General features: G+C 39.8%; 1 protein-coding gene across 1 annotated transcript; it reads left to right on the top strand.

The window, feature by feature from the left end:
• Positions 1 to 21,547: 21,547 nt before the first annotated feature.
• Tnfrsf11b (TNF receptor superfamily member 11b) lies at positions 21,548 to 49,043 on the top strand. The gene is made up of 5 exons (XM_028871925.2): positions 21,548 to 21,925; positions 39,891 to 40,257; positions 43,860 to 44,051; positions 45,167 to 45,391; positions 47,286 to 49,043. Exons 1-5 carry the CDS (start codon positions 21,893 to 21,895, stop codon positions 47,672 to 47,674), a joined length of 1,206 nt encoding a protein of 401 aa, XP_028727758.1. The 5' UTR covers positions 21,548 to 21,892; the 3' UTR covers positions 47,675 to 49,043.
• Positions 49,044 to 72,089: the final 23,046 nt, after the last annotated feature.

Genomic DNA, 72,089 nt, shown 5'->3' with positions numbered 1-72,089 from the left:
AGGGCCTGGAGAGATGGTGCAGTAGTGAAAAGTACTTGCTGTTCTTTCAGAGGGCCCAACTTTGTTTCCCAGCACACATAGCAAGTAGCTCACAACTGCTTGTAACTCCTGCTCCAGGGTGTCCAATGTCCTTTTCGGGCCCTAGTGAGCAACCCCTCACACACAGTTGGCATTGCATGAACACAAATACACAAACATGCACATAACTAAAATGAAGTCTGAAGAAAAAGAAATACAAACCTAACATTTATAATACTAAGTACCAAAAACAAACCCCATAGAAATCATAAATTTAAACAGTACTGTGATACTATGAAAAATTAAAGATGAGCCAGGCTCCTCCAATCCTTCATGGTCCTACCTGTTCTGTTAGAACATGCCTATGCATTCATGAGAAAATCAGGGCAGAAAGGTGCCAAGAATAAAACTCTAGAAAAACAAACCATGAAAAATGCATTGTGGTTGAAGTTAAATAGTCCCAGCCATTAAAAAAAAAATAGGCCAAACATATTCAAAGAAGAACAGCAGTAAGTAACTGGATGTTCATCTCTAATATTTTCCATTCTCTGGGCAAGCTCTCACAGTTTTGCAAAAGGATTCAACAGTCTCAAAAGAATGGAGAAAAGTCAGTTTAAAGGATTTAAAGTATGCGGTGACAACATTAATATTTTCAAAACTCCCTACATGACTTTATAGAAGCTATACTACATAGTTAAATGGTTTCACCCCTCCTAGCAAGCTGGCCCATTTCTTCTTTTAGCCTATTTGTGACATTCTTTGTACTATTGGTATAGTCAACAAATAACTTTTTTATTTGTTGTAGAAAAGCAAAGCAAGAAATTTTACATCTTCTAAATGTTTGCTTGTGAATGCAGTTGATTTTTAAAAATGGACCAACCAACATAGTGTCCTCTTCTGCCTCCTTGTTTTGAGTTTCAATCTGTAATCAACAGACAGTGGGTACCTTATTAGGGTTTACTAAAGCCTTTCCACATCCCAGGAGTCATTTTAAAGTCAGTTGTTTTCATTAAAAGGGCACACACGATCTTTTCATCAAACTTCCACTTCTTAAGATCTGGTCATTTTCCATTTAACTCAACTTTCTCCCTCATTTGATTGTAGATTATATAACTGCTGCCAAATTAGACACAGTTTTTTAAAAAAATACCACCACTGCTCCTCAGGATGTTGAATTAGTATTTCAGTTTAACTCCCACTAGAAATGTCAATAGCCATTCATTCAAGTGACGAAATTAAATTTATTTTTTCTCCTGACCATGGCATGGGAAGAATAGCTGATTTCATCACTCATTGGCCTGACCTCATATTGATTTTCTATTTCCATGACAAAGATTTCCAAATCACAGAATATCCATTGAGTTTCTACAATGCAGAAAGCAGCGCTCTGCCGGGTTCTGAGCATGGGATCAAAGAGATGGTGCTGGATGCCCACCCAGCAATCATCCCACATGTTCCTTCATACACATGCTTCCTCCTAGTGAACAGCCTCTGTCATCTAACAGAGGCAGAAATACCCAGTGAACCCTTTGCCAGACTCACTTGCACTTAGAACATGGGTATGTGTTCCAGCTATTTTAACAGATAAAGGGAAATCTGCTGAGACTGGGGTGAGAAGTGGGGAAACTGAGGAAAGAGGAATGCGGTTCTTCTGCTTGGTAGAGAGAATTTTGAGAAAGCTGTTCCTCTTTTGGGGGTGTGTGTAGAACTGTATAAAAATACTATGCTGACTTAATAATTGGACTTTTCTTAACAGCTGGGTAAAATTCCATTGTGTATCTATGCCACATGAAGGGAAATGGATGGGAGAGTGTGAGGGAAAGAAGGGAACTGGGGAAGATGTATGGAGCAAAACAGCAAAAACAAATTTTGTTTGGAAAATGTCATGACATCATGATGAAACCCAGTTCTTTGTAAACTAATAATAAATAAATAATAATTGAAAACAGCTATGTCAAGAGTCACCTTTCAATCAAAAAGGAAAAGGCTTCAGAAGAAAAGCCAACAATGGAGAGCTAGAAAGAACACGATTCTCAATTACATTTTGAGCCATTGGAATCCCATTTGAGTTTAGAATTTCCATGCTTTAGTGGAAATATAGTTGCACCTACAGAGTTTGCCTTTGCTTAAGAAGTTTGCACCTCTGATGTGGAAGGCATCCCATGGGATGGAACTTCCTAGTCATCCCTTTCCTTTGTAGTGCAGTTGGGATGTCAAAGCCTCGCTGTGTCTCTTTCCTAGACCTTTTAATGCATTCCACATCAATCTCATTCCATCAGAACTCAAGAAGAACCAAGTATTCTTTTATTTCAAGTTTCCATGGTTCTGTGACTTATAAATGTCCTGTGATCTCCAAAAATCAATACCAACTAAATCCTTGGGTTTTCAGACTTCTATCTCCTATCCCTAAAATTCAATGAAAGATCATCTACTTGATGTGACTGTTTGTGCCACATGTTGTTGGCTAATGGATTTGTGTGTGTCTTTTGTAAGGATAAGTGAGTACAGGGCCTGGTTCTTATGTAGAAAGATGATGATAGTAGTTGAAGCAGGGAAGATTTTACTTCATATTACACTGAAGTCATCATTTTACTCCTTTTTTCAACATCTTAAAATATGTAACTGGATGAATTGTGTTTTTTTTCTTTAACTTCTTTATTAACTTAGCATACAACAGCTCTATGTAACTAGAGTTTTCCTGCCTTGCCCACAGTCAGGACAAATCTTTGTCACCTGCCAGTCCCACAGCCGCTCAGACCCAACCAAGTAAACACAGAGACTTATATTGCTTACAAACTGTATGGCTGTGGCAGGCTTCTTGCTAACTGTTCTTGTAGCTTAAATTAATCCATTTCCATAAATCTATACCTTGCCACATGGCTCGTGGCTTACCGGCATCTTCACATGCTGCTTGTCATGGTGGTGGCTGGCAGTGACTCCTTCTGCCTTTCCGTTCTTTCTTTTCTCCTCTCTGTTAGTCCCACCTATATTTCCTGCCTAGCCACTGGCCAATCAGTGTTTTATTTATTGACCAATCAGAGTAATTTGACATACAGACCATCCCACAGCAGCTCTACAATAACTATTCATTAAAGGGATTGATAAGTCTTGTATTTAAGTGTTAAAGCTCAATACCATCATTGATATCTATAATATGTTTTCCCAATTAAATGGGTAAGTATGCTGAAGATTAGGGAAATTATGTAACCATCAGATGTGGTATTGTATTCCCCCAAATATTGTGTATGCTAATAAACTTATCTGGGGTCAGAGACAGAGCAGCCACAATATTAAACATAAAGGATAGGCAGTGGTAGCACACGCCTTTAATCCTAGCATTCCAGAGGCAGAAATCCATGTGTTCAAGGATACAGACAGGCATGGTGACTCATCACGCCTTTAATCCCAGAAAGCAGGCCTTTAATCCCAGGGAGTGGTGGTAGAAAACAGAAAGGTATATAAGGTGTGAGAACCAAAAACTAGCATTTGGCTGGTTAAGCATTTGGCTGGTTAAGCATTTGGCTGGTTAAGCATTTGGCTGGTTAAGCATTCAGGCTTTTGAACAGCAATTCAGCTGAGACCCATTCTGGATGAGGACTCAGAGGCCTCCAGTCTGAGGAGACAAGACCAGCTGAGGATCCGGCGAGGTGAGGTAGCTGTGGCTTGTTCTGTCTCTCTGATCTACCAGCATTGACCCAATAACTGGCCTCAGGTTTGATTTTATTAATAAGACCTTCTAAGATTCCCTCTACAATCAGAATTTATACAATAGGAACAAAGCCAGTTGCATCACTGTGGCCTGCTGTCTCCTAGTCTATTGCTCGTTTTAGTTTCCTGAAAGCAATCTGTGTGCTGTAATCTAGTCAATATAAAGGATCCCTGCAAGTAAAGCCATCTTAGTGACATATTGCTATACTTACAGAGCAGAACATTGCTTAACCCCCATTGGTATAGAGTGAGAAACTATGGAGCAGGCATCTCTAAATGGGATGTCTTTATGAAAAACCTCCTCCCAAGACTCAGGGATCCATGTGGAAGATGATGTCGAAAAATATAAGGGGCCAGAAGTGATGGATGACCCCAAGGAAACAGCTTCTTCCACACACCATAGGACTAATACACATAACAACTTACAGAGACTATGACAGCATGCACAAGACCTGCACAGATTCAGACTAGACAAAATCTCATCACTGAAAAGGTGAATGTACACAGAGCTCTACCCTAAACCAGGAAACTATTTGCAATTGATACTTGCTGGGAAAGAGAAATCGGTTTTCTCCAATGTGGTGTCATTGGGTATATCAACCACACCACAAGGTGGACCCAGGAGTAATTGACAATGCAAAATGGACTCCATATTTTTCATGAGTATTTTCTGTTTTGTTTTGGTATTTTTTCCTCATATTTATTTCCCTTTTTATTATTTTTAGTTTGTTTTTATTTTTCCTATTTTTTTCCTGAAAAAGAGAGACATGAAGTTGGGTAGGTAGAGAGGTAGGTAGGGTCTGGAAGGAATTGAGGGAGGTAAAATAATATGATCAAAATATATAGTATGAAAAAATTAAATAAATATTAAAAGATAATTGTATGAGTGTATACAGTTACCAATGTCCTACTTAGATATGAGAGACAATGTTTTGGATTATGATAGTCAGGATTGCCTAGGGTGTGTGCCATGCAGCCTATGGCCAAGATACCTAGATTTATGATCTTTATTTATCTGATGTCAGCTTTGTTATCTCCTTAGAGAGTTCCTCCCTGACTTTTAAATCCAAATTTGGAAAGCACTCCATTTATTTTCTTCACATCACTTTCAATATTTTCACTCCTCTCAACTCCCCACAGATAATTACACATTTGTTGGCTGGAAATGTACTCTGGGGTAGAACATTGACCCTTTGATTCCAATACCACAAAACAAAATTACATGTTTGCTTTGTGTGTTTCCCTGTTTGCTTGCATCTCTTCCCAAAGGGCAAAACTATGCCTATTCTGTTCCTCTAAATCCAGCCCTTCACAGCACTTTCAATGCACAGTAGGCATACAATACCTATTCAGCCACCTGTTAGTTAGATAATATTTCAAATGACAGCAGATGGAAAGGTGAAAAAAATCAAGCAAAAATAATGCCCTTTGGGGGCTTCTAATCCACTATGAGAAAACAAGAAATAAATGCGTAAATAAAACTAAACATATTTGAGGAATATCAGAAGCCACCATTTCAAAGATGCACCATAGACTTTACATTAAATAATGAAAACGGTATCTCAGTTCTGCCCTGATGTTGTTATTGACATTTTGATGCATACTAAATCTAGAGACATGCAAAACACAAGTAAAAGGGCATCTTAAAATTGATGAAATACAACAGAGTGCATTTTACATAGTGATGTGGTAATGAGAAATATACAGATAGGCAATATGTAGCAAGAGAGAGTACCATGCGTTGATGAATGAATTATATATAGTAGTAAGTTATCAGAAAAAATAGACATTTTGACCAGAAACCAACCCTTTATTCATGTGGCACATTGTGACTTTAGTGGCAGATACAGCCTAAACCCAGCTATGGCAATCTTTATTCTGTGGACTGGAACAATTTTTTGAGGCTCTGCTTGCTAATTTGAAAACCAGCAATGTTTACCAAAGCCACTGAATTTAAGAAAAATTCTGTATACGGATGTTTTAATTATTTCCATGATTTTATTACATAACTTCAGAAATGAACTTCATTTAAATTCTTTAAAAATTAAAAAAAATAATTAAAATATAAATACAGTATTTCTTCCTTTCCTTTCCTTTCCTTTCCTTTCCTTTCCTTTCCTTTCCTTTCCTTTCCTTTCCTTTCCTTTCCTTTCCTTTCCTTCTTTCCCTTCCTTCAATCCCTCCCACGTTTCCCCAATTCCGTCTCAAATGGATGACTTCCTTTTCTTTGACTACTGTTGCTATAGACACATACACTATATGTTAAGTCTCCTTAATGTTGTTGTGTGTATATGATTTTAGGGCTGACTACTTGATAGTGAATACAAATTAGTGTGCACACACCTATGAAAAACTAATTTTTACTCTCTTACTTGTCATTAGTAGCCTAGAGTTCTTTGTCTAGAGGAAGGGTTTCACATCCACATGTGTTTTCAGGTCTTGCTTAGGTAGCCATATTGATGAAGTGCCATGGATGTATATTCCCTGTCATCTCTAAGAGATCTCACAGGTGGATTCAAGGTCCTCCCACTTTTACATTCTTTCAGCCCCTTCTTCTGAGATGTTCCCAGAGACTTGGGTGTGAGAATTGTGTTGGAGATGTAGCCATAGGGCTGGGCACACCACAATCAGTTGCCCTCTGCATTTTGACCAGTTGTTTTCTGTAATGGTTTCTGTCTGCTTCAAAGAGATACTTCTTTGATGAGAGGTGAGAGGTGCAACTATTGGTGTGCATAAGGATAAGTTTTAGAATACAGTCAAGAATTGTGTTCATCTAGTAAAGTCATTTTAGTGGGTTCTTCTCTAAGATTCATGACCTCAGTACCAGGAGTACTTGGCTAGGTTTCTGGTACCAAGCATGTTTTCCCTTCTACTGAACAGACCTTAAATCCAGTTTAATAGGTGCTGGCTACCACCAAAATATGAGTGACACTATGGAACCTTCAGGAACAGCTTGCCATGCCATTCATTTTTGTGGTTCATAAGCATCACATAGGTAAGAATATCGATTGCTTCCTTCCTTTGGTAGCTTGTGGGGCACCTTATGACACCATGAAAGCTAGACCTCAGGGAGGCAGCTTTCAGGTTAAATCCAGTCCAACTTTCCAAGTACTGTGACTGAAGTGTGTGCTGTCTTCCACAATAGTGACACACCTTTAACCTCAGGGAAGTAACCTAGGGCAACAGCAATGGCTTACATTATTTTGGGAATCTCTGAATCTACCTTGACCAACAACTTGAAGTTTCTTGTGCCTAGTTTGGTGGTTCAGACTTTATCCCCAGCACTTCAGGAGCAGAGGCAGGTGGATTTCTATTAGCCAGATTACCTATGCCTACATAGTGAGTTTCAGGCCAGTCAAGGCTATGTAGTGAGACCCTGCCTTAAACAACAACAATAATAGCAGCAATAATAGCAATAGCAACAGCAACAACAACAAAGCCCTCTTCATGTCAGGTTGAGATGTCCTCCCCACTACAAGGACCCCCATAGCACTCTTCTCTATTTATATTTGTAAAGAATCTTTCCTCCACTAAATAATTTTTCCTTTAGCATATGAACTTTGACTTATTCATAGTCAATGCCTGGCAGCTAGAAGGTCCCTATAATATTTGTTGATTGAGCAAAAGAATCAATTTGAGTAAGCCAGTCACAGAACAACAACTGGTAACCGTTGCAGTCCAACTCATGCAATCAGAGGACACAACAGTGTTTTCCAGAGGCCAAAGGGTAAGAGAGTAAACTTTTTCAATTGGTATTCATTGATATGTGTCAAGTAAGTTCTAGTGTATGGCGACAAAGCATAGTACTTATAAGTAATTAGCAGCACTATAAATTGGAGTAAGTTCAAGATCTGTTAAGTAGGGAGAATGCATGCTAAGTTTTTTTTTCTCACTATAAAAACAATCTCAGAGGAGATCTTGAGAGATATTGGGTATGTCCATTCCCCTGATTGGACAAACTGCTCAAATGGCACACAATAAGGATTTTCAATTTTTGCGTATTAATTATGCCTCAACAAAGATGCTTTATCAATCTGAATTGTTGGATTTGTTCCTAGTAAATGGAACATTTTCATTACTGCCTTTGAAATGCGTGGAGGCATCCATCCATTCACTCAACTGAAGCCTCACTTGAGAGCTAAGTGGCAATAACTTTAAAGGAGAACGTTGTTGTTTTCTGCAATACACAGGAAAATCCTATGGAATACGTAGACAAAGACTCATCTTGGGCTTTCCCTATCTTTACCACAGGGGGTGCCCCTTCCTGGGAGGGAGGGGATTTGCATTTGCTATCTGTCTCAGCAACCCACAATCAATGGCTAACCTTACAAGGTTCTAAAGAGACTGAGACGATTCTTGTGAGAGTGCCAGAATTCACATCCTCCACCCTACTCCAGTGTCTAGTTCTTAGGTAATGCAAAACAACATGGGGATGACTAGTTTTCGAGCCTTATTTAGACGAGCATGGCTTGTCAAGCATGAGCTCAGCCTTAGGCCCACTAATGACATGCCAATTTGCTCAACGCTCCTCTAAAAATGACTTAGCTATTTTTCTATCTTAGGAACTGAGTAGGACATTTAAAAAAAAAAAAATCCTAAACTCAAATTCTTGTTGAAATCTTGATGTCTCTCTAAGCAAAAATAACCTTTTTTTTTTTTTTTTTTTTTTTTTTTTTTTCTGGATTCAAAGGTCAAAAACACTATTAGAGAAAAAAAAAACAACTTTTCAAGGAGAATTCAAATTCAGCCAACCAGGTGGCAAAATCAACACCACTTTGATGCAGAGGTGGTGCTGCCCAAGAAGCAGAGCTCCAGCATAAGACAGCCCTTGTCTTCTGTGACAGGTTGGAACCTGTCAACTTCTTATTTTATTGAGAAGGTCAGGTGCTTAGGTTAATCATATGATATTTATCAATCTATAGGAGCTGTGGAAATGTTATCTTTTATCTTGCAATTTAGATGACAAACTGATACCATGCATGTGAAGATAGGATTATAAAGTAATACTTTATGAATAAGTATGTCACTTTTTTATCTTTGTGTGCTTATGAATGTGTGTGTGTGTGTGTGTGTGTGTGTGTGTGTGTGTGTGTGTGTGTGTGTGTTTGTCATTATATACGTGCCTAGAAGTTATGGACCACTCCAGTATTAATATTCACCTTCCACCTTGTTTGAGAGTCCTTTGTTTGCATCTATGGACACCAGGCTAGGTTGTCTGCAAGTGTCTGCAGATCCTCCCATCTTCACTTCCCATCTTATTTCAGGAGTGCAGGGATTAGGACCGTGCCTGATGCCATGCCCAACTTCTACATGATTCTGGGGATCTGACCTCACGTCTTGATATTTGCATGGCAAATATTTTACTCACTGAGCCATTTCTCTAGCTAGGAGATCATTTCTCCCATTCAAGTGCTAAGTAGGTCTGACCCTCCTTAGCTCCCTAGATCAGAAGAGACCTGGCACCTTACAGACTAGAAACAGAAGCCCAGTCTAATTCCAAACAAGTAGTTTTGCAGAATGGAAGAAATCTTGTCCACAGTCATCTATAATGTCTGGTGTCACCCATCCTAGGCATCCTCTTGAAGGGCACAACCTCTTTGTCTTTATGTTCTAAGAGCAATGGGTTTGACACAAGTAGGTAAAATGAGGTACATTTCTGCTTCTTTAAATACCACACAGCCTTGATAACAGGAAAAACTAATATGAAATATAGGGGGGAAAGATTAGTTTGCAAATGATGTCTTAATCTGATATCTGTGGTCAAAACCTTTGAACCTCTACTGCCCAAAGAACAATAGCAGCTATTGTTAGCATCATGTGTTCTTTCCCTGAGAGCCTTCTTTCTTTCTCCACAGTGTAAACACTAGTGACTGTGACCTCTCTCAGCCTTGTCCATTTCCTCTTCAATGGAACCACATCCCCCAAATAACCTGCTCCTTCTTCACCAACGGTTATTCACCCGCCCCATACCCATCCACTCCTGGACCATGAGTAATCTTTCTTTTGTTTGGGGGTACATTCCCTTCTTGTGTCCCACTCAAAACTCTGCTAGCTCTTCAAAACAAATGTTTCTCATGAAGCCTTAACGTTTGCCATTCCCATTTAATTTCAAGTATGCCCATCTCATCTTCTAAACTCTTTATATAATAGCTCTGTGTTTATGCTGTCTGACCACGATAGTAAGGAATGGTGGCTCCCCCAGAGTCAGTACAGGACTCACCCAGACACCACATTCCTAGCACAAATGAGATTTAGTACCCTGGAGGGAGAGGGGGGAGGGGAGTGGTGTATAAAGACAAACAGCAAACACCAAGCACGTGGGGCGGGTTTTTTGTTATTTGTTTTTCTGTAGGACTGGGTTTTTCAGGAGGAAAAGGGGGAGTCTGTGCTGGAGTGAGTTGGTAAATCCTGATTGGACATATTAGGCAAATAATGAATTTTGATTGTCCGTCCTTGGTGTTTTGTCTCAGTAATGAGTCAGTGGCCAAATAAGGGAATGGACCTTGGGGTCTAGCTTTAGGAATGTAACAGTTTTTAGCAAGGGAGAGGGAAAGGGGTAAATAGGCAAAACCCGTAGGCACCATGTTTACCACCCTAGGGCCTGTTAGAGAGCCCTTCAACTACATTTATGAATCTTTCTGGAAAGCACGGAATAGGCTAGAGAAAATTCTGAGGAGGAGATCAGGTAAGAGGTGAGGAGCATACACAGACACCCAACAGATGCATGGGGACAAGTAAGGGGGCTCTGCTTTGCAGGCATCTGAGGACACTTATGTCCTCCTAAGTGACTTGACTTTCAGGCTCCTGGAATGAATTGTGTTTTATGAATCCAGTTCCAGTTTTCTCTGCTAAGCAAGTGGGAACTGTAGGATGGCTAGTTTTTACAATCATAAAATTTTCCTGGGCAATGACCTTGGCAGCTGTTTTGTCACAGCACCAAGTACAACCACTCTCTAATAACTCAGCAGTACATTTTATTGAAGACAGGGGACCTAAGGTTTTTTTCAGGCAGTGTTTTAAGTGCTTCATGCATTATTTATTATTATTATTATTATTATTATTATTATTATTATTATTATTATTGGCAGAGAAGTTACAAAAGGTGAGCACTGACATTATCTTCTCCATTTTCAAGATAGAGAAATGGAAGCACAAAGAAATAGGATGGAGCTATTGAACAAGTGAGCCAGGCTGCAAAAGCAAGCAGTCTAGCTTCATAGCCTGAACTCATGAGCCCTACATCCTATGCTTCTTGGTCTACCAAGTCCCCAGATAGCTGGATTCCATAGGCGGCTGCACTGCCAGGTCTCTGTCCCACGTTGTCCAAGCCTTTTCTTACACCTATTGGTTTAAGAACAAAATGTAAGAGGTCACACATATAAAAAAAAAAAAAAAATCCCCTCTTCCACACTTCCCCCCCGGGGCTTACTGTTGGAACTTCTGCTTTTCTGTTCTTTCATCTCCCCTACAGTTAACAGCCACTAGCGCAAGGGCCAAGCTTCCTACAAACACAAACCGCGGTAAGTACCAAGCTGTTAGGACTCCAAGAAGCTCCTGAATCAGTCACTGTTTGCTGCTTCCTCTAACAAATATCTCTTTGAGATTCTCGAGTGACTCAGTCACACATCCCACACCTGCCGTGTAGAATCAACGGCCCCAATCTCTGAGCTGCCAGGAAGCACACAATTCCAAAGGGTAAAAACCAGCTACGGACCAGGCTGGAGTAAAGATGTACTCGGGAGTAGAAAACAACCCTCATTTATATAACGTGGAAAATTCGGTAGCCTGGAGAGGAACCCTGGAAAGATAAATATTGAAGTAGGAGAAAGGATGACGCAACAAGGTCGCTATTAACCGGCGTACAAACTTCTCTTTGGAAGTGAATAGCCGGGGGCTGGAGAGGTGGCTCAGTGGTTAAGAGCACTTCCTGAGACCTGGGTTCTGTTCCCAGCAATCCTGTCAGGTCCCTCACAACTTTTGTATGCATAACACCAGTGCCAAGAAATCTGAAACCCTTAGCCTCCTCCAGAACCCCCTCACATGTGGCACACGCTCTTCAGAAACAGCGTCTTCCACGCACAACAGGACGCTGCTGTTCATATACGAACTCCCAGAACTATGGGACCACAAAAGACCTGAACAGGTTCAAACCAGACAAATACCAGCCCTGAAACGCAAAAGCAGACACAAAGACATGCCCCTAATCAAGAAGCTATTTGTCATTGATAGCCATGGGGAAAGGGAAAATCAGTTTTCTTCAGTGGAATGTCACTGGGTATCGCAGCCACACTCTACAGCAGACCTAATACCTAGGAGTAGCTAGCTGCTCAACACAAAACAATCTCCATGGTTTTTTTTTTTTTTTTTGAGTATTTTGTTTTGTTATATTTTTTGTCTTATTGATTTTTTTGTTTCTTTTTCTTTTTTCTTTTTCTTTTGAGACAGAAAGAGAGAACATAACGTTGGGTGGCTAAGGAGGTGGGGAAAATCTGGGGGAAGTTGAGGAGGGGAAGGAATATGATAAAATATTTTTTATAATTTTTTTTTAAAAATCAAAAGTGCATTATATAGGTGTATAAATTTCTTAAGTAATTAAAAAAAATAAAGAAAATTGTAAGCCCCCAAAACCTCTAAACAGCAAAAATTCTCATGTCATTCCCAATCCATTTCCCCTCTGGATCACAGGCTGTGAACTTTTTGAAACTGCATGAGAAGTTGGTATGAGCCTACATACATTTTTTTTTTTTTCTGGGCAGGGGACCTCTCATTTTCAGACTTTATCTTGCTACAAAAATATTTTTGCCACAAACTGACTAAAGTTGAAACAAATACTTCAGCCTTTGTGAACCCAGTCTTTGGTCCCTCTGTGCAAAATGCTCCCAAGAAGCTGAGAAGGCCAAGTATTCCTTTGTCTTTTTTGGAACCCATCCCAGCAAGAGAAGTGACCTGCCTTTTGGGAGAAGAACGCCACGCCCAGATAGCACCTACCAGACACCAGGCGGTGACCTTGACTTTTCTCGGGTTCCCCTCTGCTCACATTCCTAGTCCTCAAGCAGTGCCATGTGGTGCCCAGAGTAATATGAACCATCACAGGAGATTTCACTGGGTCTGAGGAGGAGTGGTAATGACAGAGATTGGTGTGCTTTTCATTTGTTCATTGTTTATAGTCGTCCAAGCCAACCCCTATCTTCCTCTCTTTCCCAGACCCTAGCCTGGGCTATTTTCTGCTCACAAATCACTTCCTGCTCACTTCTCTGTTGCCCTCCATTCCTCCTTCCATTCTCTTCCCCAACCCTCTCCCTGTCGATCCTACTTAGCCCAGGTTGATCTGGAAATTGGAATTGTTCTGCCAGAGTCTCCAGAGAGCTGGAATTACGGGCTTGTTCCACCATGCCCTCTTGGTTTTTATGACCATCATACATTTTAAAACTCTTGATTACAAGCGCTCTGACCTTGTGTGCAGGTTGAACTACTCTCCACAAGGATGGCGTTTGATTTATTTGTGATGTCTGCTCCTCTGGGAAGAAACTACATGTCTAAGAGCCAGTCAGTCAGTCTTGCAATACCACATGCTTTGTTTCTTACTGATACTAAGTGGGCCCTTGTTGTGGAAATTATGGTTATTAAATTATACATTTTTAGAAGGGGAAATATTGTCTGCAATAGACAAAAGTTGATGTTAAAAGTCAAAGAGGGTTAAAAAACCAGTCAGTGGCAACCTCCTGACTGCAACGATAAAGTATGAGCGTCTGAACTGGGCAAATCTTATTCCCTAGTGTTTAAGTGTCTCAAGCTCTACCAATCAAGCCAGCCAGTCAGCCTACTCCTTAGTATTTATTGCATTAAGTTAAACGAATGTTTTCTCCTATGTGGGTAATAGTAGCCAAAAATGTGGTAAACACTGGCTTAAAGCACTTTCATATCTCCTAAGCCTGTGTCCAAATACAGAATGCACTCCCCGCCCTCCCACCTCTTTATTTTTTAAAATCACTACTTGAGGCTTGATTTTCAACTGTCCAGGATTCTCTCCCGATTCTAGAAATACTGGTTTGTTGAGGGGAGGCACTGTTCTTGCATTCTTCTACTGGATCTTCTTACATTTGAATCACTTCATCTGTTTTGCATAACTTTCCAGTAGAGGAAAGCTCTAACTTCATCGAAGTTATTAACTCACATGGGGTCACAATTTGGGAACTGATTGCTAATAAATATATGTGAATATGCACATCTCTCTAATAAGTGAAGCTAATCCTTACTTACTTCTAACTCTAGGGTGCTCCAAAGATATCCCAAACACTTTGAGGTTCTGCATAATGAAATTAATTGAATTTCAGCTTCAAAAAAAAAATCTTTCCATCTAGTAATGGTGGCAGAGATAATGAGAAACATAGACTCTGAAATTAGACTGTGCGGCCCCAAATCCAGCTGCTCACAGTCTGTAGGTTAGCTAACTGCTCTAGACATACTCTTATCATCACAGAAAAGCAAACAACAGTATCCATGTCAGTGTGATACATGTGAAATACTGATGCAGCATTTACAGACTGTGAGCATTCAAGATGCTATTATTGTTAGGAAAAACAATAAATACAATGTATATAGAAAATAGATAGATACTTTAAAAAGGTCCTAGATCTTCACCTCTTTGTATATCTTCTTATTAGTTTGCTTTGTTTATTCTTACTTGGTTTATTTGTTGTGTTGGGAGCAGAACTCAAAGCCACACGAATGCTAAGCAAATGCTTTACTGTTGAGCTGTGTCCCCAACCAGTCTTAGTGTTTTTGTTGTTGTTATTGTTGTTGTTGTTTAAATTGCCAAGTAAAAATTATATGCATTTATATTATACCATGTAATGTCTTAATACATATTTGCACTGTATAATAGCCAAATCAAACTAAGCTTGTCTAGCTCTTCAAACATCTATTAGTTCTTGGGGATGAAAACATTCAAAGTACTTTTTGGGAAGGCAGTGTATCAGCTGCTCACTTTTGTATTTAGTTTTTAAAGGCCCTTTTGTCCATTTTGAATGTTAATTAAAAGTAGGATCAAGGAAGTTAACTGTCATTGACAGCTAGAGAAACTTTAGAGTGCTTTAGGACTCATAAACTGCTACAAGATTTGGTACTGCTAGACTCCTGATGCAGTATGTACAGACTTATTTAATGACTAGAATATCCATTTTCAAAAACAAAAACTCAGAGGCTGGAGACACTGAGAGACTCATAGTGACTTCACCGAAGACATTTTGGTTATAAATGATGGAGCTGGAACTCATTTTTCCAACTCTCAGGACCTGAGGGTTTAATGAGGTTAGTCCTGGTGTTGGCTACCCAGTGGTCCTTCTGCTTCATGTTTTACATTTCTATCACAGGAAGTAATCTTTGGGCTTGTGCATCAAACTAGTTCACTCATGATTAGGATATATCAATAGCTTCCCACTGTCTGTGGAAGAAGTGGTCAAATTTTGAGTTGAGAGACAGGCTTTGAATATGCAGTAGATACCAAGTAAGCATTTTCTGAATAAATTAGCAGTGTTTTTATGCTTAGATTGACTTTATCTTCTGTTTTGTTTATAGCATCTATTCATTGAACATTAGATGCCTTTGTTCCCTTCTTGTATTAATTTCTCTTTTCATTCTTGTGACAAAAAATCTTGATACAAAGCAATTTAAGAAAGGAAAGATTCGTTGTGGTTCATAGTTTGAAGACACAGTTGGTCATGGGCAGGAAGTCATGACAGCAGGAATGAGCAAGCTGGTCACCATGTGCCCATAATCAAGAAGCAAAGAGAGATCAATGCTCAGCTCAATTTCTCCTTTGTATCCAGCCAGAGATCCCAGTCCATACTATACTGTACTCACCTGCAAGGTAGTCTTCCCTCCTCAGGCAAACCTTTCTGGAAATATCTTCATAGAGGCATTCAGAGGTATGCTTCCATGGTAATTCTGAATCTAGACAGAATGACAAGGAAGATTATCCACCATACCTCTTTAATTCAATATTTACATAAAAGAATTCCTTTAGGTTTGAGTTTTTATAGACAAACCCTTGTTTGGAGAAGTTATTCAGCCTTGTAGATTAATTTCTCTAAGGACTATCTCATCCAAACCTCTGCTTCACGAGGTTAGATTTAGCTAAGGAAGGTTCTTTCCCAGATAGAAGCAGCCAATTGTCCATTAACAAAGTAGTTCTAAGGATTTCCATCTACTTATCTCCATTAGGTAGGCACAGAAAAATTTTGCGGACAATAAGAATTGTTAAATTAATATGAGCAATGACCAGATCTCCACAAGGATTTTGGGCAGGAGTCCTGGATAAACATGTTTCTTCACCATGCTGTTCTTACAAATATTTGTTTGTTCAGAAGCCTTGGGGTGAATGTTTGTTTGGAAAACACACCACTGTTTAATTAAGGAACCAATTCTCGGGACTGTGTAGCTACTACAATGGATATGTGGATTTCAAGAAACTCCAGTTGAAGTAATTGCAGTGATTAGCAGTAAAGGTCACACATTTTGTCAGCAAGAAGTCATACCTCTTTAGCTGATTGGAACAGAGCTCTGCATTATGGGCTGCTGACATTTTTGGTCCTGATTTTATAATGTGCATCTGCAGAGACACCATAAATTTGGCAATGATTTGTAGTTTGACAGCACTTCCTCTTATGTGTCTATGCTAGGCTGGATGGTCCTCAGAGTTTGGCAGGGTGAGAAACAGAAAAGTATGACCCACAGAAACTATAATGGTCCTGTCTACTCTTCTAGGCTGAATGTCATACCCTCTTTCCAAATTCTTATTTTGAATCTAACCACCCCCAGTGGAATGATTAGAAAAAAGAGTACTGGCTGAGGTGAGGATGGCAAATCATGAGGACGGAATTCACATAGATAGGATTTGGGTCCTGATAGAAGAGAAACAAAGAGCAAGCTCTCTAACCCTCTTCTGCTGTGTGAGGCTACAAAGGACAAGCCGGTAGTTTGAAGCCCAGGACTCTCACCAGCCTCCAACCTGGATAACATATTCTTCAGATTTGCAGCCTCCAGAATGGTGAAAAACACATTTCCATTGCTTATGAACCACTCACTTTGTGTTATGCTGTTCTGGACACCTGAGTTAAGTAAGATACATTTGCAAGCTTTAAACCCTATGAAGCTCCTTGTGGCTCTTTAGAGAAAGACTAAACTCAATTAAACTTTCTGTCCTGGGCCACTCATCTCTTTAGCCTTCCATTCTTTTTAATGTCTTGCTCTCCACGCATCAGCCACACTTGCGTTTCAGTTCCTTGAAGTCACAGTTCACATCCTCCTACCTAGAGGCTACTGCCCTGTCATCCCCACAATGCAGTGTTCTTTCTCCAAGCCTTTCACTGCCTTCACACCACCTGATAGCAGGCTCAGTTTTCAGAACTTGACTTTAAAGTCACTCAGGGTCAAAGGTCCCTTTGCAATGTATTTCTTTCCACTTGGCACATAGCCTTGATTATATCTTTCTGGGATTAACTGGATTAAATTTAATATCCATAAAAGGCATTATTTTGATGTACAAGTCACACAAACTTTGAACCACCCCAAGGTAGTAGCTACTTATCTGTAACCCAACACCTAAGAGCAGAGCCTAGATCAACTAGAGACCAACTCCATCAAAAAGAACCTCAGTTGAAGTTTCCTTTTCATATAATACTTTGTATATAAATGAAAAGCAAAACGAAAAAACTCACAAAGTTCCCATCCAATTCTTAACCTACTATACAATACCTTTAAAGTCAGGAAATTGAAGTTTAAAATATTGTTAGTGAAGACACTAGCAAACATGAATGAAACAATCAGATCAGTAACCTGTCAGCACTATGATTTTCTTTCTGTCCCTGTTTCAGAATGAAGGGTTTTCTTCATAACAGGGAAATAACAAAGAATGTATTCTTACTCTTCAAGTGAATGCCCTTTTATACACATACATTCAAAATGATTATTCTTGATTTTCAGTGTAGGAGGCTTAAGCACACAATGACAACTGATCAGTCCCTCAGAGTTCTTGTCACCTCAGAGCGTGACTTCTCTCTCAGATCACTGAAATCAATCATTGCCTGGGTTTCAGCTATTCTGATTATGGTGATGGTTATAAATGACCTTTTGTATTAGGTGCTGAGCTGCTGTGTTGAAAAGATGAATTCCTTCCCTATGGGAAGCACCCAGTATTCAAGACCATTTTTCTAAGTGTTAGAAGTGATTGATATGGAGGGACAATGTTACTGGGGATAATCAGCAACATGGGCAGTGAAAATGTTTTCATATAGGATTCAATTTAAAGATCTCAGGAGAGAGAATTTATGATATGTGCAAAGAGGTCTTGCCTAGAATGCTAGCATCATGCATACCTGGTGCCCAGAAACAGAGGCTAAATTTACAGGACTCTGATTACTATACCAATGGCCTCTGCCTGTGAGGGACCTCTCTGTCACAGGAAGATGAATGTAGTCTTCCAGGTTACTGTTCAAATGTGTCCCCTTGGGATTAGTGCATACCTCCAGGTCCATTCCAATTAATTCTTCAGATGAACTGTAGTTTCGAGTGTTCAGGACCTGCTATCCACAATGGAAGATCACTTGGGAATATCCCAGGGGATCAGTCAGATTGGTCTAGGAACATAACAAATGAAATGACCAATAACTCACAGTCTCTGTCCATTTTCTGCTGGCAAGTGATTAATGAACAGCCCACAGTCAAAGTCTGAGATACATAGTCAATACCTGGTCTATTTTGTGATTCAAGATAAATGATGCTCCAGTTTGTATCAAGTGACAAATGATAACCAAATTAGCATCACCATTTCAGCTAATTACCTTATTCCCATAGCCACCACTATCATGCCTTTTTTACTGAATAGTTACAGGGAGCCAGAGGCTGAGCTGTAAACTTCAGGGAATACTACAGGAAAATATGGGATTCTTGCCCTCAGGAGTATAAATTCATCTTGCACTCCTATAAGTTTCCCAAGGACCTCAAATAATAGTAATTAATAATACTTAAAAGTTAATGCAAACCAGAAGTAAGGACACAAGCCTGTAAGGATGTAGAGACAATAGGATCCAGAGTTAAAGGCTAACTATGCCTACATAGGAAGTGCAAGACAATTTGGACTACAGGAGACTGTCTAAAATTAAATAAGTAAAAAACACACACATGTGTGTGAATAAACATATAAAACTTAATGAAAGCTGTGTGATTCTCTTCTGAGTGTTTTTTTGTGCTTTATCCATTCCCCATAAATCCCTAGGTAGTTCCAATTTTCAGACTGATTGTTGCTCTATACAGATAAAGAAATACAAATGTCTTAGGTCATTTGTCTGAGGTTGCTGAAGTAGGAAGGTGTGGAACTAAGGCTTAAAGCTAGGGATCTGGACTATAGGACTCATATCTGTTTTTCCATAGACCGGTCACAACTGGAGTGGAAGCCGGGCATGGTGGTGAAGACCACAGGCCTAGCACTCAGTAGGTTGAGGTGTGGGGTAAGGGATGGTTATGACTTCCAGGCCAGCTGGGCCACACTACCTAGATGATGATGATGATCCAGAACTCATAGGCCGGGGAGATTGCTCAGTCAGTAAAGTGCTGGCAATACAAGCCCGAGGACATGAGTTTCATTTCACAGAACCTAAGTTAAAATACAGATGTGGTGGTATATGCCCAGGATTCTATCACTGCGGTGATAGAGTCTCTCATGATACCAAAAACTCACATTTGGCTAAATTTGATGTTGGTTAGCCTGAGGAATTCTTTTTGTCTCCACCACCCAAGTGCTGGGAAAATAGCCTTTGATCCCAGGGCTCGGCAGATAGGGGCAGAGGCAGCTCTCTGTGAATTCAAGGCCAACCTGGTATACAGAGTGAGTTCCAGGACAGGAAGGGCTTTACAGAGAGAACATGTCTCAGAAAAAAATCTCTGGTTTTCACACACACACACACACACACACACACACACACACACACACCACAAAACCCGACTTTTGCAAATATTTCCTATGGGCACTAATTTACTTTGCACCCATTATTTTATTTAACAATCACAACTAAGTGAAAAGTGGGCTAATTTTAATGTGATTTAAAATGTTTCTGTTTGCTGTCTTCTTCTACAATACCAGGGTTTTTGTTGTTGTTGTTGTTGATGATGATGATGTGAAAGTAGAAACAGGCTTAGAAAGACATGAATCTTTTTATAATTGACATATCAGAATGTAATTCTTTTTGGATAATAAGGGGGAGGGAATAGGGAGTTTACTTCAATTTATAATTCCAGGTTATAATACATCATTGTGGAAAAGTCAGAGCAGGAACTTGAAACTGGTCACATCATTAGTCAAGAACTGAGAGAAAAGAATACATATATACACACTTGCTTGCTTGTAACTCATCTTTATTTCTTCACTTTTATACAGTTCAGGACACCCTAACTAGGGAATGGTTCTGCCCACAGTGGACTGACTCTTCCCACATCCATTTATCAAGACAGTACTCTACAGTCAGGCCGACAAGCCAATTCAATGTAGCTAATCAATCCCTCATTGAGACTCTTTTTATAAGTGATTGTAGGTTCTGTCACTCCTACATATTGACATCATGTTACATTTTGAGAAACATGCTTTCAGCTCATATCCCAGACTACTATGTCCTAATCAGAAATAATAGTCCTGGCATTAACACAGGGTTTGACACTTAACATGTGGATTTACTTGGATCTTACCGTTAAGTTTTAAGTGTTGGTATCTCCCGTTTCAGAAGCAGAAACTAAAGCACAAGCGGCTGATGTGGAATCATGCAACTTTTGCCTTCCTTCATGGTATGTTCATGCAGTGAACTCCTTCACATAAGAAACCAGCAACGTGTATGTTTCTGCCAAGAATTATTTGTTTGGTCTGTGGATCTGCTTGTAACTCATGGTAGCATAAGATCCATCTGGCTGTGAAGAGGTGGACGCCCTGATTGCTGTTGACAGAAGAATTTGCCCTACTCAGGAGACATCTTACTAACCCTGCCCCTGATAAGGAAGCCAGTTCTTCAGGGACTTTGCCCATTGTGCTGTAACCAGCGTGGTGTACCCACCTACAGCTGACTTGCAAGCTGCCTAGGTCACCTTGGAATGAGAATTCAATTTGGAAACAATCATATGCAACTTCCAAACAGGCAGTGGGAGGACTGGTGGGCGGGACAAGAACCTAGTATGCAAATCTTTAAAAGTGCCAACAGCAGAGGGCAGTGAAGAGGCGACTTAATCTTTGAGAAGACACTTAGGGAAGTCCAGTGGTTAGGACTCTCAGGCGCCAATGACACTTTGGGGAGGAGGGTGCTGGGAAGGGAAGAGTTGCTATAGTAACTTTTCTACTTCACGGACTAAGAATTTATTCTTCTGGTTTTCCCTAGCTCTTGATAACTCCGGAAAAATTTGAGTTTAAAAAATAAAAATGCCTTCTTCCGCGGGTCCAGGACAGTTTGCATGAACTCTCCCAACAGTGCTGAAGACAATGCCATGCTTTTAAAAGAGGAATTGTTGTGGGGGGGCGGGGGAGGGGGGCTCCAGAATCTCTGGGAAAGGGTTCAAACAATAGGTCAAACGATAACTCCAGACTTCTCCCAGAAAGGGAATATTATCTGAGACATGCGGCAGACGACTGTTGTAGTTGAAACCTTGGGTGGAGGAGCCAGCGCCCGGAGGCTGCCCAGAGGCTCCCAGAGGCTCCCCTGCGAGTGCCCAGCCTCTCACAGCAGGTCCCAGCTGCCCTGAGGCTGCCGCTGGCGGGAAGCCTAGGACGCAGCGGGACAGCTGCAGCCTGATTCACAGCTCGGTGGTGGCTTTTCCCTTCTTTTCTTCCTTCTTTCCCCCCTACAGAAATCAGTCACCCCCCTCCCGTTGCCCCACGCCTCCACGCAGGATCCTCCCACTCCGGCGCCTAAAGCGTTAACCCTGGAGCGCCCGGCACCCCTTCCACTGGCGCCCCAGGGTTCCTAAAAAGGAAAGGTACAAGGTTGGTCCACATGAGAGACTTGACAGATCAAAGGCAGGGCATACTTCCTGTTGCCCAGACCTTATATAAAACGTCATGCTCGCCTCGGCTGCAGAGGCGCACCTAAGCACTGACCCAGCGGCTGCAGCCTGAGGTTTCCCGAGGACCACAATGAACAAGTGGCTGTGCTGCTCACTCCTGGTGGTAAGTCGTGGGCAGAAAGCTGCTGGCCACCTGGGTTCGGGAACTCCTCCGGCTGTTGGGGACCAAGCCGGGCTCTCTCCAAACCCCTTTTTCTAGCTATACAAGGCTGCTCTGGAGGATGAGTGGCTTTGCCATGAAAAGTTCCTGCTGAGTTTATGTGGAGGGGAGAGAGAGAGAGAGAGACAGCGAGAGGAGACTTAAGACTTTTTGTTTGGTTTTACCCATTTTATTTAACTTATTTATTTACTGACTTATATTTTGTATGGTGCATCACGCCTTTTCTTGACCTGACTTTTTTATGACTGCAGGTGAAGCGGACTGTATGTTGGAAAGAAAGGGCAGACTTTTTGAAACTTGTGTAGAACAGTTTGGATGGGGGTTGGGGGGGTATAGTCTGGTGCACCACTAGGCTGACTTACATAGGCATTTTGGGCATTAGCGAAAATGTTCTCTCATTTAATTGTACAATTTAATATTTTAATAAAGTTTTATTATTCTAGTTCTCAATGTCAACATAGTATGAAAAATATTAATAGACTGATGATAATTGTGTTCTAGAACATATTTAAATAACCAGATCAAGTTCAACCCTAAATACAACTCAAACCTCTTTTGAAATGCTGTTTGGAAAATAAAGGAATCTCTTTAATATAGTATATGTCCTTCCTTCCTCCTTTTCTTCTTTTAAAAAAAACCTTTCAACTTAGGCTTTTGGAAAATTGTTGTTAAAGTTTATGTAGAAGTTTTTCTGTGCCAAAAATCTTTTCCCTTTACATCAGTAGAGTGTGAAACGCAGGCAGACAGAGAAGTGTGTCTTTAAGGACTGTTTGTGTCTGAGATGTACTAGAGTCAATGTTTGAATTTCAACCCCTAACTCACACAGTGTGAGTGGAAAGCTATATTATCTTCCCCTTAGCTCCAGGGACACAGAGACATGCATATGTAATAGCAAAGTCACTCAGGAAAAGGTGGGCAGGGGACTACACACAAGTATGTTAACTACATGTGTACATATGCAGATATGTTTGTGTATGTAATGCATATAGCCAGTAGTTTGGATACATGGAGAATTTTGAAAATTTTATTTATTTTTAAGTATATATATATATATATAGTTTTAGGTATATATATATATATATATATATATATATATATATATATATATATATATATACCTATAGTTTGCTTGTCTGTGCACCATTTGTGTGCCTGGGGTTGATTGAGGCCAGAAGAGGGCATCAAATCCTCTAGAACTGGAGTTCCAGACATTTGTGAGCTGCCACATGGGTGCTGGGAATAGAACCGAGGTCTTCTGGAGGAGCAGCCAGTGCTCTTACCTGCTGAGCCATCTCTCCAGTTACACTTTGGAGAACTTTTTAAGAAGTGAAACATTTTGGGAACAGTGAGATGGGTCAGTGGGTAAAGGCACTGACAACCTAAAAACATAAGTACAGTCCTTAGATCCCTGTGTGGGAGGAGAGAACTGGCTCCTGAAAGATGTCCTCTGATCTCCTCTCACACTCCCTGGTACATATGCACCTGCACTAACACACACAATAAGTAAACGGAAGTATCAAAAGAGGAAAGAACACCCGAGAACTTGTACAACTGGTAGTGCCTACATACATTTGCTAAACTGAGCACTAGTGAGTTGGCAGAAAGATCCACAAATACATTATCAGCACCCCCCAAAGGTCCTGGTGTCCCTCCATTTTACTGCTATAAACTAGACTAACCAACACCAGAAATTGGTTTTGCTTGTACTTAAACTTTATATATGGATTTTATGTATTTTTCATGTTGGCTCCCTTCAAAGTTCTGCTCAGAGATTCATCACTGTTCCAATAATTCTTCCCAAATAGTAAAAAGGTCTTATAGGTGGTCTATATAAGGAGGTATGTGCATAGATGATACTAATTTTAGATAATACAACATTATCAGAAGAGAAAACCTTGAATGAATAAATACATAAATGAATAGGAAGGGTCTTGCTCTTTCTTTAATTTCTGAGATTGATTTTATTTTATGAATGGTGGGAAATGGACATATTGTACTTGCATGCAAAGAGGCTAAATTCCCCTTAGTAAAAAGAGATGCCTGACTGTAGGAACCAGAAGCGCTATAGATATTTAGTTCTCTGTGTGAAGCATCCCACTAGATAGATACTGGGAACAAAGTGAGTAGCCAGGTAGACATCATTCCTGCCTTCTGGACCTAACAACCTATTGGAAGAGGCAGATGTGGGTCGTGTATTGCATATGTAATAACAGTTGCAAAATAGGAAGCCCCAGATGATTGGGGAATAAAAGCAAAAAACAAAACAACAACAACAACAAAATACCCTCCCATGAGCTCATAAGGGAAGCTGCAGCACTGTGGTTCTCCACTAGACCCAGTTCAAATGCCCACACACCACTTGCCTGAGGAACAACAGTGGCTGTGTTTCTTTCCTCTGGAGTTCCTCTCTTCTACAGCCTGGGACAAGCATCCACTAAGACAATCACTCTGAAGTCTCCGCTTGTCATTAGCACTACCTGTGTGATAACAGATAGCTAAAGGGTGCTCTAGAACCATCTATGTACAAGACGTATACTCTGACGTTATACAGAGGAGGAAGGGATGGCCTCTTAATCTCACCTTGAGGGATTAATGGGGTATACTATTGCTGTAGATGAAAGCAAGACATCCGAGCGAAGGATGGAAAACCATGTAACAAAGTATATTCCACATTCTTCGGTGAGAGCAGAAGATAGGCTGGTAGTCAGGATAGGTCCATGGTGGAGGGCATTCCTAGAATGCTCACGAGCACAGACAAGCAGTGGGCTGTTCTGCAAGGAGAGATTATTCATCATACCAAGCCACTTCCTTCTTGGTTGCCATGAGTTACTAGGAGAGCAGAGAACATCAACAAGCCTGGCTTAGGTCTAGGCTTTAGCTGTGGCTAGAACTTCCCATCGTCCATCATGCAGTGTCAGAACCCGCCCTGAACTTCTCAAAGCCAAGCTCTGAATTCATTCTTTCATGACAGAAGGGAGTAGAAGGGGAGAGGAAAGGCAGCTGCTCCTTGCTCAGGAAAACTGCCCGATGTTTCTATTCTTCCTTTGGGGTAACACTCTTGGAGTTTCTGACTTTTGGTTTGTATTTTGTCTTTCCTCCCCTTTCCCCAGCGGCTAAGTCCATAAGCTTGCCTAGCTTTTTTTGTTTTTTTTCTTTTCTTTTGAGAATGTGGATGGTCCGAAGGTTTCTAGAAGCATCTGATAAACCCAACTCCACGCAGGCAGCCCTGCCCAGTATCCTGTCCTGTGTCCATGGCAACCTTCCTGGCCTCCACCACCTAGCAATCTTCAGCACAGTTCCTAATTTCAATCTAGGTTTAACTTTTACTTAGGTTAAAAACCACAGTTGCTGAATACCACTGGTGGGAGAAGAAGGCAGTCTGTGCCAAACGTTTTGTTCAGAAAGTTCTAGAAGCTACGGTCATGTTTTCCAAAGGGACACTAAGCTCACAGTCTGCTTTCTTGCTTTCCTGTTCACTAACTTGCCTTCCAGGTTTTGCTCTCTACAGCTCCCAGCCCACATGCTCCCTCTGCATAAAGGCTTTCTGTGAAAAACACTATTTCCCTTAGCATGGCATTGGCCAAGAGAATTTCCTTCAGCCTTAATTTGTACTTTGCAGCCAGGGGGTGGAGGAGGTGGGGGAAATGGAGAGGGGCATGGGGGAGGGGTGTGCTTAAGGTACATAAAAACAAAACAAAACAAAAAAAAAATTATGTCTTTCAAAGCCTGGACTAACAGTGTTTGGCTGCCCCTTATGTTGCTCTGATGGAGCAAAGTTGCCAAAACTATCAGTGTTTTACTGAAAATTATTGGTGTTTTACTCCATAGGGCAGAGCTCTCGATTATATTCGATTTTCTCTTCCCTGCACTTTTACAGTAAATCCTTTGAAACAACCTCCACGTCTCTTGAAATGAAATCTGGTGTACATATATTTTGCCTACACATATAACATTTATAGAACCAACATCCTGGCATAACTATACTGTAAAATGGTAATAAAAGGAAAGTGATTTATAATAAAACAAGCTTCAGTAGAAGGCATAATGAAGTCATGATATGTTGGCATTTTTACGTGGTATTGTTACCGCAGACACGCAGCTAGGAATGAAGCGGGAACAGGGCAGGTATGTCTCAGTGGTGACCCAAAAGCCTGATCAGGCCTGGCTTTGGCGCCCTGGATTTCTAAAATGGTGAGCCAATCTTGCTGGACATTTTAGTTTCATTTCATTTCTTACCAAAGTGTGTGTTACCGAATTCCTGGAAAATCCCCTATGGACAACAATGATGAAAAAAGTATTTCCTGTGTAAACGATACGGAATCCTGACATAGTTCCGGATGACCGCTATCATTTGATTTCTGTGGCTGTGAGAAAATGCCTTAACAAAAAGCAACACAGGGAAAAGGGCTCCTTTGGCTGACAGAACCGGGTTGCAGTCTGTCATAGCAGGGAATGCAGCTGATCACATCCACAGTCAGGAGTAGAAAGAAGTGGATGCATGCACACTGGCTTGCTTGCTCATGCTCAGCTCTGCTTCCAGACTTACATACAGTTCAGGAACCCCTGCCCAGGGGGTGGTGACATCCACATTCAGAATGAGTCTTCCTACTTCAGTTAGACCAAACAAAGGATATTCCTGACAGTCATGCCCACAACCCACAGTCCAGTCAGACCCAGGCGGTCCTCCAGTAGAGACACTTTTCCCAGGTGATTCTATATGGTGTCAAGTGGACAATTAAAGGTAAATGTCACAGTGATGTGATATATATATATACATACATACATATGATTTTCACTTAGTTTTTCATTAACTGCCAACATCTGAAGACTTGTAGGGCATATAATTGTTCTTGATTCTTCTGGATACCTAATATCAATTGTCATGACATCCTTAGAAACACTCCCATCAATTTCCAGCCCTCCTCCAAGGAAGGAATGGTAAAGAAAACATGGGCTCACTGCAAGCACAGATTTTCATCTTCCTCATTTGTACCCACAAGGTTTCCACCATCATGATACAAGTGTTCGCTGAGTCAAATGGGCTATGGTGAAATTTTCTAGAGCACTGGGTAATCCATCAGAAATCTCCATGGATGTTCCAAGAGAGTTTATCTACATAATGTGTGATTGTGGTTTAACCTCCTACGGTTGGCTTGACTATCTTTCAAAATATTAATCTAACCCTCTACTTATCTGGCCAATATTTCAAATATCACCGTGTACATTTCTACTATGGAAACTCAGAACCTTCATGAAAGCTCTTTTTTAGGAAAGCTACAAAATTAACTGGATTTCTATATTAACCACTGGAGTTGCAGTGGGAGCAGAGCTGGATAGCTTTCTGAGCTCCCCATACTGCTAGAGGGCTGCTGTCTGCTGACCAGAGAACACAGGCTCGTGGTATTAAATTGAACCATTAAATAGTCGTTTTTTCCCTGATACATTTAAAATGTTTTTAAAGAAGATTCAAAACCAGTTCCTGAGGATTAGACTCCAGAAATTTCAGCTCTTGGAAGGAGCCTAGACTTGAGATAAAAATAATATTAACAACCCAGGTCGTTACCCCAGAGAACCATAGAGAAAGCTGATTTCACATGGCCAATAGAGGAAAGGGTAAGGCACCATTCAGACTCATTTCTAATAAGGAGAGTCTTGCAAACAAGAGCAGCAGTAGCAACCATGTTTAGAAAAGAAAACAAAAATCAAAATAAAATTTAGCAACCCACAATAGCCGGAACTAGTGAATCGGAAATCCTAGCAACAGCTGTAAACTATCTGTGCAAGAAGAAAGAGTGAGGTTCGGCCAACTTGAAATAGATACAAGGACAGTATTTTTATGTGACATATAATTAGTTTTTGGAACTCATTACCACAGAATATTTTGGAATAACTAGCACAGAAAGTCTATAAAAGGAATACATTTAGACGGTTGTAAGGGATAAGAATAGTGTTATAACACATTAGGTAAGAAGCTGTGTGGTACGTCCCCGTCCCCCACACTCACGTGACCTCTGTAAGTGATGTGCGCTCTACAGGCACAGTAGAATAGTTTACCCTACTATAAGGTGACACAATAGGCCAAGGGCTTGGGTAGATACATTTTTCATGCCATTTCTCACACGTATCTGAGCCTGCAGACAGTACATTGATAGGGAATGTACAAGGAGGGCAAGATCTCAGTGAGGAAAGTCCTCACCACGAAAGCTCAAGGACCAGAGTTCGAATCCCCAGAAACTAGTGACAAGTGGGTGTTGTTGCACATGTGTAATTTCTGTGCTCACAAGGTGAGATGGGAGCCTCAGAACAAGTTGGCTAGCCAGATTAAACCAAGACACCAAGCTGTGAATTAAGCTGAGACGCTCTGCATCAATGGATAACAAGGAGAGCTACCAAAGAAACATCCAGCTTCAACCTCAGGCCTCTGCATACGTGTATACACACATGCACGTGCACACGCACGTATGTCTATATACATACAAGTACATATACATACATGTGCATACTATGCATACATACACATGAAAAAGAAGAAAGAAACCATACATAAAAAGAGAGAATGCAGCCAGTTTCTAAACGAAAGCCAGTTAAATGTCCATCTGCTCTCCTAAACACATCTGTGTTTGAGAACATGTAAGATCTACTGTCTGAACAAATTTCAAAAGCACAGTGCAGCAATTGTTATTTGTTGCATTGTAGAGGTCTTTAGATTGTTCTCACCTAACAGAAACTTGAGGTCTCTGAATTAGAACCCCACTGTGTTCTGCCCCTGGTAATTAACATTCTCCTCACAGTGGGAGTGCACCTTCTTTTAAAATAAAAAAGACTAGCCACCAGGCCTTAGCTTTAACTCTGTGCCTTGGCAACACTCTGCAAATGTTTCTTAACTAACCATAAAATAGAGCAGAGGAACTGGTGAGAGGACTAAGTCAGACATAAAACAAGGCAGCTCCTCTGAGCATACTCACTGCCTTTGGTCATTAACTTTCCTATTGGAGTTTTTGATTAAAAATAAAAAATCTTAGTTGCCATGCCATACTTCTTGTTAGGTAGCTGCTCTGTTGTCCCGTGTCCTTGTTCATTCTCTGCTTCCTGTTTTCCTCTTACGTTTGTTCTTACTTGTGGCTTTGTTTTGTCCGTATTCCTTTCTGGGTCTCTGTCTTCTTCTTCATAGTCCCCACTTCATCGTGCTCCCAATCCTGCCTTTGCCCTTGTCCTCTCCTGATTTCAATCTTGCTCTTCCCACCATCTTGGGCTTCTACTCAGTTTTGTTATTTTCTGGTTCAAATGTGTCTTTTTTTTCTTTTCTTGTTCAAAACTTAGGTATTTTATCCTTAGAAAATGTTAGTATCAAGAGCCTGTTCCTTATAGTATCTCCTCCCCATCAATTTGCATCAACACTGCCCCAAACAGCAGTGTAACCTGGGAGTTCAGATGCAGAGTGGTGTGACAGTACTTGCAATAGTAAGTCAGGCAGGATGAAAAGGCCTTGATTTCTTACTTCTGCCCTTACCTTTAAGGTTTAGCCAGGGACCCCATTTATGCCTCTTCAAAATAGAGGCTCTGAGCCCGGTGATACATGAAATGTTTGCTATAATTCCCAAGTTTTGTCATCTGAGATTTGTTTTTAAAGAACTGATTATATATTGTTGTCTATCCCAAATATCAAAAACCAAGTATATTTGTTTATATATGAAACATTATAGGAATATTTTGCAATAATCTCTTTTGTTGTGATGGTTAAAAGTTTCTTTTTGTGCCATGGGTCATACATAAGAAATCAAGAAATTCTGCTGAAGTCAAGGAAATCATCCAAGAAGGAGCTTTTGAAATGCTATCTAACTTTAGAAAGCATAACATATACTGGAGGGTCATAAATTATTCTTGAAACCAAAACCATTCACATTTTCTCATTCTTGTCATCAGCTGGTATACATAGAAAATGGCAATGTGGGTTTTTTTTTTCATTCTCCATTTAGTTAAAAGCCAAGTTCAAGACATTCCCCCAGGACTTACTGAAGAGGTGTAATTATGGTCACAAGCAATCTCCTTAGAGTCATTGAGTAAAATTTTCTTTGAATCTATATTCACAAAGAAGTACTTGACAACTGCACACTGCTCTTTGGAATAAATGTCAAACCTTCAGGCATTCTAAGCATGGTAATAGGCAGCCGGGCAAGACCATTAAATCTACACTTGAATAATACACCAGCTGACAGACAGCAGATCTCTATCCCCACACTCGGCTTCTTGTATCTTCTTTTAATGTCCAGTAAAAAGGAAGAAATAAAAAATAACTGGCCTGTAAAGATGTGAGTGATGTTTACTGTGTGATGGTATAGTCATTAGTGTTCTTTTTTTTCCTAAGGATTCTCAGTTTTTCTCCCTTCCAAAATTTGATAGGAAGTTCCAGTCTAATGAGGATGGAATGGGAGGGAAATATGGCACTTCAGGTGGAGGACTGGTGAATTAAAATGATCTCTTCACTTCCAAGCCAAGCATCTTATTGCTAATGGTGCACACTAAATTTTCTGTAGTTTTTGATTATTTGATTTTTCTCCTCATACTTCCACTCATAGAAACAATCCAAATATTACTTACTAGACAAGAATCTTTGCTTTACTGTTGACAGACCAACTGGGCATGACAGCACAAACGATAACTGTCCCTTTGGTACTGATTACAGTCCTTGAGATTTTCAAGTTGCTTATTTGCACAGAATAAAACCCAACTGGTCCTGACTGACTCAGCAGCTAACATCCCACTATGTTTGATGCCTAGGACACAGTCACAGTGAAGGGCATCACCAACCACAGCTATAGTTAGGATTCACACTTAAGGAGGTCTTTATTTGGCTGATAATTAAAAAAATTCTAGGCAACAAACATTATAGAAAGCCTGAGCTTGGCTGTAAAGTAAAGCAGTCATCCGATGTTTAGCAGTTGACTGAATTAAATACCCGACTCTGCGGACATCACCAAGAAGACAAACCATGTTTTCCTTCATTACTCCCACCTGACATTTCCTCTGTAGTTCATTCATCTGCAATGTCAACCCACTTGAATGTCTGCAAAGAGCGCAAATATAAATTAGAAAGACATTGTACTGTTTACAACTATCACATCTACATGTCACATGTAACATTTCACACACACACACACACACACACACACACACACACACACACACACACACACACTATAAAAACCGGGGATTCAGAGATTCAGACTAGAAACTGGGAATGCAGAGAAGTTGGGTAGTTTTCACTAATTTCAATTTTCCCTAAGGTTACCCAGATGAATTTTTTTACTGTTTCTGTTACAGAATATCCTACTATCTAGCCACTGAGTCCAGGGGAAAATACTAGCAAATCAGAAAAAGGCCTTTGTATACCTTCATCCCAGAACATTCAGCTGGTATGAAGGATGAACAGACTATGACCTGCCAAATCCTTAGAAAAAGTGATTCCATATACTTTTTTTTTTTTTTTTTTTACTTCCTGGACCCATTTAGCCTTTTAGCTCAAGGGGGACACTATTTTATTTTGCAATGATCTTTTTACTGGATGTGAATCTATGCCAAAATTTCCTAAGTAACAGAGTATAAGGCAAGAAGCTTACGGCTTATCAGACAGTGAAAGCATGGAGAAGAAAGATCAAGCATGTAATGGGAAGGATGGGAAAGAAAGGAGGGTCAATGGAAGGAGATGCACTACCGAGCATCTACTGCTTGGCATAACATGTAGTTAATTTTCCAGTCTTACAGGTCTTTCTACCAAAGTGTCATGTCAGCTACTTCAGGAGAATTTCTACATCAACTTGAGTGAATGCCTTGATGGGTGCTTGAGAGAGAATTAGTTTAATAGATGAGTACATAGACAAGCCACAGATTATATTTTCCATAGTGTTACAGTTAGTTTCATGTCTATCTCTTTCATATGACTGGGAATCTTATTCCTAAGACTGTATCAAGAAATTCAGTTGTTAAAGGGTTAGTTTCAAGCAGGTTTGGGTTTGAACTCTGGAAGGTATGAAAATTTTCTCATTTCTGACTAATCACCCAGCTCTCTAAGACTCAGTTTCTTCATCTTTAAAATAGGGATAATCATATCCCCTTGTAGGTAGTTGTGGGGGATGAAGGGTAGTAGCATGTGAAGAAAGGGCTTAGGCTACAGCCTGCTATATAGTAATATTATAAAATGAAAAGCTGTTACTCTCCATACCATACAGGATGTATAGTGTGCTTCTTTAGACATGATTGGTAGACAGCAAATAGCTGCGTAGTTAACGCAGGTGTTATTTGATTCCCCCTTTCCTTCTAACTTCTATTTGACGTTGTTGCTAACATAACTTTTCTAATGTTTCTAATAATAGTGGCCCATGGCCTTATGTTAATTAAACAATAGGTTTTATTAGTCAGCAAAAGGACCTTCAGAGTGTTGTGAGCAATATGTTACCTTCCCAGGAAAGGACCATAAAAATAAAAATAAAATGTAATCTTAAATTTGTGTTCAGAAGTATCAACATACCAAAATACACCACCAATTTGCAGTCTCTAATGCGAGGGACTGTAGCCAGAGAGCCATTAAGGTCTAATGCTGCTTGCTGATGATCAAGATAGGCTGAGTATTGAGAACCCAGGAAAAGTGCGGCCAGTACTATGGGTAGAGTTATTTTCCAGGACTGATATTGTGTCTCCAATAAGGTGATTATCATATAAGACTAAGAGAAGAAATATTAGGATCTAGGAATCCAAATATGTGACATTTCTCCGCATCTTTTGTGTTAACCTGCAATTCCTCTTTTTTCTTGAATGTTAACTTTTTATTTTGTTTTTTTTTTCTTTTATAAGTTGTTTAAGCAGTCAAATGTTAACCACTTTTCCATCATAGCAAAAGTCAATAAGCAAATCTGTTTTGTCCGTTCTGACTGGGTCTAAGCACAAACAAAATCCTGTTAATTAATGTAAATACCTTCAGGAAACTAACAGAAACTTCTGAAATGAAGGAAAAAAAAACACATTGAAAGTTAAATTTTACCTGGATACTGTTCTTCAGCCTCAAGGGACGCAAGCTCACATCAAATTTGGCCCAGTGATTCATCTAATAAATCATAGTTGCTTATGTTTCCTTTCCCCCATTTGCCTGGGAAAGCAGTTGGCAGCAGAGCACAGATGTAGAGATGAACAGATTCAATTCATTTGCTTTTACTTCCTTACCTGGAGACATAACCCTGAGCCAAATCACTGGGTAGTGTGGAAACTACTAAGCAGGCTACTCCTCAGGAGGGGACCTGTCAGAGCAGATAAGCCTCTCCAATGAATTGCCTTTGTTCACAGAGGCTAAGTACAAATGAAACAGTGCTTGCAAAACTCCATGCAAACGAAAGATGCATTAAAAAACATCCCCTAAGCAAAGCTTTCATCCTTGTCATTTTACAGACAAGAAAATTCAGGTTGTGTTCATGTCCTTGCCAATGTATCCTTTACACGTTACCTATGCTGTATAATCTCCAGTTCTCTGAGTTTTACACAGAAGGCATTCAACCTATCTACTGCATTGAGGAAATATCTAGATACATTGAAGACTTGCTGTACAAACTCATACCAAGCATTCAAAGAATATGGAGACAAACTCTTTACTATCTGAGTCTTCCAGGAAAAAGACGTTGACCAGCCTTGAGTCCCTTAGCAGAACCAAGAAAGTAACCATTGGGAAGATACTGAAACCAATTATTTTACTATATGATATATGTATGTATATGTATATATACATGCATGTATGTGTGTATGTATGTATGTATATGATTATGTACATATCTGTTTAGAAACAGTCCATGAACTCCAAACTGGTCTTGAACTTCTGATATTCCTGCCTTGCCTACCAACTGGTTGGATTACAAGACATACCACAACACCTAGGTTGATGCTTTCCTATGAATAGAACACAGGGATTTCATGCATACCAGACACTCTACCAAGTGAGCTACAATCTCAATATGAAACTAATTTTACTAACAAGTCAAAGGGACATTTTGGAGATCTTTAAGAACAGGATAGGCCATTAATTTGGAGGCACATGTTAGGTGCGCAGCTCCCTATTGACCAAGAAATGCAAAATATCTCCAGAAGTGATAGAATCTGATTCACAATGTTTCATTTCCTCTGCCTGTACAATCAACAAACATGGCTATGCCACATGGCTATTTGAGTCTTATGTTCTTTATATTGTATGAGAAAAGAATGTATTTTTAATAAAAGGAAAAGGAAACAAACATAAAAAATACATTTTGAGAGGAGACTCCCCCAAAATTGTTCTAAGGTTCATTTACCTAACTATGTAAGACAGAAAGTTAATAACAAGTCATGTTGTGAAGACACAAAGTGATTTTGATGAATTGGCCCATAATTCCTGCCACATAACTTGAGAGTTTGTGCAAGAATGGAGATGGAGTTGAGGGTCCTAGCCTATGGGCAGAAGTGAATAAAAACTGGTATTGATCATTAGAAGAAAAGAAGTTTCTCTATTCCTATTGATTTGAAAATAATTATTTGGGGAACATAAAAATCAGACTCATTCTTATTTTAGGAATTGAGGGCCCAGGGTCACCATATTCTTATTGATTTGAAAATAATTATTTGGGGAACACAAAAACCAGAATCATTCTTATTTTAGGAATTGGGGGCCCAGGGTCACCATATTCCTATTGATTTGAAAATAATTATTTGGGGAACATAAAATCCAGAATCATTCTCTTTTTAGGAACTGGTGCCCCAGGGTCACTGAGGCAGTGGTAGAATTAAGTTTGCAACCTGGTCAACATAATCGAAATGCAGCTTCTCCAGCTCTCCAGCAGAAAGTGCACGTCAGTCCACATCGAGTCGCCAGGCTGTATGCTTTTCACAGCTTCATTCATGACACATTTTGTATGCTTCTCAAAACTGTCCATGATATCCATTCATTTTTATTCTCTTTTTCATCTCATCTCACAAGTATTTGCAAATACTAAAAGTTAGTGTGTATTTTTTCCATCTTCTGCTTGTATACAATACCCTTGGATAATGCATTTCCTCGGCTCCTAGAGACATTTGTGTGCTCAGAACCTTCAAAGTTGGCTCCTTCATTGCATTTCTGCCCTGAATTCTCAGTATGTATTTCCAGCTATTTGCTTAGCATCATACACACACACACACACACACACACACACACACACACACACACACACACTCCTACCTAGAGCTTTTTATTCATGCACACTCACACTTCTCTTTTCAGCTATTAATGGAGATCTCACCTTGGGAGATTCAAAATTCAGCTGCTCCTTTGGTTACCAGCTCTTCCCACCCAAATCAGCCAACATTCATCTATCCTTCCCTCCTTTATCACCAACTGTTTCTTAAAATCTCTGATCTGATTGTCTGTTCAGTCCTTTCCTTCATCTCCAGTTCTTTTTTATACTTCCATTTTTTTTTAATCAATGAGTAGCTTATTCATATCTTACATCAGACTGGTTTTATATTGAATCCATCATCTAGCTGAATTTACAGAGAACAGTGATTGTTTTAATCAATGTTTGGTGAATGAGCTAACTAATTAAGAAATGGAGGGGAAATGGGGGACTCCAAAAGACTAAAATGACAAAAAAAATTAATAAATGGAACTTAATGTGAAAAGTTTATTTTTTAAATATGTTTTGTAATTTGTACAACAGGCAATCTTCATGAAACTCTCAACTGTATGTAACCTGAATGTTTCCTTTAACCACTGAGATGAACTTGAGAATGGCATGGTTTACAAACTGACCAGATGTTTAGCTAACTCTGGACAGTCCTCAAATAGTTCTCTGTGGCAAAGATCATGACGGGGGATTACAAAAGGAACTCCCAAACCAACTGACTATTTTCAGACTCTGCGTGGGATGCTCTTAATGAATCTTCCATAAATGGAAACCCACTGAGTTGGTCATTCATGGTTCTACAGACCAGAGAGCAAGCCCAGTAGTATGGGGCTGTCTGTATTGCATAATGCAAAAATAACCCTGCCAGAGGAAGTGTATTCTTCTGTCCTTTAGGAAGTCATGAAGTCAAATAAACCGAGAGAAGACTCGAGTCAAATCACTTGTCATTTAAGAAGGGGTGTGGAAGGCATAGGTGAACCTGAACCTGAAAAGTGGGGATTGATATGCAAAGGCTCCATGCCAAGAAGTTGCTAAATAGAGGAGATCAAAGGGGGTGAGACATGGAGACTCGCTTCTTAGTTCATTACTCACCAAACTGCCAAACCCAAGAACACAGCAATGGTAAAGCTAGAAAAGACCCCAGAGAGCCAATTAAATCTCCTCACCATCTTCGTTCGATCAGTTTCATCCTCTCTAAACATTTGGTAGATAAGAAAGGATGGAAGGCTTGGAACAGAAGATTCTTTAATGGTGTAACATTAGACATTGAAGTGGGTAACAGGCCTTTAGAGATAGAACTTTAACTATGCTTTCAAGAAAAATAGTATGGAAGCTTCCAAAGGAAATCCCAGACTGGCGAGAAATGCTAGACGGTAGGACTTAGGGATGACTTTCGAGTATAGGCGATTGGACCAGATAATAGTTAGATGCAGAATGGAAAGAGGCCAAAAGAGGAAATACTAAGAAAAAAGAAAGTTGCATTTCATTTCATTTACAAATTAAACATAAAACAAAGAAAAGATGTTCCCACCTATAAAAAACACCTTAAGGCTCAGCAGACATGTGTATATGTTGTCTCAGCCTCCGCAGATGCTCAGGGAGATGGCATTACACAGAAATCTATTTGTAATCCCTTATTAGGTTTTAAATCTTATCAGTAGGCAAAGGAGCAACAACTAATGTTAGGACCATGTATCTTTCATTGCTCTAGGAAATGCAAAAGGAAGTAAGAAAAGGCTATTCATCTTGTCCATCCTCTGTGCAGCCACTGAGTCCAGAAATTCTGTGTGGGAATTGGGGCTAACCAAAGATTGAGACCTAACTATCTGATTTTGACCACACAGAGTTCTGTCCTTTTACTAAAGTGGATTTTTTTCCAAGTAAAGCACAGAGGTCCAATTCAACTTGCTGAAAACAAGTCCATCATTCTTCAAAGCCTTCTGGGTTTTAATTCCACACAGTAGTCTTGAAGAAATTTTCCCTACTAATTACTCCCTAATTCTTAAATCCACACCTTGTCTATTCATTTTTCTCAATTACTCCCACCATAATTTCCCTATATCTTAAAGAAATGATTTTTTTCACAGTATCAGTGCATGGAAACAACACCATGTCTACTTCCTAGAAAAATACCAATTGTACTAGTGTTCTTGGTGATAAGAGTCCAAACTACTTCGGATTTTGACTATTAAAGATGGTTTAAGAATATATGCATATGCTTTGACAGCTGAAACCTCTTATCCCAAAATTCTAAACCCCAAATTCTACAAAATCTGAAAGTTCTTGAGCACTTACATGAGAGTTGAGAAGCGTTGGATTTTGGAGCATTTCTGATTTTGTATTTCCAGGTTAGAAGTACTAAGTTGTTGTTGTTGTTGTTTGTGTGGCTCTGTAGGGTAAAGCATATGAGCGGTTACTGTTTTCCTTCCCTATCCCATCTTCATCACATTGGAGTAATGGAGTACTCATCATCACAATGTTGATGAATGAATGAGCATCTTGACCTCTGTGGAAATGGGCACAGGACAAGGACGAGAAGCATGGCTGGATGTAGCACTCGAGATAAACAGCCTCTCTGGACCTCTGAGTCAGACCTCCTAAAGGCAGACAGAACCCTCAAATGTGGCTTTCCAGGAAATTTAAAATGAACAGCAATAGAAAAAAAAGTGTGTCTCATTGCTTTCATATGGGTTTGCATGTTGTGTTAGGTTAGGGAAACCTCATGCCATAGCACTGGCGATTAGAGAAATAGTTGAACCAGATCCTTAAAACATGTCTCATAGCGTATTCAATTGAACAATCAGCAGTCATTTCATCTTCACTTCTTTCAAGCGAATGAATTGCCTCAGGGAAATAAAAGAACGTGCTTTCTTCTGAACCCCTCAAGTTATGGGGTACCCTGGTGAACCAGCAGGCTGGAATTGCACTCCTCTCCTCTCAGCTTCTTGGAGTGTCTCACATCAAAGCACTGTGAAAAATTCTCTCCGCTAAAAAAAAAAAAAAAAAATCCATCATCTTGGAGGAGGTATTTGGGTTTTTTTCCTTTCATTTTATCAGCTCATATGGTCTAAGATACTGGCTGTGTTCCACTGGGAAGTGAATGGAGTCACTTAGATTAAAATGCTGTATGCTTATGAAAGGGGCTAGTCTTCACCTTGGCCACTACTGATTTAATAGGGAATGCTCTTTCTCTAGCTGGGCATGCTTTTCCCAGGTGTGTGTGGTGGTGAGTGGGGGACATTTCCTGAGCTCTACAAGCAACAGAGTTTGAGGGAAAAAATGATGTTTGTTTTGACACTTCCCCCCAAACTGTAAACAGTCACTGTTGATCCCTGTACCAAAAACAAACTTTAAAAACCAAGCAAGCCACTCTCCACACACAGATGACACTGCTTCTTCTGAGAACATGTTTCCAGTAATTAGCATGGAGTTGTTCTTCAGTGTTCTCTGAAGACTTTTGGGGACACAGAACAAGTTAGAGGTCATGTGCAGGTGGTCCTCCAAAAAGCATCCTTGCCATGATTGATGGTAACTTCTAAAACCATGCCTGCTCCCTGATGTTTCTCCAAGTTAGCCCTGGCAGAGGCAGTCCTTTCCTCTTCTACATGTGTTTTACCTATGCAAGACAAGATTGTCAGCCTGCAGGCTTGCTGGAGAAAGTTTCAATCTTAAAATTCTAGGACTCTTCCTAGTGGATTGCAAGCTTAAGGAGACTGTACTCATGTGTGACTCTACAGGATATTCCTACTTCTGACACCTAGTAGACTTTTCTCATGGGTCTGTTGCATTAATAAATCAGTGAATGAATGAATGATTCATATTATGAATGGCCACTGATAATCGTGTACTTTCCCACATCATCAACTCTTTATTCTATTGCTTTTCATCATTAAGTCGTAATTAAGGAAACTAAAAGAACCATTATCTAGTTGTGAGTTCAGCCACTGTGACCACATTAGCAATCACACTCTCCCCATCTTCCACTCCATGTTTCCCATCTCCTTAACCTGCTTTCCCATGTATATTTAAAATGATGCTTAGTTTCTAATATTCCATTTAATTTTACTGTATGTATTTTCTTCTCTAACTGGACTGTAAACTTCATGACACAGAATTTCTGAACTATTTAACTTTGACCTATATCTGGAATACTTTGAACAAGAGTCTGGCCCACAGTAAAGGTTCAGTAACTAGTTGTCAAGTCAGTAAGAAAACAGTTCTTAGTTGGTTCTTTCCATACATCAGAATCAACACGTGACTTTGGTTCATTAATATTGTTAACTCCCAAGACCAGCTCCCCACCAATAGAACCATACTGCTTCCAGGTCTGAGTACTGGAGGTCTTCATTGTTAACAAGGAGTCTAGGTGACTATGGTGTAGCCAAAGTGAGAGTGATCAGTGCATCCATTCACTAACCCAGAGATGATCCTCAAACCTGGCATGATGAAGTCTCAAATGGTTACTCAGTGGTACCCAAGTATCATTAGTTCTATTGTGTTTTTTTTTTTTTTTAATTATAGTTGTCTGTGAGTGTCCATCACTTTGTTTCTGTCTATCCTCTTGACTATTGGCAGAAACCACAGGAAGCAAAGCTGAGGCTTTGGAACCTTCTTTCTGTTGGGTCTCCTTGGAATGGCATTAAGGTTAGGTAGTGAGTGATTTTTGATTCAGATGTTGCCTTTGCACAGAACTGCCACCACATTTCCACTCTATTTAACCATTGTGTCTCTTCTAGCTCCTGGACATCATTGAATGGACTACCCAGGAATCCTTTCCTCCAAAGTACCATCATTATGACGCAGAAACCCGTCGTCAGATCCTGTGTGACAAATGTTCTCCCGGCACCTACCTAAAACAGCACTGTACAGCGAGAAGGAAGACACTGTGTGTCCCTTGCCCTGACCACTCTTACACAGACAGCTGGCACACCAGTGATGAGTGTGTGTACTGCAGCCCAGTGTGCAAGGAGCTGCAGTCCGTGAAGCAGGAGTGCAACCGCACCCACAACCGCGTTTGTGAATGTGAGGAAGGGCGCTACCTGGAGCTAGAATTCTGCTTGAAGCACAGGAGCTGTCCGCCAGGCTTCGGAGTGGTGCAGGCTGGTAGGTATCTGTTACAATGTGCAGCAAAACCAATTAGGTCTGTGCAAAACCAGACAGTAGCTAGTTAAGGGTATGCTTGTCCTGATAAAAGATAACAGTACCTGCTAACTGTGTGCTGTATATCTGGATTGTTTCCAAAGGACTTTTCTCAAAGGAATACTTTGCCACTACAGTGTGATTTAGTGAGGAATCTCGAATGTAGCAAATTGCTCCCTAATGAGATGCATGATAGATTGCTCCATTTTAAAGGCCTGCCGTCTGAGTTGCACCACGAGTAGCTGATATACACCACCACGTCTCACTTCGGCATGGACAGCTTCAGATTGCAGGGCGTTTTGACAAACATCAGAAATGTTAATCGATACCAAGAGAGTAATTATGCTGATATTAATGAGACTCTGGAGTACTAACAATGAGCAGTTATAATTAATTATGTAAAAAATGGGAATGGCTAGGGGAAATACATTTCATTATTAAAAATGAAGCTGGTTCTCCTTTGGGCATGGGAGTTGAATGTTTGGGAGGATAAAGACAGTAGCAAACCTTCTAACCAGCTTATTCTTTATCTCAGACAAAACAGATTGTCAAGTCAACGGGAAGACCTTGTGTAGAAACAAGTACTTTCTCTTCTTGCATTCCCAGCAGCATGGGCTGGGGCTAGTGAGAAACTTTTAAAGCTGAAACCCATTTTCCTTTTCTAGCACGTGTGTGAAGCTACCCTGTAGACTACAACTGCTTGTGGCTTAGGAAAACGAAGAGCATCCACTTAGCGCAAAGAAGAGTAATCCCTGTATATTCTGATTACTCACTTTAAAGCAGGATCCCTCAACCCAGCACTCTTGACTTAAGCTGGATCATTTTCCCTGTGGGAGCCTTTCCTGTGCCTCTCTCTCTAAGCCCTGTGAGGGCTTATCAGCAGCCCTGGTGTCTAGCAACTAGCTACCAGCTGCAGGCCTCCCTCCATTGTAAGAGCCAATTTGCTCCTGGTTGAGAGGTCATACATAGTACATGTTTGCCTAGTACATGTTCATTACTTGTAACAAGTTTAAGTTTAGATGACAAATATTTTCAGTTTGAAGGCATGCACGGAAAGTCAGGTGTAGCAGCCAAGGCCTGGGGAGTCCCATCTCTAAAGATGTACCAGGGATGACGACAAGGTTGAGGCCGACAAGGGTGTTGCCTAGGCTATGGCATGAGACCTTGTTCAAGCAAGGCAACAAACAACAAAACCCCAAACAAAAGCTTGAGTCTATTTAGTGTCTTTTGTAGCAAATCTTTAAAAGAATGAGCACTGCAGGAGAGCCCATAGAAACCTTGCTAGATGGAACATTTGAAGGAGAAAGAACTGCTATTTCCCACTTATTGGGTGATACTTTGGGACTCAATACTCTACCAACCAATAGGGAGAAAAACTCAAGCAAGTCTACTTACTCCAGTTCTATGAGCTATGATGAACAGATGCAGAAATTAAACATGGACAGTGCAGCTCCAAAAGTTGAAAATTGTGTAAATACCAGAAATAATAAGGTGGTTGTCCTCACAAGCATGGAAATATTTCTATGGGGTGAACTAAGAGGTAGCCAGAAGACTTAGAACAAAAGTTTATTCAACTTTTTCTCTCCAAAAACCTGGAAGGTGGTTCTGCATAGAAAATAAGAGGTTTCCAGGCCAAAGGGAAGGAAGGATCGTGTGATGTTATTCTACAAAATATTTGCTAACTCTTTTTGTTGTTGTTTTGAAGCCAAGATTGTTTCATCTTCTCTTCATATCCACCAGCTGGCCAGCCCTCTACTTCCTGACAAGTTACTTAGGGCTATCATAGTGAATTGCAATTCATCATATCATTGTAGTGTTTCACATCTTGCCTGCCAGAATAGATGTTCGTTGTTTCTACTGATACCAACGAGGCAAAATCATTGCTCAGATTGCTATATCTTTTTTAGGCACAAAAGTGTTTCAAAAGAAGTCTTACTCAGAGAGGTTATTAAATGAAGCCTCCTCACAAATATAAGCTTTATATCTGTCATTCTCAAATCTTCTTGTTAAAGAATTGGAAAGGCAAGTTTATCTAAGAAACTATTTTATACAGATCACCTTCTTGTTAGGTGACATCAGAAAACTCAAGCCACAAACATGTAGCTGAAAAATGACAAATTCCCTTTCTGTGTCAATAATGTGGCAGATGGCAAATGGATTCTTACGTCCACACACTCAAGTCATTTATTCTCAATAAGCTGGCAGAAACTGGGTGCCTAAATATTTCTACTTACAACACTGTAGAACTTAGTATGGAGTGGGATTCCACTTAACAGGAGGAATGTAGTAAGAGGGTACACTGAAAACCAAACCCAAACCAATTCCTCTTTGTTTGGTGAGGGTGGTTCTTAAGACAATGTCATGACAGTGTTGAAAATAGCATTTATGGGAGACATGGGGCCTGTGGTTTCTCCTCCTCCTTGTCTCTGCTAGCCCTTTGTCATTTTTACAGGTCAATGAATCATCAATCTTTTTATAAAGGAGGAGAGAGGAGATGAGACTAGAACCAATCCTTTTTACTGCTTTCTTTCCAGGAAGGGTAGAAGACACAATGAAATGGGGGGTGGAACTTCTTAATAAATGAAATTTAATAACTTTCTATAGCTTTCATTCGTCTCCTTTGTGTTTGTTATCTTGCATGAGCCAGAGTTGGACTGTGCAATCTACATTTGAATATTGAAGTCTAAATCTGTTCAGCCAACTTACACTAGATGGAGGTATTTTCATATGCAAATACACTGTAATGTGTGTTGTGTCCATGCATAATAGAGTCCAGGGTTTGAATATGTTTATTTTCGGTGGCAACCCTATTGAAAGTCTCTTGGTTTGAGTTTTCATAACCAGTGATGTCTTCAAAGGTATTAAATGCCTGAAAAGCATGAAGTAGAAAACCCTTGTAGTTACCCATCCTAAAGATTTAGCCACGCTCTTTACTCAACACTGTAAAGAAATGCTGTATCATCGTCTGTTTATTATATAGTTCAGCGTTGGGCTTACACCTGTGAGTCAGCAGTCAACTTGACCACTACCTTCAAGAGTTTGCTATAACGTGCTGTTCTCAAGGTTAGCAAGTTTCACAATTAAGAGCTCAGAGAGAAAGAACTTCTGTAAGAAATGATTGGAATTTAACGATGCAACATTCAATGGGTGCTGATTTCAAAGAGCGAAAGTAAAGCAGACACAGAGCAGTTATCTTGATGATTTTTCCAGGAATAATTGTGCGAAGAATACGGTTGACAAATCTTACTGGCACTTCATCAGAGACAGGACTGATGAGTACCCCACTCCCCCTCTCTTTTCATCTCCCATTTCGGGAGCATTTTGTAGGTAACAGCACTAAAAACCTTGCGTGGGTATTACAAGAAGGGGAAAGAGCCGGAGGGGCTGGCTGTTGATGTTTTGTTATTTCTGTCTAATGAAGTGAAAAATGGAAATTCTGAAACTTTCCTGCAGTATGTGGTAGCAGTAAAAGCTCGGTGAAAATTCAGTTCAGAACTGTGCTTAGACGTTATCTACAGCAAAAGTGTTGGGGATGAAGTAGCTAAATTGCGGGGTATTTTCCACAGGAACCCCGGAGCGAAACACAGTTTGCAAAAGATGTCCAGATGGGTTCTTCTCAAATGAGACATCGTCGAAAGCCCCCTGTAGGAAACACACAAACTGCAGTGCACTTGGTCTCTTGCTAATTCAGAGAGGAAATGGATCCCATGACAATGTATGTTCTGGAAACAGAGAAGCAACACAAAAATGCGGAATAGGTAATTATACCCCAAACCACACTGCTTTCTTACCATCTTGGCATATCTTCCTCCTCCAAGAGGAACACAAACTCACATTTTGCCTTTCTTGACTCTTTGTTTTGTTTTGTTTTGTTTTTGTTTTTCAAGACAGGGTTTCTCTGTGTAGCTTTGCGCCTTTTCCTGGAACTCACTTGTAGCCCAGGCTGGCATCGAACTCACAGAGATCTGCCTGGCTCTGCCTCCCGAGTGCTGGAATTAAAGGTGTGTGCCACTAAATATGAAGTACAGGAATGGACACAGGCATTGTTTATCGTTCCCAATACTTCCACTATCTTTCACTGTGTTACCAGATAGATATCTTAGTTAATTTACCCTTTATCTTTTCTTATCTAACAAATACAATGAGTGAAAAGGGTAATGAAAAGAGTTAATTCTAGCCTTAGCATTGTTTTTTATTTCAGCTTACATTTTATGTTTGCAACAGAGTATTTAGTATATGCCAAGTCCTTTACTCTCTAAAGTTTGATATTTATGAAAAACACTGTGAAATTTGCTTAGGATAAATGTAGATGGTTAATGGCTTAACACTCAGCTCTATGTCCCCTGCCTCATTTCTACTGCTAAGCAACATGTTTGTTAAATATACACAAAACAATACCCTATCATGATTGCACATAAAACAATAATACTATTTTGATTATTGTTTAAGTTCCTTCTAGGCAGTCATTTTGTGTGTTGGTTTTTCTTTGACATTGACCTTGTGGTACACAGTAGTCACTAAGTAAACTTTTAGTAAAGTATTAATATTTATATTGAGTTGTAGAATTGTATGTATCCATATTAATATTCTCATTATACATATACTAACTTACCCCTTCCCAAAAAATGACAAAGGAAGACAAAACATTAGACAACACATTAAGTTCAGTTAGTCTTTACTACTAACAGCAACCAAAAGAAAGTTGTTTATTCAAACTTCCTATTTTAGCATGTTGTCTCACAGCAAACTCAATCCCCATACTCATTTTGTGGTTGGATTTGCTTTGTTTTTTTGTTTTCTTTTTTCTTTTGCTGGAACGGCTGCAGGAAATTGATGTGTTTGGTGAATCTCTTTATTTTCCACTTTTCTACAGATGTCACCCTGTGCGAAGAGGCATTCTTCAGGTTTGCTGTTCCTACCAAGTTTACACCGAATTGGCTCAGTGTTCTCGTAGACAATTTGCCTGGGGCAAAAGTGAACGCAGAGAGTGTAGAGAGGATAAAGCGGAGACATAGCTCGCAAGAACAAACTTTCCAGCTGCTGAAGATCTGGAAGCATCAAAACAAAGACCAAGAGATGGTGAAGAAGATCATCCAAGGTACCATCTCCTGAAATAATGAGTCAACCAACAATCAGAGACATCTATTTGTCATAAAATACGAATGGGACTAGTTGTCTAAGTAGTGGGGTGGGTGCTCCCCTCCTGGAATCATCATGGAACTGACAATTTCTTACCAAGTGATAGTGTAGACAGGATTCCTGTCACAGCTAAGGAAGGCTCAGTTCTCACCTCGGCACTGATTGAAAGAAGAGGTGTGAACTCTTACATTCAGGACTAAGCTGGGGGTGGTGGGACTCTGCCCCCAGATTCCTCAGCTGTTTCCTCAGCCATGTCTGCCTAGAAGAAAGTCCTTGGTCTCTTGGCTCTTGCTTCACATTTTTCACACTCTGCTGTCATTGGTAATTCTCTGCCAAGGGGCACCAAATGTCTTGCAGATGACCTCTCATTAATCCTAACTATATATGCATCCAAATTACCATTTTAGGAACACCTGTGGTGAGGATTAGTAAAGTCCAATCAGCATTTGAGCTTCTCAGAAGAAAGGGCTAGCTAAAAGCAATGTGCTAGAGATTCCTAAAGGATCTCTTTTAGAAATAGTGTGGAGGGTAGAAAGTAAGGCATGCAGGGAAGGAGAGAAGAGACCCAAAGAGGAGAAAACAAGCTGGAGTCCTCGTGAACTGTACACTTGATGACATACAGTGGAAAGAGTTCGACTTCAGTTACCATTAGGGAAGACATGCTGCAGAGATGAAGAAAGGTTTTCCTAATGCAGACAGCATGGAGCAGAAATTACCCTGCTCCACCCTAGTATCTGACAGAGTCTCCTTACATTCCCCGTAAAGCTTCAGACATGGGAAGTTAGGGCAATAGATTTTAGGAGAATTACTTCCCCTTTGACAGGCCAGTGCTTTCACTTATGCAGAGTTATCTTTTCTTGTGTTTCTGGCAAAACAAAATTATTCTTTGAACCCATAATTAGCCCTGAAGCAAAAATAAAAGGAAATGGAAAGTCAGGGACTGTCAGTATGTGAAGGGACCCAATTCCCTGCTTTATAAATGAGAACATTGCAGCCCAGAAAGATGAACGGAGTTGCCTTAAGGCTCACAGATAGTAAATGACTCATGTCGTTAATAGAGACATTAGTTACTCCTTCTTATGTTTATGCCCAAGCTCATTGCCGAAATGCCCTCCAGGCTATGTGTTTGCTGTTCTTGGACTCCTGTTCCTGGCTTTCCATGTCTGCCACACTCTGGTGCTTCTCCAGCATGATGTATATTTATTAAAGGCTAGTTAAAATGTCTCTTGCCGGCCGGGCGGTGGTGGCGCACGCCTTTAATCCCAGCACTCGGGAGGCAGAGCCAGGCGGATCTCTGTGAGTTCGAGGCCAGCCTGGACTACCAAGTGAGTTCCAGGAAAGGCGCAAAGCTACACAGAGAAACCCTGTCTCGAAAAACCAAAAAAAAAAAAAAAAAAAAAAAAAAAAAAAAAAAAAAAAAAAAAAAAAAAATGTCTCTTGCCAAATAGGGCCAAGGTTAGACACCGACCCATGAAATTTCCATTATAATATAAAGAACCTGAATACTTCATTTCTGGTTTCTTTTTCTCTTTCCCTGAAATGCTGCTATCTTAAAGTTGCAGTTCTTGCTTTGAAAACTGAAGGTAATGAGTCTGTAATTTTCCATTGTTCCCTGTTAAAACCACAAGCTTCTCACAAGACTGTTGTTGGGTGCTTCAAAGAGATTGTAGGTTATCCTATTATAACATAAAACAAAATCACCTTAGCAATCAGAAAGAACTAGAGTCACTTCAGTCACCTAAGGAAGAGCAGGAAAGGATTACCCTTAAAATGAAGTTTCGGATTGTGTGAGGGCCTCTGCCTGAGGCATTAGATGACTAAGAATGACATGAGCATCTCTTTGGTTCGTGCAGACATTGACCTCTGTGAAAGCAGTGTTCAGCGGCACATCGGCCACGCAAACCTCACAGCAGAACAGCTTTATGTCTTGATGGAGAGCTTGCCCGGGAAGAAGGTTGGCCCAGAGGACATCGAGAGAACGAGGAAGACATGCAAACCGAGTGAGCAGCTCCTAAAGCTGCTCAGCTTGTGGAGGATCAAAAATGGAGACCAAGACACCTTGAAGGGCCTGATGTATGCACTCAAGCACTTGAAACCACACCACTTCCCCAAAACCGTCACCCACAGCCTGAAGAAGACCATCAGGTTCTTGCACAGCTTCACTATGTACAGGTTGTATCAGAAGCTGTTTTTGGAAATGATAGGGAACCGGGTGCAGTCAGTGAAGATAAGCTGTTTATAACTAGAAATGGTCACTGCGCTGTCTCTTTGGGATGGGCCAACTCTGATGGAGGAGAAGACTGTTTCTCAGGCACTTGAAAAGGCACAGTGATCCCTTTCCCATCAACAGTGGGAATGAAGATCCCCGCCCCTACACTCCATATTAAGAACACTGAGGACTCTGAGTAGTGAAAGTGAGGCAGACTATTTTATAGCTTTGCAAAGCCAAGTGTCAGCACAGAATGGCAGGCATGCTGATTGACAGCAGAGGGTATTTTTTTACAACCCTAAACATAGGTCCCTTCTTCCATTTCCTCATGGCTGAGTAATCAGGAGGCTTCTGCTCTCTTGCTTGTCACCAATGTCTTTTTCTTCATTCTGAAGCTGTTTGTCTATCACATTCTCTTTACTGTAATGCTTACCAGGTGCACGAGCCTTATCACATAGGCAGGGTCTTAGGCAAGCTTGACTGTTAGTTATTTTTCCCTCTAAAGATTTACTTTGGGTTAGAGGCTTGGCTAGACAAGCAGGGGTGGGTTTCAGTAGTTTATTTAGCAGACTGCCACCAAGAGCCCACCAATGTTTCTTGTTCATCTGTAGTTGGACCTAAGCTGACTCAAAATACTTTTATTTTGAAAATGATCACCCAGTTTTATTCCTTATACCAACAATAACTGGCTTTGTTGCAGGACACTAAAAGAAACTATGATATGGAGAAAGAATTGATATCTCCCCCCACATTCAACAAATCCCCAAGAGTTTATCCAGCTGTCGTATCTGGTCCAGTATCTACTGACTATGTGTTCTCTTATTTCTGTTTGCAGTAATTCAACTGGAAATAATAATAATAGTAATAAAATCTAGACTCCATTGAATCTCTCTGAATATGGGAATCTCTAACTTAAATAGGTTTGAGATTTCAGTTGTGTTGGAGGCTTTTATTAGAAAGCCGATGTTCTTCTGTAAAAGTTACTAATATAGCTGTAAGACTATTACAGTATTGCTATTTATATTCACTGAGATATAAGATTTGTACATATTATCATCCTAGAGAGAAATGGTATAAGACAATTTTAGAAAGAAAAAATATTGTTTATTGTTATGACAAAAGAGATAAAATATATTTTTAATAGAAACTTTGTAGGGTTTTCTAATAGATACTGCCAGTTTTCCAGTGTGGAATGTTTTTATAATATAATTTTATCTGTGTAAGATGTAATATCATTTTATAGAAAAATGAATTATATAGTCAGTTGTTTAATGTCAGAAAGTGTATGAACTATAAATTATCTGAATATTAGATGCTCTGAGAAATTGAATGTACCTTATTTAAAAGATTTTATGATCATACTATATAAATAACATCATTAAAGTTTTCAAATTATTTTTCATTTCTTTTCCTCTTGTTTTTATTTGAACGAGACGTTAACGGGCTTACACAGTCACAACTTTCCTGTGCATCTTTGATCATCACAAGCATCTAGGAGTTGTTTAAAATGCAGATTCCTGGACCACACTGCTAAAAACTTTAGGGATGAACAAGTGTGGTTCAGGACAAGCTCCAAAGTGATGATTCCCATACAAAAAACTGGAGAATTTCTGAAGTCGGGATTGGTGTATACGTGGAACAAGTCACAAGTGATACCACTATCATCAGAAGGTCAAACTAAGTATTTCTGCCTGCAAACAAATTAAAAATGGCACTCCCTAGCTCTTTAAAAGAAAGAAGACCTTAACTGAAAGGGTGGCATATTGATTGTGTTGCAGGTGGTCCTCAAATACATTCCTTTATATGGTAATCCTGAGAACATATGAATGCTATCTTATTCAGAAAAAAATTACTGATATAATCAGATTAAGGATTTTGAGATGAGAAGATCACCTGAATTATCTCACTGACCCATTCCCAGTGATGAGGATCTTTATAAGAAATACACAAAGGGAGGAAAAAGAGAAGGTGGTATGAAAAAAGAAACAGAAGAGGTGTGGCCCGAAGTCAAAGAAGCCCGGAGTGGTGCCACACAGACAGCTTCTCCCAGAGCCCTGGGTGGGCTGGTGGGCTAACTTCTGTCCTCTCTATCTGTGAGGAAATGCTTCTTCCTCTATTTTCAACCATCCCATTGCTGACAATTTATTAGAGCAGCTGGAATAAAGAGGTAGCATCTGAGCTTCAGAAAGGATGGAAGTAAACTAATCTGTTTCCATTTGAGTGGAAGTTCCTACTCTCGCCACTCTTACAGGTCTATCTTTTAATTTAGTGTCATATTCCCAAAAGAGATCCCAATTGTCTCACTGGGGAATTGATGGAAAGACAAACCCAAATGATGCTCTGCACTTGTTCATCAATTTCCTTTCCCAAGAAGTGACTTTGTGAGTAGGGTCCACCTATCCTTCCTCCTTTCTCACATTTTCTAATACTTAGAATGGAACAGTGACACAAATCCCATGTGTTAATGGTTGCCTTCATGGAAAAGAAGAACAGAGCTGGGTAAGCATACACAGACACATAGAACTGAAGAAACTAAAAAACAAACAACAAACAAACAAGGTAAAGTCAGGTGACTTTGAGGTGGGGGACCCCCTCACTGTTTCCATACTAAGGCAGAGTTGTGGAAGTCATATATTGAAGGATCAGGCCAAAGCCCAGTGATTAACTTGGAGTCCACACCTCCTCCTTGGGAGCTCTAGTTCATCTACTGAAGATCATACTGCCAGAGAATGAAATGGTCTACACCAGTCAGCTAAGCTTTAGTTTGAAAGATAAAGGCATCAAGGCAAATTTACTCAGGTTCTTATTGTTTCTGTCTTCGCATCACTTTCTCTTGTTCCTCTCTTTGTGCATTTCTTATAAATATCCTCATCATTGAAAATGGGTCAGTGGGATAATCCAGGAGATCTTATAATCTCAAAATCCTTAATCTGTTTACATCAATAAATTCTTTTTTTCTAAATAAGGTAGCATTCACAGGTTCTTATTTCACTATTTTGGGGTTGGTTTATCCCAAGTTTTGTATTTTCCAAGAGAAAAATTCTCATCATTAATTTTCTCTCTCTTTTATACTTATAATTTGGAAATAAAATTTCCCTTTCTTAAGACCTATAATTAGGTCATTTTTCCTTTCATTAAAAATTATATTTGGAGGCTGGGCAGTGGTGGTACACACCTTTAATCCCAGCACTCCGGAGGCAGAGCCAGGAGGATCTCTGTGAGTTGAGGCCAACCTGGTCTACAGAGTGAGATCCAGGACAGGCACCAAAAGTACACAGAGAAACCTTGTCTCAAAAACAAACAAACAAACAAACAAAATGACATTTAGAAAAGAAATTTTCTGTAGGGGGAGATTTCTCAGTGGGTAGAAGTGCTTGTCACACAAGCCTGGTGACTGGTTTAATCCCTGGAGCCCAAGTAAGTATAGGTGGGAAAAGAAGACCCAGTTCACAAAGTTGTCTTCTTAGCTCTACATATGTGCAGTGGTATATGCATCCCATCCATCATGCACACACACAATAATAATGAATAACAATTTTAAAACAGTATTTAAAACCCAAGATCTGGGTGTTAGGTGCATCACTATTTCTAGGCCTTTCTCAATGGAGAGAGTACTAGGGTCCTTTGGAAGAGCAGCAAGTGCACTTGACCACTAAGTCATCTCCCTACCCTCTTTCCATGTATTTACTGCCATCTATAAATCTTTAGCAATGTTTTTGTCCAGATATTTCTCCCATTTTAAATTATATTGTATCTTTTCCAATTGTTGCCTAAGAGTTCTTTATGTATTCTTGGTACAAGCCTTTTGGCCTGTATGTGGTTTACAAGTATCATTTCTCAGTCTGCATCTTAGCTTTATTATTCTTGTTGTGAGTTTACAAAAGCAAAAATTTGAGCTGTTATTAAGAAACCATGGGGTTGGGGATTTAGCTCAGTGGTAGAGCGCTTGCCTAACAAACTCAAGGCTCTGGGTTTGGTCCTCAGCTCCAAGAGAAAAAAAAAAGAAAAGAAAAAAACCCACAAAATATTTTCTTTTTCTGTGGGATGAGGTTTCACTATATATCCTTGGAACTCACTACACAAGCCATGCTGGCTTTGAAATTGTAGCAATCCTCCTGCCTCTACTTCAGGAGTGTTGGATTACAGGTTTGGGTCACCAGGTCTTGCTGTCTCTGTCTGTTCTCTCTCTCTCTCTCTCTCTCTCTCTCTCTCTCTCTCTCTCTCTCTCTCTTCTCTTCTCTTCTCTTCTCTTCTCTTCTCTTCTCTTCTCTCTCTCTCTCTCTCTCTCTCTCTCTCTCTCTCTCTCTCTTTATGCCCATGCAATATAAAGTGTGCCTATGTACACTTTATATCCAAATACCCACACTTCCACAGTTTTATACTTCAAATTTATCAACTACTTTAAGTTTTGTAGAATGTGTGTTGAATTTTTTTGTTCTAATAGAATGCTTTGTGAAAGCATTTGTCCACTGAGTTACATTAGCCTGTTTCTAAAAAAAAAATGTAACTGATAATATGTCTATGCTCCTGGCTCTGGGTCTCTGTTCTAGTCCGTTCATTTGTGTTTCCTTTGTTTTGATTTGCTTGTTGATTGATTGGTTGTCTCTATGTCCCATCTTATATTATGAGTGTTGAGACAGTAAATGTGTGCCAGCAAATCTGGTTTAACATGAGTTTGGCTCATAAATCAGCTTTGTGCTCCAAACATTTTCACCAGCTGAGTCATATACTGCTGGCCCATTTTCTTCCTGAGATAAGATTTTATATAGCCCAGGATGGCCTTGAATTGGTTAAGTATCCAAGGCTGGTCTTAAACCTCAGATCCCCCTTTCTGTGCCTCCAGATTACTGGGATTGTAGGCATCCACCACCATGACTAGCTCCATTAATTTATTAACTCTGCCCTTTCACTGATACCATAGTCTATTAATGGTTGTCACCTTTTAGTAAGTCTTGAAATTATTTTTGATGATTATTCTGTTACCTGGGAATGTGTTAGGACTTGTTTGTGTTTGTTTCCCCTTCTCTTCATATACTTCAAGGTTTTGTTAAAACCTACGTTGGCTAGGACAGTAAGTAAGCAGGAACATGAACGGTTTGTAGACCTGGCCTTTCAATTTCCTTTCTTCCCTCTTGCTGGAACTTGAATGGAGGACTTCATATTAATCTATTTAATAACAGGACTTATTTGGTGATTTTTTTCTTATTGCTACAGTTACACTCAGTGCAGCATAGATTTTGCTACCTTGTGCATGGTATTGCTTGGGTGGTGGCTGGCTGTACTCAAGAGCAATGTCTGTTACACTGAGATTTTGGTCTTTCCCTGGAGCTCTGCCTCAAAGAGGCTTCCCAGCACACTCATGTGCTCAGTTCTGTCTTGCTTTTGCTACTAGTTATGCAAAGCTTCTTGGCATCATTGGGGGAGTGGGAGGTACATATAGTCTCTGATGTTCTCATTAGGGCTCTGTACTAGGTATGTGTGTGGCCTTTTTAGTTCTTAAAGCTGTGGGCTCAGCACTGAATCCTGCCTCTCTTCCCAGGAAGACTTTTTCCTCTGCCTTGCTCTCTGCTCTCAGCTTTGATGAGTGATTACTGAAATCATAAAGCCTGCAGTTTATGCCCGTTTCCCTGATGGCTTAACAGTTTTGTTTTTCTAAGTAGGTATTTTATTCTCCACTTAGGGCTACTGTTCTTCCTCTTTCTTCTAAGATGGTATGGCTCTCTGCGCTCTCTGAAGACCTTCTGCAAGTACCTAGAGGAGTTCACAGAAGTAGAACCTGTGGAGGAAGCCTCCATTTCTTGTACCCTTTAGAGATTTCTACTAAGACCCATTAACCTATCCTTACTGTCTTTAATTTTTCATTCAGCTGAATTGTTCTTCCTAGCATCCAGTCACCTGTGCTCCAGGGAAGCTGGCATTTAGATGTCTTCTATCCCTAAGATCACTGTCTCCTCTTTGATTTGGGGCCACTTATTTATTTTATAATCTCAGGTCTCCAATGGATTTTTTTTAAACTCATGAATTTGAACTTGCATACTCTCTACATCTACCAGTTCTGTGTCTACCACAGTGGAAGCTAAATGTATGAAGTCAGTTTTTTTTTTCATTTAAATATTGATGTAGAAGAAAGGATTGGAGTTAAAAAGTATCCCCATGAGTCTAGATCTGTTATCTTCTCTTGCCCAATATAGGAACATAGATATACTACAACGTGCTCTTAATAGAATCATATTATGGACTATCATGTTAATATAAAGGAATAACTTTTGAAGTCTTTATTCCATGTGTCAATAAAACATTCTATGAAGTTTTTATTAACATAACCTATTCTCTACCTATGTTAGGCCATATTTACTATATTATCTTAATTTTTTTGCTATCTGAGTGACCAAGTAGGTTACTTAAGAGGATGCACTTTCTACAGCTCTAAGAAAAGACACAGTTACAAACCATCACTGACTTAAACCTACCTAGTCTTCCATAGTTTTACTCTATATACCCACGCCTCTGCCTCTATCCCTAAAACAACATCCCACTATAACAATCTTGTTGCACTCAAACTTTCATGAACCCTTCTGCCTCTGCCTCCAAGTGCTGTGGTTATACTTTTGTGCCATCACACCTGGAAATATAGTCCACTGATTTAATCTGACATCGGGAAATGGTCACTGTCAAATACAACTTATTCATCTGTGAGGGTAGAGATGAGTGTGAAGGAAAAGGAAAACCCATAGAACTCAGAAATGTAACTCTTTGCTATGAATACAGAGGTCTCTAGTCCCAGAAGCATCTCCGTTCTAATATATTTAATTTATTTGAATCTGTTTCTTGAGTTGAATTTAATCTAAGAGATGAACTTCTATTATTTTCTTCCTGTAACCCAGGGTCTGCTCTGTGTCTAATCAGTATAGTTATGATTGCTGATGTTGACTACCACTAGGCTCTAACTCTTTATGGCTTTCTTGCTTGGCTTTTCACACCCCTGCCCCCAAACTAGAAAATTGAAAAACAGATATTTAACCATCATAATAATCAGCAGTAATAATGCCTGAAACTAAGATAAATGCACCTATCCTGAAAATAGTTTAGTGTCTGAGGAAATGGGATAGACCAGACAGTATGTACAAGTGCCTCTGAGTTTCACAAACCCAGCAAAGGCATCAAGTGTCATGTCTGAACCTCAGTGCATCCCAAAAGAGGTCATGTCGGTTAGATCTGCTAGGACACCATAGGCAGAGAGATATACATGGCATGTGTGAGACATGAGAAATCACACAGGACAAGTTCTAAAGCCTAAAGTAAAGGGCACATTATTTGAACCCACATGGCTTCTATACAGATTTAATGAGTGGTATGAAATAAGTTTGTTTGAGCTGATTACTAAGACACTGCGTTATAATAGCTAAATCAATTCGTTTTGTTAATTCAGAGGTTTTTTTTTTCCAGTGAACTCCTTTTCCCAATCTTACTCCCAACTAAATCCTGTGGTACCAACTGGGCCTGCTAACCCTGAAACCTTCCACATACCTCACTCAAGAGATTTAAAACTTTCCTTAGGATCCAAACATTGGAAATTGCTTACAGTGGACTTTTTGTGTTCCGTGAAATTACAAAGGTGTTAATGAAAAACAAGGCTACACAGGAAACAGATGTAGCAGAGGATCTAGGGAGAAAAGACAGGCATAGATAGACAATGAATCCTGATGAGAATGAAGGTCTGGCTTCCTCTATGTTTTGTTTTGTGAATCATTAGATTTTCCTTCTCAATCAAGCCAGTTTCTGTCCTTTCTAAACAAGAACCAAGACTACTATGCAGAGTAAATAGGTGTTTTTGAAAACAAGACAAAGATATTTGGACTTGAGATGCTTCCTGTGTTGATGTCTGAGGTCATATCCCCCATGGAATGTCAATGCTGTCGTAGGGGCCACTGTCATCCTTTGCTGCGACCATCGTGGGAGCCACTGTCATCTTAAGAATTACATTGATTATTTGGGAAATAGCATTTTGGAAAGAATATTCTGGCATGGGAAAATAGGATGGATTGGAAGAGACGACCTAGAAACTCAGACAAAATGTGGGAATCCAGAATGGAATGGCGAGATGTGTCAGATGAAAAGGACAGTTCATCTTTCTGGGAGAGTCATAACAGGAGGAGCACCATCCCATGACATTTGGTTATGACTAATGGATTGAGACTTCTGTCTTTTTCCAAGTATTTAATGCAAAATAAATCTTCCATTTCCTGGGCTTTTATGAGTCCTTTCCCCCAGGGAAATCCAGCTCATCTTTTGAGACACAGAGGCTTAAGCCATATTTCCACAAAATTTTTATAACTAAAACAAAAAATGGCTTCCAATTTGACAAATCTACTGCAACTTTGATTTTTCATGTTTCACAGGCTCCTGACAAGTGAAAGTTTAAAAATGGGGTGGTGGGGGAAAAATGTATAAAATCTGCATCATTATCATAGAATCACAGATCTTTAAGAGATAATATGAAGTCATCTGTCCATCCCTCCTCCTTTGGTCCATCCATTCTAATACTGTCCTGCAGAATTATGAGTTTTATAGGAGAGCATAACTGTAATGTCTCCCTCCTTTACAAACACATGCACACTCTCACCCAGAATCAGGAGAGCCACCTGGAAGTCCTAAGAGCTCTCATTTTGAAACAAACTAGGCAAAAATGATTCCTTTACTTGTAAAATCACCCACCCATTAGGAATTTTAGAGCAGATATTAGGGGTAGTGAGGTTGTCCAGATTGCTCTGGCCACAAGCATACACCTTATAATAATCTCAGTAGCTCCTAAGAATCACTTGGGATGCTTGTTAAAAATTTACAGTCCTGGCATTCCTTCAAGCTGATTTTAATGATATGGATCAGAGGGTGAGATACTGGATTCATATCAGTCAACCTAAGAAAACAGTTTCCTTCTTTATCTTAAGTCATATTAATATTCTTTTTTTTTAACCCTGGGAATCTGCAATAAAGATAGAAATAAAGAGTCATCCTTGTCTGGGTGCATGCATCAATCTACAGTTGAATGTCTGACTAGTCATGGTCATTTACTGACTACTCCTGTTTCTTAACTCTGGACCTATTCACATTTCTGGAAAGCAACATTACATAAAGTTAAAAAACCTGGATATCACTTGCTCATCTTCTACTTATTTGCTTTGCTTCTACACTGACCTTGGTACTTATAGTAAATGTCATTTATTGAGCCCTAACAAGGAGCACAGCCCTACACTTAAGACCATTACAGACATCATCTCATTAAATCCAAATGTTCCAATTATCTTACTCTCCTGACCTCCACTACTCATTTATTTTATCATCATCATTTTATTAAATCTTTACAGCTTTAGCAGTGCACTGCTGTGACATTCACCACCATTTGTTCGACTCTCTACTACTATCCATAGCTTGGACAGGGCATATAATGCATCTGATCTCACACCTCCAAATAGCTCAGGCATTGTGTAACATATCAATGATCACTTTTAATTTTGCCTTTAGATTTAAGCCAGGGAAATCAGACACCACTCCTGAAGTAGGGCAGCATCAGTAATCAGGAAAGAAAAAGTTACAAATCTGAGAATCAGAAACCCACTATCCATGAGCCCAAGAGTAACAGCTTTAAGCAGAAAACTCTTTGTGGGGTGTTGGGGGAGTTCTGAATCAAATTTTCCCCTCCAAGTAGGAGAATATGTCACCTTGAATGGCATAGAGAAGCATTTTGTCATATGCTCTTACATCATGGGAAAGAGACAGGATTTTTTTTACTACTAAAGGGAGATAGTAAAAGAAACAAACCTTGCCAATGCTTCCAGAATAAATAAATTTCTGTAAAACTCAAACCATTGAAGATGGTACTAGGAAAAAAACAAAACTTAAGACCAGTAGACAGCCACTTTGGGTGTGGCTAGCACTGTATTATTTTCAAAGAAATTGTAAATAAACTCTATTGACTAAGCCACATTTTAAAAATAGAGAATGTCATAATAAAGTGTCTCAAAAATAAAGTCTAGCAAGGCCCGAGAATACCAAGAAAATAAGTGAAAGGAAATGACTTGGAATGAGACACAGCTGCTTTTCTCCAGAATAATTGTATCTTTGAATCACTTGCTTTGGGGATTAGTTTGCCTATCTGCATGGCAGAGAGACAAAACCACAGAAGCTCAGTTGGATAGTCTCTGTGAGTTTATATATATATAACTGTATTTTGTATAGTAAAAAGTGTTTATAAATTTTCTTCCTTTTCAAGAGACTAATACACGCAAGGAATGTGGCAGGCCACCTCATGGGATAAATTTGAGGTCATGGTCAAAGGACGTTCTGCTAGCTGACTTGGTTCCAAGTTGCAGCCACGTCTCCATAAAGGGAAGCAAGGCAAGACCGGAGAGGAGGTTGAGGATGCAGGGAAGTATCCACAGGTGTGGGTTGCTTCCTGGGCTCCAGACTTGCTTAGTCTCCCTAGAAAAGTCACATAAGCTTATGTAGTCATATTAGCTGCCCAGAGCTCCTAAGTGCACCTTAGACACTTACAGCTTGGAGAGTCTGTAGTAAATATGGTACCAAGCAGTATCAGACACAACAAAGGAGTTGCCTCTTTTCATGCACAGCAAAGGTGGTAAATATTTCTGGTACAGAAAGTCTCCTCATGTCAAAACTGTCTTAACTATTGATGTTCAAGGGAACATGTTAATGCATCTTGAAGAGATTTCACTGAGTACTCAGTGACTCAGCATCACCCACATTGACTTTTGATAAATCTCAAAAAAAAAAAAAAATCTTAGCAAGAATCATTCCAACAGGAAGCAATTTCAGTGCAGTGGAAAGTACCATTCACAGAGCATCTTTCAGGCATCACAATTTCTGTTCTATGTTCATCTCCACAGCTTTACAAAATGGATATTGATAACATTGGTGCTCCCATTTTAGGAGAATGAGTGAAAGCCCAAAGAATATAATATCCCTACTAGTTCATAGCAAGTAAGAATTCTGTCTTTCAACACCTAATGATAGCCAGACCTAGTGCACACACCTGGAATTCTAACCACTCTGGAGCCTGAGGTAGGAAGACTAGAACTTTAAGGCCAGCCTGGACTACAAAGTGGGAAAACTAATGAATCCACATCTCAAAATGAAAAATAAAAAAGAAGCCCAGGATATAGTTTAGTGGTAGAGAATAGCATACTTTATACTCTAGGCTCTAATTGCAGTTCCAAAATCCAAATAAGACAAACCCCTCATAGTTTATTCCACCATGATGGCCCCCAAATCACAAGTCATTCCCCAATCAAGAAATAGCCATTTAAAATAGTATTTAATGTCTTTTTGCTCCAGTGTTGAAAGGAAACTTGAGGTTTGTCCATAGATAAATTCTCTATTGTATCAAACTACCCAACCTAAGTACACCTCTCAAAATTGTTCCCCTTCCTGATATCCCTAAAATCCCTAATATCTGGTTAGAGTTACCACTAAGCAACCTTTCTTTCATCATGTCATACCCTAAAGCCCAGGATTAGCTTTGATTTTCTTCTTAAGGCTTCCTGTATTCCATCTTCTTCACTCCCATGGTTACTGCCAAGCGGACTCAAAGTCAGGCTCTAGCCTCAGGAGTCTGAGTCAGTCCAATTTCCTGTCTCCCATTTCCAGATTTACCACCTTCAATTTTTCATCTACACAACTATGTGATTGATCATTTAAAAACATTCCAGTAATTATCATGGATTTGTTCATCCAACCAGCTAGTGTATGAATCCTTTTTCTTTATATGCTAAGATCTCCATGACATCACACTTTCTTGCCTTACATTCAAGGAAGCTAGAAAACCCGCTACTATTTCAAATGGTCTTAAGACAAGACTATGATATATTTTACAAAAGGCGGATAGGTAAGACAGTACATAGATAACCCAAAATATATCTTGGTTTATTCTTATTAATAAACCAAGCAAATAATAACATATTTGCTTCAAGAATTACAGCCACTTCTCTTGTCCTGATAGGCAAGGACCACATGTCCCTCTCCAAATTATTATGTACATCAACAGAAAATCTATCTCTGGTTAACTGTTCATTTTCTTTCTTACCACATCTTTCTTAAATTATTTCTGGGAAGATACTGCATTAATTTCCTGCTGAAACAAATGATCATGGTTGGTGGCTCTAAAAATGGAAGTCAGTTTTCTTACAGTACTAAAGATCAGAATCTTCAGGTGGCCTCAGCGTGTTATGATAAAGATATTGGCAAGGCCGTGTTCATCAAAGATGCTTTGGGGGAGCAGGTAGTTCCTAACTTTCTTCCTGACCACCAGAGTCACTTTTGTACCTTCAAAGCCTAAAACATTAGCCCAAGTCCTCCTCATGCTTGCATATCTCCAATTCTCCTATTTATGCCTCCTTTTTCCAGGGGTAAGGATCCATGTCACTATCCTTGGCATGACTTAAAGAAGCTGTGATAATCTAACAGCCTCACTCCATCTGTAATGTTATTTTGCGTTTGCCACAATAAGGCAACATATCTGGAGTCCCAGAAACTAGGATGCTGTCATGTTGGATTTGAACTGGGTACTGTTCTATTACTGCAGGTGAAATTCTTCTAAGTTACCACACATTACTTAATAATTAACCAGCATTTTACTGATGATGCTTTTCTCAATAACTTTCACCTGAATTGTCTTGAGTCTTCTTATTTAGTCATTTCACATCTATCTTAATTATATAGTACAATCATCTGAAGTAGTTTGTAAATGTCTGAATCCTATTCTTAAGATGTAAATTACTGAACAAAGGATATTTTTCAAAGACCTCTCTCAATGATTCTCTTATGCAGCCAAGATTGTGAGAATCATATATCTCAATATCTATTGCTCTAATATATTTTTATTATATAATCTGTCACTTTAGGAGTAGGTGTACCACAGTGATTAAAAGAGAGAGTCTGCTTTCTCAACTATCCCAGTTTCACATCTGAGGACTAGCTAGATCTTACACTGGATAAGCAATCACTTGATACTTCGGTTGCTTATTGGTTAAGTTACATTAGAATGTTTAGCAACACATATGGCTTAGAGTATGTTTCAACAAGCATGAGCTCTAAAAGTATTTTGTGGCCATTCATCCTGTCTTCAAAGGCACCTAGACATAACCAACTCTTTTATTTCTGCGGTTCTCAGAACACACTTGTTATTTGATGAATAGAACACAAGCAAAGTGTAGCCAAGCCACAAAATTGCAGCCCTTTGAGGCAAATATCACATTTATTTTATTTTTAGGGTAGTTTTCTTCTTTTCTTCCCAAATATATTCAGCATGAATGCATAATAGAATCACTTGATGCTCTAGAAAAAGCAGGTGTAGGATCCACCTGCCACAAAGATAATGACTCAGTTGGCACACAGATATATATCTTTAGGCTCTTCAGGTAATTACAATACACAGGAAGGCAAAAGTTCAGATCAGGACCAAACAGGGACAATTGTTCATATTTTGAACACTTCTAATGAAGCTAATGACTTCTGTTTGAGGAAGCTGGTGCATATGATGCTATAGGTGGAGAGAAAGAGAAGTGAAGGGAATGTGAGGAAAGGAAAGGATGCCAGAGGAGAAACAAGAGACAGAGAAAAGGGCAGAAAGATGGGGAGGCATGGCTACAAGCTACATCTTGACTGCACTTGACATTCACATCATGTGTGAACTATGCATCTCCATCCTAACCAGTTCTTTCAGGAGGATGGTGATTATTGAGTAGAATCACATTAGAGAAATGTAATTACGTACTCTTCTCAGAGTATATACTCAAAATACATTCCAAACAATAGGAAACCAATAGCTACAAATATTGGTTCTGTGACAACTCAGGAAGGTGACTCCAGACAAAGACTCAGGGTTATTCCTTAAACGTTGTTGCTCATTCTGGGTAGCCATGGGTACCAACGGGTACCACAAGAAACATGGGTCAGAACAGCCAATTACTAGGGGATGTTGCACACTATCCTTCCATCGAGTGTTGGAAAGAGGCACTTAGTAGCCTGAAGGTTACTTTTAGACTATTAAAACCAGCATTAATAGGATGTGGTTGACGGTCCCAGCATAAAGAATTTCTTTCTCTGCTGCACAGGGATCACAAAAGTCACCATAACTTGCATTTGTGCTTCTTTCTAACTCACAAAGTTTTTTCCATTGACATTCTAGCCTGACTTTTTTTTTTGATACTCCAGCAGTACTTCAAACTGAATCCAGGCTCTCACACATGCCAGGCAAGTAATCCACAACTTCTGCATTTCAAGCTTTCAAGCCCTGACTTTTTTTTTTTTTCTGAGAAAAAAAAAAAAAATGAAACATGTGTTGCTGTGGGATGGTCTGTATGTCAAATGTGTTGCGAATTGGTCCATAAATAAAACACTGATTGGCCAGTAGCCAGACAGGAAGTGTAGATGGGACTAACAGAGAGGAGAACTGGGAGAACAGGAAGGCGGAGGGAGTCACTGCCAGCTGCCGCCATGACAAGCAGCATGTGAAGATGACGGTAAGCCATGAGCCACGTGGCAAGGTATAGATTAATAGAAATGGCTTGATTTAAGCTATAAGAACAGTTAGCAAGAAGCCTGCCATGGCCATAGAGTTTGTAAGCAATATAAGTCTCTGTGTTTACTTGGTTGAGTCTGAGCGGCTGTGGGACTGGTGGGTGACAGAGATTTGTCCTGACTGTGGGCCAGGCAGGAAAACTCTAGTTACAATGTGTAAAATTAATAGGTCACATATTTTCCCAAATATGTGACATGAAAAAATTAAGTTCAAACACAAAGCTGAACACTAAGTGGGGATTGGAGCATAACAGAAAAAGAAATATAAGGGAGATAACTAACAGTAAAGGCCTTTTGAAAAAGCCATATTGAAATATATATATTTCATATCACAAATAAACTATAAAAACACATAAAATACATACATTTATAAAGAAAAGAGGTTTAATGGAGTTACTCTCTAATGGGGGAACAACAGTCCAAATAAACACCCCATGCCAGCAAATAAAAATCCCAGTACTAGGAATATGCTATTTCTTTTTGAGTTATCGGCCAATGGGAATATATAGAACCCTAATTATAGGCTATTGCCAATATGCCTGGCTACTTTCCATAATTTAAAGACAAGACCATGGCCCTCCTCCGAGGCTTAGAGATCTTTGAGGAAGAGGGGAAGGGAAGACTGCAAAAGCCAGGCAGATACGGTGGATAACTGCAAGGAAACAGTGTTTTCCAGGGACAAAAGAGAAGATATACAAACTCTCAGCAGTTGAGAAAGTGTGCATAAGATCTGTGCAAGCTCCATCCAGACAAAATCCCAGCATGGAGAGGGATGAGGTGAACACATAATCAAAGCACCAGTTTAGGAACTATTCTAATTCAATAGTTGCTGGAAAAATGAGAGTCAGTTTTTTTTTTTGTTTGTTTTTTTGTTTTATTGATGTGACCCCTGGTAGACTAATCAAACACAGGGACAGAATCCAATCCCAAGACTAGCTAGGCAACACAAACTGCACTCAACAAGGAAAAGTAATCTCCAAGTCAAATTCCACTTATCAAATGTCACTGTGTTCAAAGTCAGGTACTTTATAATTACTAGCGGTAATTAAAACATCTAGCTATCAAAACAATTGAAGATTCTTGACATACATTAATCATCTAACCCTAATAACTCAACTACCACACAGCTCAGTTTACCATAAGGAAACTGAGGCCAGTGTCACTACCTACAGCTGATGGATGGCAGAGCCATGCATGATTCAGACCTAGCATTCTCTGACTCCAAAGACCATGCTTTTCCCACTGCTCTCCTCCATCTCCTCCAAGCCCATAACTGAGAAAAATAATATGCTTTTCACAAATGAAAGTTCCCCTGCACTAAAGCTATGAGATGACTTACAGCAAATGGCTTCCAAATAGGAGGTAAGATCCTTTTTCAGGAAACCACATTTGGCATGAAGGCATCACAGTTCAGACAGCTTTGGTGACGCAACTCAAGGTCCCCTGGATGTTGTCCCTGATTCTGAAATAGCTCTGAGCCCTCCTACCCCGACAGCTCTCCTGTCCTGCTTTAGCTAAGCTCAGTGTATCCACAGGACTTGCAAACGGGTGAGGTGACATTGCTCATGGGGTTAGAAACAAGGTACGTTGTCATCTTCTCCATCCCGGTGACGGTGACTATTTCGACTTCCCTCACTCCCTTCAGAGCTTTTCTCAGCTCTGTAGGACTTTGTGTTTGTTTTGCTTTCAGCGTTGAAGAGAAATCTTAACACTCTGAAACTTTCTATAAAATTATTTGCTGGCACAATATCACAGCATCTCAGAGGGCTGCTAAAAAGGATGGCCTTCTGAGAGGTGATGCTTGGCACTAGGTTTTGAGTATAATCTGGGTTTTCCTAACAACCAATTTTGTGGTAGTTCTCCCTGAATGCCTCCATTCCCACACCCATGTTTTATTCTTCTCCTTTGTCAGTTAACAATACACCCAGGGCATAGCACACCCAAACCACCTTGCTTGTACAACTAAGGAACTCCATGGCGGTGATTTCCCTAACTCCTTCTTGTCTCCATGTTTTGTTTTTCATGAGATTTCACCCTTTAGTTTATGTCAAAAGGAAGAAAGACAAAGTGTCAAAAAAGAACATTGACATGAAGATTCAAAGAACTATGTCAAAACTTATTTTCCCCTTTCTTTATCTGACAGTGTCTGCAGATCAATCATGTAACTCTCCTAACTGCCCCATTTTACATACAAAATGGGAATCCCACTAAAACTTGCCTTATTTATTTGGTTTACCTATATTAGGATCAGAGTAACTGAATGCACATTTCATAAGATGTCAAATAATAATATATATTCATTCATTTCCTGGACACTTCTATGATTAGATACTGTTTTAGACATTGAACATTATGATTAATAAGATAAACTATCCTTTCTTATATAGCTCTCACATTTTAATGTGGTGGTGTGTGTGTGTGTGGGGGGGAGATCACAATATTACAAGGCTAACAGAGTAATGGCCAAAGTGCCATGTAAAGCCTTAAGAGGGGATAGTGGCTAGGATCTGGGGATACAGAGTATCACTCAGGTTACAGGGAAATATCACAGAGCGTATTCAGATCAGAGGGAGATACAAAGGTTCATGGGCATTGTCAAAGGAAATAACAAAGGGAAGTCTGTCTCAAAACAGAGGAATAACACATACACGGAAGCCTTTTAAACTAATTGGAATTTGTCTAATAAATGCCAGAGAGCAACAGTTAGTATGAAATAGGAAGTAAAATAGGAAATATGTCTGCAGTGGTTTGAATGAGAATGGCTCTCATAGGCTTACATATTTGAATACTTAATCACCAATTAGCTAACCTTTTGGAAAGGATTCGGGAGTGAGACCTTGTTGGAGGTAGTGCGGCCTTGTTGAAGGAAGTGTGTCACTGGGGATGGACTTTGAGATTTCAAAAGCCACCAGACCACTATGCCTATCTCCATGATGATAAAGGAATAAACCTCTGCAACTATAAGGAAGCCCTCAATTCAATGTGTTCTTTCATAAGAGTTGCCTTAGTCATGTGCTTCTTCGCAGCAATAGAATAGTAACTAAGATAGTACTCATGCAGTTTGACTTGAGAGGCCATGGGATAACCAACAGAATTAATACATTAGTTAATATTACTGTACCAATTGATTTGGTGGGCAACTGAAGACTGGACTGATAGGGACAGTTCAGCTGCAATGTCCTCTGCACAAAGGAAGCCACAACTTCTTGGAAGATGTGAAGCCAGTGGCTGGCCCTTTGACCCAATATGATCAACGGGAATTTTGTTCACTGCAGCAGAGAACCTGGTGTCAGCATCCCTGAGAAGGAGCTGGTACCACAGAAGGAAACAAGCCCCAAATGGCAGTCTCATCTTTGAGTCTAGACTCAGAGAAGTCTATATAAGTTTAAGGGCACTTGACTTGTGAGGAAGAAGTCTCCTGACAGAGTCCTACAGAGAGGTTAAAAGCCCTTTAAAAGGGACCCCAGAGACACATTTGAGGCAATTATGTCTTAAAGTATCCATGCTAATCAGCAGTTGTACTTCTGAATTCAATTCCTTCTTATTATCCCTGAGCTGCCTGCCATGACATGTTTCACTCAGCTGTGCTGCAGTGAAATTCAAGGGGAGTTTGCTCATGGTTACACAGAAAGGCAGTATAGAGTCGTTAGCATTCATGGAACATTTTCTGTGTACCACAAACTTAAATGAATTGCTTTATTTTCTCACCAGCTTTGCAATTATAGAACACTACTGATTCTCAATTTACAGGTAAGATGTGGATGGCCAGGCCACGTGGGAAGTGGATATGTAGAGAATGGCATAGTTGTTGGGGAGCTTAATGAGGATGGAGCAGCCATGGGGTTCCATGGGTGAGTGATGGAGAAGTCTGAGCTGCAACCCACACCAGCACCATGGATGAAGACAAACCTCCCTGAGATCTGTTGCAGAGATCACAAGGAAGCCTCGAAATGAAGACCAAACACTGTTCAAAGTAATGAATAGTATTAATCCACAAAGGCGAGCACAAACAATGTGGCTATCTGTTTCCCCAAGCTGGTGTTGCCCAAGGAATATTTAAACCATCCTTATATGACAAGGGTATGAAAGGGAACAAAAAAAAAGGAAAAATACGAAGATTTTAAAAACTGTCTCATAATCAAATTTCAAACTTGAATATTCCTGAAAAAAGGACTATTCAAAATAGGCCAAAACAAATCATACACTGACAGCATGCTGCGTTTGGAACCTTTGACTTGATCTGGTATTCTATTAGCTACTGTGCTGTTACTAATGGATTTTCTGGTGGTGCTCAACACACGGGAGTTCAAGGAAAAATGGGAAATAGTTTCAGAAATCCCCTTAAAGGCAAATAATATGTCTATCCAAGGGCCATTGAAAATGTGCTTTTGCATTCTAAACCATTCTCAAAGGAGCTGTACATACTCAGCCAAGGAGACATGTCTCCCAGTGAAGCTTGTCCACTTCTGAAATCTCCCAAGACAGCTTCACAGTTCATAAACAACCCCAGGATTGGAACTTTTCTGATGTAGGCAGAAAAGTTTAAGGATTCCTGCCCCCTGGAAAAGGAAATCCAAGTTGACAGCAGGAGCCCCAGCAGCCAGATCCTCCTTAAATTCCAGAATCTCAGGTTCTGCCTAAGATCTGACGGACTAGAAGGTCCACTGTCATGTGCATGTTAAAATTAAGAAGCATAGTTTAGGATTGTTTAGCCACAACATAGGCTACAGCATCCATATGACATGGCATAACTATGGTCAATCATCTAAGAAAATTTATGTTGGAATCATGAGGTATTAAGGGACAAGACCAGATGGGAATGTGAAGAAGTGATCAAGGCTTTACTTTTATGAAAGGATTAACTATTTGATCCATTAATAGGTTAATCTGTTCTCTGGAAAGAGGATCTCTAATAAAAGTCCATTCAGTAAGGCATTTCATGCTCCCTGTCTCTTGCTGTGTGATCTCAGTACCACCTTAGGGATATGGCCAGCAAGACCTTCATCACATGCAGCCTTTCACCCTTGGACACTAACTGTGAGTCAAAGTAACTCTCTTATAATTGTGCCTCACTCATTCTGTGGTCTTATTAGCAACAGAGAACAGACTAAGGGTATTACATTAATTCAGGTATGGATTTGCCTTTCTCAATCAATGAATCCATTATCTATTGACTTCTTAGTATGGTTCCCTGCTCTGCCAAGCTTGTTGGTGAAAATTAACAGACAAAATAAGCAAAAGAATCAAAACATGATCCCCTGCAGAGAATCATATTTCTTTTTAAAATTATCTATTGTTATCATCATCATCATCATCATCATTTATTGTATGTATGAGTGTTTTGCCTGCATGCATATCTATGCATCATGTGTAATCCCAGTACCCATGGACTTCAGAAAAGGGTGTCATATCTCCTGGAACTGGAGCAGATTTATAGGGAGTTGTAAGCTGCTATATGAGTGCTGGGAATTGAACCTAAGACCTTTGGAAGAGCAACTAGTGCTCTTGACTATTGAGTCATCTCACCAGCCCTACATGCTTATAATTATATTGAAGAAAGTAAACAAATACAGACTCAGAATGACAAAGAAAACCAGGAACTATCCATATGGTACATAAAACCATTAGGGTTTATTCATGACTACTTCTCTCCCTAAATTCAGTGCTGAAATTACCTAACCCCCCTCCCACCCCACATATTCAGAATTCCTCTTTATTTCCATGCCTTGCACTTGCAGAGAAACTCAACCTTTAGCTGTCTTCCTTTTTCCCCTATAATTTTCTCCCAGGAACCTATTTCATTCTTTACATTGACCTCAGCATCTTGCTTTTTAGGAAGCTTTTCTTGGGCTTAAATCTCAAGAAAATTGTTGTCTGATTCCTTAGATGTTCCTCATGAAAATTCTGTTTGGGAATACCACTTAGGTATCCAGCAAATATTTGATTAAATATGATAAAACTGGTAGATGAAAGAGATGTAAGTTCATGACATCACTTTCCTTTGACACTCTTGTGAGCCCCATCCAATCTGTGAGAGCCTTATTCTTCCTCACTTAAACCTGTTTGCTGAGATCCATGGCAGCCAGAGGTTCTGTTCTATACCTGGATTGTCCTTCCTTACTCTCTTCTCTTGGGAGACACTGGGGAGTTCTTAGTGTCTCATCTCAAACACAATGGCTGATGACAGTGGTTCTCAATCTTCCCAATGCTGCCACCCTCTAGTAGAGTTCCTCATGGTTGTGACCCCCAACCATAAAATTATTTTTATTTCTACTTTATAGCTTTAATTTTGCTACTGTTATGAATTGTAATGTAAATATCTGATGTGCAGGAATTCTTGATATGGGACCTCCTGTGAAAGGAATGTTGGACCCCCAAAGGGGTCAGGACCAACAGGTTGAGGATCCCTAGCCTGTAAGAAGTTTCTTCCATTCTACAAAATGAGTGAATTTGTGCCAAGAACAAGTTGTTTCTCCTCTTCTTTGTTTTCCAACACACTTTTTTACTCATCTCTACCTAAGATACCTGGATGTATATTTTTGCTTGACTGCCTCTGTCTCCTGAAGAGACAGAGCAGTGTCATAAGCCATCAAGAAGTTTTGCCATATATTATTCATGTTATGTATTTTCAGTATTCTGCAAATGTCTGCACTTCATTGCTATATATATATAGTCTGGCTCCTACAATCTTTCCACCCATTTTCCCCTGATAATCCCCAAATCTTGAAAAGTGTGTGATATAGATGTCCCATTTGTGGCTGAGCACTCAACAGATATCTTTTCTATGCATTTTATCCAGTTGTAAGTCTTTGCATGGACAAAAATGCACTTCAAAAAGAAACTTCTTTTATGAGGTCTGAGAACTGCACTATTCCAAGGGTAGAGATACACAAATTTAGAGGGAAGTTTGATATTATGTCTATTTAGTAGAATAATAATAGTATATTCACATCTGGAGCCTGTGAGTTCTCCAATCATGAGTTCTTGGCCAGATATGAAGTGCCAGGTATTTGTTCCCTCTGGAAGGTGGGCCTTTAAACCTAGCAGAAAGCAGTTGCTTACCTGGTAACATCTGTGCCACTACAGCACCTGTGAGCATAGGTCACATGCCTGCTTTAGACAATAAACATTCTAGCATTTTGTGGGAAGGGGTTCATGGTCTCCAACCCATGATTGAGAGTCTGTTGATGCTTGTCTTCTGCAGGAGGAAGACTCTGTTTTCTTTGGAGTGTGGATTCTACTAAACCACATTTCAATGGATGGCTTGAAACCCAGAAATATATGGAGAGCAGAAATTCAAGTTGACGGATTACTAAATTTAAAAATAGAACATGAAGTTGAGGGAGTAGAGAGGTAGGGATGGATCATGGAGGAGTTAAGGGGAAGAGTTGTGATATGATGAAATATATTGAATGAAATTCTAGAAAACATTAATAAAATGCTTTTATACAAAGAAACACTTCATTGAAGCTTGTCCTGAAGGAGTTATGTCCTTGAACTTGCCTGACCTATTCCTTTCCTAAATAAAATCTGGCAGCTCTTTCACATATTTACCTTGTTTGAACCACCCATGTTTTGACTAGATGGATACAATTTATTTTTTGCAGCATCCTAGCACTGAACCCACTGATAAGTAGCCATCTCTATTTATCACAGATAGAAAGAGAGTGGCAGATGTCACAGCTGAGGTAAAGGGAGAGGCATCTTATGCAGTAGTTTGCCCTCATCCCAACTCCATATTTCCTACGCACTATGACCACATCTCCATGTTATCCTTTACCTTTCCTCGAGAAACATAAGGAGACTATAATTAGACTCAGGTAGAGTCCTCAAAATCAGGGCTATTCTCTCAGTTCTATGACTTCAGACTCTTGCTGATACCTAGCTCACCCAATTTAGACCCATTGTCTATATGAATAAATGAGTGACTGAGAAGATTCTGGTAGATAAAAATAAGGAAAACCACATTCTACAATAGTGGAGTTACTAAGAAGGTGTCCATAGATCTTAAGGAAAAGAGGTTGGCTTGTGAATAGGTAGAGATAAGCAGAGCATTTGGAGAATGGTGGGTGCCTTTGATATCAGTGCTGGTGGGATTTCTAACAGTGGGCCTGTGTATACAGAAGTAAGTTCTTGTGGTGGCTAATCAAGGGAATAATTCTTACATTTTTTTCTAATTTATTCTTCTCTCATATATTCCATCCTGACCACAGTTTCCCCTGCCTCCACTCCTCCCAGTCCTTCCTCCCCTCTTCCCTAGATCCATTCTTTCTCTGATTCCCCTCAGAAAAGAGCAGTCCTCCTAGGGACATCAACCAAACATGGCTTAAGAAGTTACAATAAGACTAGGCACAAACCCTTATATCAGGCATGGACGAGGCAACCCAGTAGGAAGAAGAGGGCACCAAAAGCAGACAAAAGAGTCAGAGAGACAACCGCACTCCCATTGTTAGGAGTCCCACAAGAATACCAGTCTGCACACCATAACGTATAACACAGAGGATGTAGCTTAGACCCATACAGGTCCCCTGATTGTCACTTCAGTCTCTGAGAGTCCCTACGAGCCTGCTTAGGTTGATTCTGTGGGTTGTATTCTTGTGGTGGCCTCAACCCCATTGGCTCCTACAATGCTTCCTCCCTCTCTTTAGCAGGATTTCCAGAGCTCAGCCTCATATTCGGCTGTGGGTCTCCGCATCAGCTCCTATAAGTTGCTGGATGAAGCCTCTCTGATGACGGTCATGCTAAGTTCTAGTCTACAAGCAGAGCAGACATTCTTACCTCTAACTTTACCACACAATTACTAATTTGTTGTTGACAAAGGAAAGAGAGACTACGAAAAACCAATTTATTGAGTAGCAATTATGTGTCTGGAGCTTTCCATATGTAATTTCCTGGTATCCCACCTACAGCTTCTCCTATTAATACTGCCACTTTGGTGGAGATGGGTTTTCAAGTACGGAGATTTAAATGACTCTCATAACCTGTGCTTCTCCCTTCACCTACTGCTAACTTCTTCACGTAAGTGTAACAGCTTCAGCTGTTGTTTGAAAATTAATGCATTGCTTTAGATTATTTCTTAGAAACTCTTACTACTAAAATCAATGGGTTTATCTTTGCAGTAGAACTTCTCAATCTAAAGGAAGTTCTTTTGAAGACTGTCTATTTCTTTGTGCATTGCTACACACCGCTCAATAATTACTTGCTGAATGTAAGAATTGAATTTAACCACTAAGGCAGTCCTGGAAGATAAAAAACAGTACAATATTTTGCTGTAGCTAAAAAAAAATATTTGCTCAGAGTCCCTGAATAAACTTTGTAGGTCTTGTTTCTTCATTTTTAAATCCCGTGATTGTCTCTGCAGTTATCAAAATTCTCTTCTCCAATGCTCAGCTCAGTTTTCATCCTCTAAGCAACCCTCTTTGGCTGCCAATAAACTAATAGCTATGAAAAGCAGTATTGGATTAATCCAGTTGGCTAAAGAGTGAATTCAGCCCACCTACCTTTGATGAATGTCTAAGGAGGAAAGAGGATGGATATGGGAGGCAACATCAATGTTCAATATATGTCTGGATGTGAGGATTAAAGAAAGAACAGTTGCAGAATTACTCTTCTCTTCTCTAAAAGCATTGACCTTCAAAAGACCCCATCAGTGTCTTAAAAATACGACTACATCTACCTTTAAACTCCACATTGCCTCTAGCTTTTCAGACTCTTCATAGATTTTTCATAACCAGCCTCTGCTTTGCTGTTACATATCATTAAACTCAAATGTCCTCAGCCTCATCTTTGTGGAATCTCTTCTTCTGCCTGAGATAATAGTGGAAGATTACCGAACTGAACTGAAGTATTCATT

The sequence above is a fragment of the Peromyscus leucopus genome, chromosome 20, assembly GCF_004664715.2.
Source record: "Peromyscus leucopus breed LL Stock chromosome 20, UCI_PerLeu_2.1, whole genome shotgun sequence".
Classification (NCBI taxonomy): Eukaryota; Metazoa; Chordata; class Mammalia; order Rodentia; family Cricetidae; genus Peromyscus; species Peromyscus leucopus.
Note: the sequence above shows the minus strand (reverse complement) of the source record. Positions and strands in the feature narration are given on the sequence as shown.

Bases quoted from the DNA above. Each gene is read 5' to 3' on its own strand.
- Tnfrsf11b (XM_028871925.2), top strand. From the start codon at position 21,893: ATGAACAAGTGGCTGTGCTGCTCACTCCTGGTG. The intron at 21,926-39,890 runs GTAAGTCGTGGG...TGTCTCTTCTAG, and splicing joins TGTGCTGCTCACTCCTGGTG to CTCCTGGACATCATTGAATG. The intron at 45,392-47,285 runs GTACCATCTCCT...TGGTTCGTGCAG, and splicing joins GGTGAAGAAGATCATCCAAG to ACATTGACCTCTGTGAAAGC.